The sequence below is a fragment of the Rhipicephalus microplus genome, chromosome X (genome assembly GCF_043290135.1).
Source record: "Rhipicephalus microplus isolate Deutch F79 chromosome X, USDA_Rmic, whole genome shotgun sequence".
In the NCBI taxonomy this organism is placed as follows: domain Eukaryota; kingdom Metazoa; phylum Arthropoda; class Arachnida; order Ixodida; family Ixodidae; genus Rhipicephalus; species Rhipicephalus microplus.
The window spans coordinates 456,553,100-456,624,593 of NC_134710.1; the positions used below are offsets into that span (position 1 = coordinate 456,553,100).

General features: G+C 42.5%; 5 protein-coding genes across 5 annotated transcripts; 2 read left to right on the plus strand and 3 right to left on the minus strand.

Annotated features, from left to right (window-relative positions):
- Positions 1-28,557: 28,557 nt before the first annotated feature.
- On the plus strand, positions 28,558-33,485 carry LOC119160853 (uncharacterized). Its single transcript, XM_075880645.1, has 4 exons — positions 28,558-28,937; positions 29,012-29,137; positions 30,590-30,696; positions 32,871-33,485. The coding sequence occupies exons 1-3, from the start codon at positions 28,780-28,782 to the stop codon at positions 30,678-30,680; spliced, it is 375 nt and encodes a 124-aa protein (XP_075736760.1). The 5' UTR covers positions 28,558-28,779; the 3' UTR covers positions 30,681-30,696; positions 32,871-33,485.
- Positions 30,698-34,469, minus strand: LOC119160852 (uncharacterized). The gene is made up of 6 exons (XM_075880643.1): positions 34,331-34,469; positions 33,920-33,952; positions 32,859-32,945; positions 32,609-32,653; positions 32,456-32,497; positions 30,698-31,864 (listed from the first exon to the last, which is right to left on the minus strand). The coding sequence occupies exons 1-6, from the start codon at positions 34,348-34,350 to the stop codon at positions 31,627-31,629; spliced, it is 465 nt and encodes a 154-aa protein (XP_075736758.1). The 5' UTR covers positions 34,351-34,469; the 3' UTR covers positions 30,698-31,626.
- Positions 34,470-37,079: 2,610 nt separating this feature from the next.
- LOC142776648 (uncharacterized) lies at positions 37,080-42,028 on the minus strand. The gene is made up of 3 exons (XM_075880642.1): positions 41,967-42,028; positions 41,595-41,666; positions 37,080-41,247 (listed from the first exon to the last, which is right to left on the minus strand). The coding sequence occupies exons 2-3, from the start codon at positions 41,595-41,597 to the stop codon at positions 39,061-39,063; spliced, it is 2,190 nt and encodes a 729-aa protein (XP_075736757.1). The 5' UTR covers positions 41,598-41,666; positions 41,967-42,028; the 3' UTR covers positions 37,080-39,060.
- On the minus strand, positions 41,803-42,979 carry LOC142776649 (uncharacterized). The gene is made up of 4 exons (XM_075880644.1): positions 42,846-42,979; positions 42,381-42,551; positions 42,115-42,291; positions 41,803-42,041 (listed from the first exon to the last, which is right to left on the minus strand). The coding sequence occupies exons 1-3, from the start codon at positions 42,951-42,953 to the stop codon at positions 42,118-42,120; spliced, it is 453 nt and encodes a 150-aa protein (XP_075736759.1). The 5' UTR covers positions 42,954-42,979; the 3' UTR covers positions 41,803-42,041; positions 42,115-42,117.
- Positions 42,980-43,325: 346 nt separating this feature from the next.
- On the plus strand, positions 43,326-47,189 carry LOC119160851 (uncharacterized). The gene is made up of 8 exons (XM_037413112.2): positions 43,326-43,512; positions 44,060-44,157; positions 44,245-44,581; positions 44,836-44,972; positions 45,566-45,704; positions 45,782-45,856; positions 46,613-46,733; positions 47,079-47,189. The coding sequence occupies exons 1-8, from the start codon at positions 43,326-43,328 to the stop codon at positions 47,110-47,112; spliced, it is 1,128 nt and encodes a 375-aa protein (XP_037269009.1). The 3' UTR covers positions 47,113-47,189.
- The last annotated feature ends 24,305 nt before the right edge of the window (positions 47,190-71,494 follow it).

The following is a 71,494-nucleotide window of genomic DNA, read 5'->3' on the forward strand; positions in this document are numbered from 1 at the left end:
CTTACTGACTAAACATGACGGAGAGCTTGCTTCGAGGACTGAAGCTTCTTGACCAGAATTGCTGCGACGGAAACCTGTACGTGAGAGGGGTCGCCAGCATCCAGAAGTCGTTCTGCTTGTTCCTTGAAACTATCTGCCATCAGATGTGGACAAGACTTCTGTAAGGCGTTACTAAAGCACATGTTTACAATGCCTCGTCTTACGAGCTTAGTATGGGCGGAGTGGTACGGAAGCAAGGGGTGTTACTTCTTGGCTTGTAGATCCAACAAATGTGGTCCAGGTGAAAAAGTAGAGTGATATCTAAAAATCCGAGAGTGTTATTAACAGGCAACTCATGGGTTGAAACAAGGGGACTAAACCGGTCTTTGATGAAGTTGAAAATATCTAGGGCACAAAAAGTAGTCTCACAGTCAAGAAGAATGAGGAAGTCATCAACAAATCTAAAGATGCGCATGATTCGGTTGTCACTAAGGTCACTGAAAACGGTTCTGTCGAGCTTGGCTAAAAACAAATCACTTAAGATTGGAGCAATACATGATCCAATACAAATGCCCTCTTTTTGAAGGTGGGGCTTCCCGTTTCATTGAATAAAAGTAGATTTCACATAAAAGGATAAAAGTTCTAAAAAGCTACTAGACGATATACCAGCTATATTCTGAAATGTTATGCCACCAAGCTTGTCAATGCACTCTTCTACACAACTAAGAATCGATTTGTGAGGCAACGAATAATACAGATCTTTTACATCAATGTAAAAACCACACATGCGCTGATTCGAACGGGGTCGGACGAAATCAAGAACTTGATGGGAACATTTCACGAGAAATGGGTCATCTACTGTTAATAGACCAAGCTTACTTTGTAAAAACAACGCAACATTTGTTTGCCACGTGCCATTTCCTGAAACGATAAGCTGAAATGGTTTTTCAAGCTTACGTGTTTTCGCACTGAAGAATACCTCAAGACAATCTTTTTTGCTATTTGCTTTGTCACAAACGAGATTATTCAGGTCAAGCTTTTCACACATCTTTTTTGCCTGAGACTTGACTTTAGAAAGAACAACATTGTCGGAACTTTTGAAAACAGATGAAACAGCTTCACTTGCTTTAGAACTGAAAAGCTTGTAAGAAAGAACAGCAAACCCTCCTTCCTTGTCGGCTGGAAGTACGGCGAGGGCATTGTTCCTAAGGTAGGCCTCCACTTTTCTCAGCGGCAATTTGGAAGAGTGTTGCTTCGAACGAAGGAGCACATAAACACCTGCTGACACACACCGGTCATGTTCCGAGTCAGTTGCCTTCCCAGAAAATCGGCGGACCAAGGAGAGCCTTTCAGGTGCGGAAAGCCTTGGCTCTACCGCAAACTTCGGTCCTAGTGACAGGGTTTTCGACACTTCCGCGGGCAGCTGTAACGGCTCCAGCCTGTGAACGCTACTCTTGCCTTTTCCCTCCCGTCTTGGTGCCGATCTAGCCTTACTTCGCAGACGAGCCAGATCACAGACCCAAACGGCCTCTGTTTACTTCTTTCATGGCCTCTGTTTACCTCTTTCATGCGGTAAACACTACATAGGACAAACTGGCAGGTGCATTAATGACCGGCTCCACGAACACGCTTGCAACGTAAGAAATGATCGAGATGGTTTTTTGGCACTACATTGCAGCACGTGTGGCTGCAAACCACTTTCTCATGGTACGGTAATCATAGAAAAAAAACAGAAATAAAGTGACAAGGGAGATTATTGAAGCAGAAAAGTTTAGTAGATTAGGGCTGAAGTGCGTCAGCACTCCTTCTCTCGTTCTTTGTGAAAAAGAAGTGTTGTTTTGAGATCATAAGTTTTTAGCGCATGGCAATAGAGGGTTGTCATGTGTTTGTCTGTTGTATTCGAATTTCGTGAGCATATATATGTACGCTCCTCGAAATAAAATTTTGTTGGAAGTAAGCGCTCCCTTCTGTCCCTTTCCTTGTCCTTGATTCTAAACGCGCCCCGTCGATTAATTACAAGGAGTCATTCTTGAAGTGCAATTCGATGGCCTTCCGTGTCGAACCACCGCCCGTCCTACGCGCCATAGTGTTTGCCTTTCGGTGCCTTCTTGGCGGGTTTCCCGCTCACCCCACTCACGCGGGCCAGCCTTGCCCCCGCAACGGCGGTGTAGATAAGCGAATAGTTGCGTCACCGAACACCTGCGTCGACAGCAGCGGCGCCGCCGCCAGTGCCTCCTCCTTCTCTCTCTCAACGTTGCTCTCTCTGTCTCATCCGTCTTTCAAATGTGTTGCGTTGGTCTGGGGTCTTGGTCGCTCTGTGAGTTCTAGCGAACAGGCGCATCTTCAATGGTAGTCACGCACGACACCGTGTTCGAAGTGACGCTCGGATTAAGAATATTCATGGAGTGGCTGACACGGACAACGTGGGCCTGTTAACGATGAGTGTACTGTTTTCGTAGGTAGTAATCATACAGCGCTAGCTGGGCGCCTGCAGCAACTCTGCCGAATTGGGCTGCCAGCCTTTTACGACAGCATGCGCTCACGGGCCTGTTGCAGATGCCCGATGAAACGTGTCACTTAACGAGTTCACACTGCTGTGCGCAATGTTGAGTAAGTGCCTGCATAGCTCATACAGTGAGTGATGTCATCACTTAACAAGGGCGCAATAAGTTGCTGATCGCACATTGTCTCTACACTGCTCAAAGTGATTGATATTGTTTCGAGATGCGCTTTAGGCTACATTGTAATAACATTTCAAATAATACTCAAATGTGCAACGTGCTTCTGGTGGTGTAAGCATACAAAAAAGAAAGAAAAAGAAAAACTTATGCACCGAGGCGCACTGTGCGAAATCACTTTTTTTTCTTTGAATACGGTATAGTTTGAGGTGCTGATATGCCGCGACGCTCTCAGCACGCGTGCGTCGGTCTTTTACAATATTTAGGACACGTGTCGCCAGCAACAGGGAAAGATCTATGACTTCCAAAGGCGCGTTGTTGTGGCCATCGCCGTGCGTTGTTTTCCCTCGTTTCTGTTTGCTGTTTTCAAGCTTTGCTTTCATCTGCGATAACGGTCGGCGTTATAACAGAATTGAGAAAGTATGCCTGACTGTGGGAGCTATGTGCGGTAGCTATAGCATAACCCATGCCTGTTACAACGTAGGCGGCGTCCGCGCGTGTAGGTGTCCTTCGAGCGCTCCTACTTGCTTGATTGTGTTTAACTGAGTATTCAGGCGCTGGTTACGTTTGTAAACTACGTGGTCAATAATCGCTAATAGCGTGCCCTTGATTGCTATCAGAGGATGGGATTGGTTGTCGAAATATGCCGGACGCTTTTTCTAAAAGCAAGCTTTGAAGAAATTTTTTAAAAAGAAATACTTTCATACGTGCCTGGCAGTGCCTATTGCAGGCCCGCAACTCTTTAAAAACTGGACTAGCTATCACATTGTTTATTAAATTACAGTGAATTAAGATGATTGAATTATAGATGATGAATTTGTGTGCTATATTAGGTGCACAAAATACATGTTCGCAGCTGTACGTCTAGAAAGCAGGCAAATAGGAAGCACAGCGTCAAATTTGGATTATATGCCATGGACGCAGCTTCTTGTGCCCCGCAGGGGCGCCTGTTAAAGCAGGCGTTTGGTGTGTAGCGACACCACGGACCCGAGCTAACGGGGGAGTTTCTACTCCCTCCCACGCCTAGCCGTGCGTGGCTTTGCCGTGTCCGGGGAAAAGGGGATCCTGGGGGTTGAGCCGACGCTGGGTGATTGGACCGTTAAGGCCCCCCGGCAGAGGCAACACACCCCTTTGGCCCCGGCTTCACGTAGACGGCACCCCTGGGCTGACCCACCCAGGGGAAATCGGCAGTCGCCTTTTCCTATCTCTCTCTCCCTACATCTTCGTCTTTATCTCTTACTGTTTATCTGTCCTGTCTTCTACTCTCTTCTGTTTACTTCCAAACTTCCTGGCGGCTAGGGTTAACCCTGTGCAAATAGCCTACCTTGGTCTAGGCGCATTGGGTTATAGTTGCGTTGTACGGCTGGCGTCTGCAGGTTTTAGCATCCACAAACTTGTAGCGTCCCCTTGTTGGGCTCCGTGGTGGGTGGCCGCCAACGCTTCTGAAGAAAATTAAACTGGCATGCATAAAGCATTTCCCCTATTAAGTGATCGTACCGCCTTAAAGCGTGTACGCACCGAAGACTTAGGCTTTTTCAACCGATCAAGTGAAAACTTCCCCCATTTTCATGTTATACATAGTGAAATAAGCAGCAAGCAAGCCAGAACCGTATCACCCTTTGTAGTAGCCAGATGTCTCACAGAAACTCTTGGAGCCGGGTACAAAGTTACCAAAATGGCCAGCGGAGACCTCCTCCTTGAAGTCCGAGGAAAAGAACAGTTCGAAAAGCTACAGAATCTTTCAACTTTTGGTGACACTCCCATCACTGTAACGCCACACAGATCCATGAACACAACCCGTGGAGTAGTATCTGATGCTGATTTGCTCAGCTTGACTGAAGAGGAACTTCTGGAGGGGTGGAAGAGTCAGAATGTGACCAATGTACAAAGGATCACCATTAGAAGAGACAACAAGACAACACCAACAAAACACCTAATACTCACGTTCGCTTCCAGTAATCTCCCAGAAAGTATTCAAACAGGCTACACAAAGACGTCGATCAGACCATACATACCTAACCCACGTCGTTGTTTTAAATGCCAGAAGTATGGCCATGGCTCACAAAGCTGTCGTGGTCACCAAACTTGTGCACAATGTGGAGTGTCAGGCCACAATTCTGACAATTGCGAAGAACCATCACACTGTGTGAACTGTGGTGGAAATCATGCCGCATACTCACGGTCTTGCTCATTTTGGAAAAAAGAAAAGGAAATCATCACATTGAAAATTAAAGAAAATATCACATTCAAGGAAGCAAGACGAAGAGTGTCGCCATTTTATGGCGCTACATATGCTGATGCGGCGCGTCAGGGGGCAACGCCGCACCAGCCCTCGCCACTCCTTCGGCCAGCGCAGAGCGAGCCGACGGCTGTGGCACCTGCCCCCAAGGCGGCAGTAGTTCAGGCTACTCCGCCTCCTAACGAATTGAGGCCGGAGACTCCAGGGTCCTCTGGTCTCAAGGCCTCCCCTCACCAGGCGAGGCCTAAAATCCGAACCACGAGCTCGCATGTGCGGGCACCCAGTGCCTCTGAGGAGGCAATGGATACAACGGTACCCTTGGTACCAAAAGAGCGGGGCGCCTCCTTGGAGCGCGCCAAGAAAAATAAAAAACCAATAACGGGGCCGGACAACCGTCCTGCCACCTGAATTAATGAGCTCACTCCAACACAGGATACTCTTTGTACACACAGCAGCATCTCTCTTGTTTAAATATGCAGACAGAAATACTACAGTGGAACATCCGAGGCCTTCTTCGAAACCTCGATGACTTACAAGAACTCCTCCATGAACACAATCCAAGAGTGCTGTGTGTACAAGAGACACACTTAAAACGAACTAACACAAACTTTTTACGTAACTACATAATCTTCCGAAAGGATAGAGATGATGCCATGCTACCATCCGGTGGTGTAGCGGTTATAGTAAGTCAAGGTATAGCATGCACACAATTACCCCTTCAAACTTCCCTCGAGGCGGTGGCTGTCCGAGCAGTTATTCTAAACAAACTTGTCACTGTCTGCTCTTTGTACATACCTCCGCACCACCGTCTCGAAAAACTTCAATTCCAGTCTTTAATAGACGAACTACCTGAACCTTATCTGGTCCTTGGGGACCTGAACGCACATAATGGTCTGTGGGGTGACTCTCGGTGTGATGCACGAGGTCGTCTCATTGAACAATTCCTCGTTTCATCGGGTGCGTGTCTGTTGAATAGGAAAGAAGCAACATACTATAACCTTGCCAACAAAACTTACTCTTCCATAGACCTCAGTATCGCATCTCCTTCACTTGTACCATTGCTTCATTGGAAAGTCATAAATAATCCATACGGAAGTGACCATTTCCCTTTAGTTTTGAGTACACCAGTAATAAATGAATGTCCTCCACATGTTCCCAAATGGCTGGTAAACAAAGCCAACTGGGAACAATTTCAAAAGCTTACTCACCTGAATTGGACTGACATATGCGGGTTAGGCATAGATGAAGCTGTGCAGTACTTCACGGCTTTTCTTACTGACGCAGCAACCAAGTGCATTTCACAAACATCTGGACTGCCCGGCAAACGACACGTTCCGTGGTGGAATACTGAGTGTCAGAATGCACGAAAGGAACAGAACAGGGCATGGAGGTTGCTGCGGAACTCGCCGACAGCGGAAAACCTTGAGAGCTTTAAGAAAATAAAATCTCGAGGCAGGAGAACGCGTCGGCAGGCCAGAAAAGAAAGCTGGCACAAGTTTTTATCAGGGATAAATTCATATACACAAGAGGCTAAAGTCTGGAATATGGTTCGTAGGGTAGCAGGAAGACAAGTACACTCACTCCCACTCGTAAACACACAGGGTGATAGCCTGGAAGATCAAGCGAACTTCCTCGGTGCACACTACGAGCAGGTGTCTAGCTCGTCACACTACACTGAAACTTTCCAAAGACACAAAGCAAAGATGGAAAAGTGGAAACTAGAATCCAAGTGCACAAATTACGAGGAATACAACCAACCTTTCAACTTAGCTGAGCTACAAACATCTCTAAACTCTTGCAATAATTCCGCTCCAGGCTACGACCGTGTCACATATGAAATGTTGAAAAACCTGCCGCTCAAAACGCGAAAAACTTTACTCTCTCTATACAATGCTATCTGGCTTTCAGGCACCATCCCTGCTTCCTGGAAAGAGGCCATTGTTATCCCTATTTTGAAACAGGGCAAGGACCCTTCCTCAGTTTCAAGTTATAGGCCCATTGCACTAACCAGCTGCCTTTGTAAACTTTTTGAAAAAATGATAAACCGCCGACTTTTACATTTCCTTGAAACACACAATCTGCTCGACCAATTTCAGTGTGGTTTTCGGGAGGGTAGATCCACCACCGACCATCTGGTGCGTATCGAGGCACAGATCCGAGACGCTTTCGTCCACAAACAATACTTCCTCTCAGTGTTTCTCGATATCGAGAAGGCCTACGACACAACATGGCGTTTTGGGATATTAAGAGACTTGTCTCACCTGGGTGTGCGCGGTAGAATGCTTTCCATAATCGAGAGTTACTTGTCCAATCGGAAATTCCGCGTCCGTGTGGGCAGTATTCTCTCGCAAACATTTGTGCAAGAAACGGGAGTACCGCAAGGTGGTGTACTTAGTTGTACACTTTTCATTATTAAAATGAATTCCTTGCACCTGTCCATCCCCCGCAACATGTTCTATTGTACATATGTCGATGACGTCCAGCTTGGCTTTAAGTCATGCAACCTAGCAATGTGTGAACGGCAGGTTCAGTTAGGTTTAAACAAGGTCTCCAAATGGGCAGAGGAAAACGGATTCCGGCTGAACCCAGGAAAAAGCACGTGTGTCTTGTTCTCCCGAAAGAGAGGCATGCACCCAGAACCCGACATTGAACTGAACGGCCAACGTCTGTCTGTGAATGCGGAGCATAAATTCCTAGGCTTAATCTTGGACTATAAGTTGACCTTCGTACCACACATAAAGTATTTAAAAACAAAATGTTTAAAAGCCATGAATGTTATAAAAGTGTTGTCACGTACTACGTGGGGTAGTGATAGGCAATGCCTCATGAACCTCTATAGAAGCCTTATTCGTACCCGCTTAGATTATGGGGCCGTTGTCTATCAGTCTGCCACTCAAAGTGCCTTGAAAATGCTGGACCCCGTGCACCATTTGGGCATCCGCCTTTCTACGGGTGCTTTTCGCACCAGCCCCGTAGAAAGCCTTTACGTTGAGTCAAATGAGTGGTCGCTTCATCTGCAAAGAACCTACATGTCCTTTGTATATTTCCTCAAGGTGAAAGCAGACAAGAGGCACCCCTCATACTCTACTATTAATGACTTGGCGAGCACCATTCTTTTTCAAAATAGGCCTTCAATGAGGCAGCCCTTCTCAGTTCGCCTGAAGGGTCTAGCTGAGGACACTGGAGTGTCACTCGAACACAGTTTAATGGCTCCTGTAGCATACCCGCCACCGTGGCAGTGGCAGACTATAGACTGCGATGTGTCTTTCCTAGAGGTTACAAAACATGCACCTATTGCCCATATTCGAACACACTTTCTGGAACTTCATCACAAATACACACGTCCTGAGTTCTTCACAGATGCCTCCAAGACTAACTCCTCTGTGTCCTACGCTGCTGTCGGCCCATCCTTTTCGGATGCTGGCCCTCTACATCCACGCACAAGTATCTTCACAGCGGAAGCTTACGCGATACTGGTGGCAGCAAAACACATCAAACAATTACAAATACAAAAAGCAGTAATTTATACAGACTCCCTCAGTGTGGTAACGGCTCTGCACAGTCTTAAAAAACAAAAAAACCCAGTCCTTGTCTCACTTTACTCCATTTTGTGCACACTCTACACACACAAACAACATGTTGTAGTGTGCTGGGTGCCAGGGCACCGTGAGATCCAAGGCAACGTGAGGGCGGATCAGCTCGCTGCATCCGTCCATGAGAGCACCACCATTACATCTATATCAATCCCGGCCCTTGATCTTAAGCCGTCTCTCAAACGAAACCTCAGGGACTACTGGCAGAGCAAGTGGGATACACACACACAAAACAAACTACACGTTATCAAGCCACACCTTGGCCATTGGCCACTAGTATCAAAATCACGTCTAACAGAGGTAACACTAACAAGACTCAGGATAGGACACACATACACGACACACACACATCTTTTATCCGGTGATGATCCACCATTGTGTGATAAATGTGGTGAGACATTAACAGTTCTTCACGTTTTAATTCAATGTAAACATTTAGACAGTCTAAGAAGACACCACTTCCCACTATCCTACCGACAACATACACCTTTACACCCTGCAATGTTCGTCGGTAGGGAACCGCTTTTTAGTCACAAATCACTATTAGCGTTTTTAAAGGAAATTCATAATTTTCATATCTTATACCCGGGCATACCGTAGCACGACCTCTCTTCAGAGGTTTTTGCTGCGGTGGCTACACAGGAAAGCACATGCCTCACGGCCCTTGGACGCAAGGGTATGAACGAGTGAGGCACTTGTGCTAATGCCATACATATCCACCATCGTCTTATTATCACCAACTTTTGTCATCATTCACACCACACACATCTTTCACGGCATGGTCATCATTTTATTACTTGTATGTTCTTACCCGCCTTATTGCGAGGAATTTTATGGCCCTTATACAGCCGCTTATCACAATCATTGTTCATATTTTTAGTAAGATGAAATGGCGCTCTTTGGCCAACAAATGGCCCTTGCGCCAAAAAAACACCATATATCATCATCAGCAGCTTCTTGTGAGGGTAGAAAGAACGAGAAAATTGTTCAATTTTGATGCCCTTATAGAGGCAGTCAGAATTACACTGATTGCTGAATTGTCACAATTTCTGAAATTGTTGGAGGTGTGACTAAAGTCAGTAAATCTTTTACTTTTTTTGCAGACCTCTTCGCTAATGCCACGTAAGATCATTTGTTCTCATGTTAAAGAGAAAGCAGAGATGCCTTCACTGTTTGTACATGAAGAAGTAAGTTCTTGTGCGTTTTGATGAATGCTACATGTCCTGAACGTTGTACTGTAAGAATTGTTTTTCACACTGGCTCAATACTATTTAAAGAATTTGATTCTTAGGTGAGTTCAGGCTTCCGTAAGTGCCATTTTTGAGCTGTAGTCTTACACTTCACCTCCATTTGGGAATTTGCTGTATGCTGGAAAACTATCTTATCTATATCATACGAAATTATTGGAATGTATGGGTTGTATGTTTCGAGTTCAGTTTAATGTCAATTACACGCCGTTTCAAAGGATACACACTACACATTCTTCATATATGGTGCTGCCGGAACAGCACGAACATCATTTTATGTGAAATCATAATTGCCCTTATTACAGGACGAGAGGGTGCCGCTGACGCCCTGCGTAGTCTACCCCGGCCCCAGCCTAGAGCAAGCCTAGTTACTGAACCTCCACGTGGATTACCGAAAAATCTTCCGTGTCAGTAATGACGAAGAATGAGTGACAGCACTGATGAGTTGATATTTTTATTTTTAAAATTGTCTACGGCTTAGAATCACCGTGATAGAGCGGCTTTTTCTCGGAGTGAGTTTGGAGTTTATCAAAGAAGTTGTTCAGGCAGTACGACACTGAAAATTTTAGTGTCACAATGCCTGAACAACTTTTTCTAGTGTGGTCATGGTAGACGAAGAAATATTCTAATTTGTGTAAGTTCTTTTGCTTAAATACAGCTGGACCACTCCATGCCAAACGTCTCAGTCACTTTGGCGACCATCTTAGGTGTATTTGAAAAAAAAATGTGCTGACTTACTCCGTTGAAAACTGAACTGCTAGAATATTTCAGGGAGAAAAAAAAGTTTTGTTCATGTGGCTGGCTTCTGAACTTCCTGGCATAATGCTGTCTGGGTGCTGTTTGTGGAAAATTTCATTTTAAAACTACCGCTTATTTTTTCTAAAGCAAAATTGGTCTACATGTTAAGTACCTGTGCTTGTGCAAGGTATTTGAAGCTCAATAATATTAGTGCAAACTTTTTTGCCACATTTGCTTCCAAGAATCAAGGCAAAATGTGTTATGGTTGCATTTTTATTGCAATATTGCACTTTGTGTTAATATCTAAGCAGTGAATACTTACTCAACAGAAAGTACATTTTGAGGAAAAAATATTTTTACACCTCTCAAGCTACTGAAGTATACGTGAAAATATCACGAATTTCACAAAACTGTGATTTTTGTTCGTATTGAGATGCGATTTGATCTATGTTGTGATACAATGAAAACTCATCATTATACCTAAATTGTAAGAATATAAAATTTCTTTTAAAATAAACATTTTATCACAAAATGGACAAGAAAGAGCACTGTCAACTGAATTTTATTGAAGGTGCTACGAGCGTTTTATACAGAGCACAAGAACAGGGCTCGTCTGCAACAACACATGTGTGACCATGACAAAATAATCTTAACCAAGAAAAGAATACTCTCTTTCGGAAAAGATAAGTGAAGGTGTACTGATGCATTGATCCTTGGCCTTCCTGATAAAAAGTTCTGAAATTTCTCAATTTTTCTGCTTGCTTTTGTTTTTCAAAAACCGTGTTTTATGAAACCTAGGACTGCACTTACATTCTTTACAGTGTCCGGCCATGAGAATACTATAGCCCTTCTTAACATTTAAAGCATGCTGTCTTGCTCTATCATTGAAACATTGCCCAGTTTTTCCTGTGTTTACTTTTCAACATGTTAGCGGTATATCATTCACATAAGATTGGCATTGAGTAAACCTATTCTATTGACGAATGATGCAAGACTGAGTATTCCTGTTGCAGTAAGTACATGCACTTTTGAAAGCTTGCAAGGGGCGGAAAACAACAATATCATATCTGCGGGCTCTTTTTCTAAAATTGTGAGACACCTTATGTACGTAGTACCATGTAACATGCAAAGGTCATTGGTCATTCTGTTTTTCTTTTGGTCCTGTTTCTTTAAGTTTACTTTCTGCAGGAGGGTTTTGCAAACGAGTGTGATGATGCTGTCGGGGTATTGGCTGGTGCTATCAGCTCTGGAGTGCTAAGAATGTTCTGCCTTTTCATAGTGGGCATTCAAAATTAATAAAAAGAGGAATTGACACCACAAGTATTCAGGCCACCCTTCAGAAGTAATGTTAGCACAAGGGTGAGGTCAGGCTTAAAAACCAGACTAAAAGACTAAAAATGCTGGATATGCCAACAGAATCATCACACCCGTTTGCGAAACCCCCCTGCAGAAAGTAAAGTTAAAGAAGACAGGACCAACAAAAAAAAAACAGAATGACCAAAACCTTTGCATTTTATACGACATTACGTGTCTCACAATTAAAAAAAATAGCCAGCAGATATGATTTTAACGTGTTGTTTTCCACCGCTTGCAGGCTTTTAAAAGTGTGTGTAGTAAACAGCAACAGGAATAGTCAATCTTGCGCCATTCGTCATTAGAATAGGTTTACTTTATGGCAATTTAAAGTTTGTAGAAGTATTTCTTATCAGGAAGACCAATGATCAGTACATCACTACACGTTCGCTTATCCTTTCGCAGAGGGCGTATTCTTTTCTCAGTTAAGATTATTTTGTAGTGGTCACACGTGTCGTCGCGCATGAGCATTGTTCTTGTACTCTGTTTAAAAGGGCTCGTTGTACATTCATTGAATTCTGTAGACAGTCGGTGCTCTTTCCTGTCCTTTTTGCCTCTTCCTGAAGTTGTCACTCTGTAACCAGAACACAACCACGATGAACCAACTCGCCCAAATTAAAGTCTTGGTACCTAACACGTAGACCGAGTTTCGTATGTAAAGAAGGAGCAGTGCTTTTAAAATAAAGTTTTCCACATACAACACCTATACTGCATTCCAGGGAGTTCAAAAGGCAGTCACGTGACCAAGTATTTTTCCCCTTCTAAATATTCCAGAAATTCACTATTTTCATTGCAGCACGAGTTTTTCGAATACATTTGAGATGGTCGCCAAAATGGCTTGGAAATTTGGCATAAAATGACCCAGCTGTCTCATTAGCCATAATTATGCATTACTTCTTTTGTTTTTTGTGTGTCCTGACTTAGTTTTGTGTTCGTTTTTAGCTTATTCTGTTTGTGATCATTGTATTGGTTTTTTAAGTATTCGCTAAAGTTATATGTGCGAAAACCCATATATGTTCGCATGTACATCATTTCTCATAACGAATTGTTATACATCTAGGAGCACAAAGCTTTAACCACTGTGATTGTATACTTTTGAAAACACTATCGGTAAATATTTTCGTGTGCATCACTTCTTGCGAACGATTGTGTACATGAAGGCGTATATATTGAAATTATGGTGATTGTATATATTTGAAAGAATTATTGGAATATATTTGCCTTTTTTCATTCCTATTAACAGATTGTGTACATGAAGGGGTATTAAACTGGAAACCAGTGGGATTGTAGATACTTGAAGAATTATAGGGATATAAAAGCGTGTATTTCATTTGTAGTCTCTATGTACTTGAAGCAGTATACTAAACTGAAACTAGTGTTTTGTATGTTTCAAAGAATTGTCAATAAAGTGAAACTGAAAAAATATAGTAAACATTTGAGGTGTTGCGTGTGTAGTGTACGTATATGTGAACATGTTACACATCTGTTGACAAAGTTGTGTGGCAGAAGAAGAGTTTATAAGTTTTATTACCCTAATAAATAAATGCAATATGCAAGGGCAGCGAGGCTTAGTTTTCTGTACCGTGCATTACGCATATACTGTGAAGTATATATAGATCTGGCAGAAGTTCATAAACGATTGTACGTGTTTATATTTTTGCCCACACGCAATGAATGGAGCTCGACAGGTGGTGCACCATTGATAATCAGGACCACTTTATTCAAGTAGTGTGTAATTAGTGCATGCTGATATTTATTAGTGCAGTTGAAAAGAATACTCGCACCTCTGCCATGGGCATTCAACACCCTTGTGCACCCTTCTCGCACCCTCCTCAGTGGGTGTTAAATAAGTGATGGACATTGAAGGCACCCTTCTTTAAGGTTATTTTTGTAACACCCTACAGTATTTTACATCTACACCCTATTTTAAGGTTGCATGGAAAAGCACCCTTTTTGGAAGATGCTGAAGTAACACCGTAGGGTGTCGTCCCTGGGACAAGCTCATTTACACCCTTATGGGTGTAAAATTTTTTACTGTGTAGGGCAAATCGGAGGTTATCATTACTCCTGAATACTTATAGCTTTGCACTAATATTAAACGTTGATTATTGATATGGTAGGTAAATTCAAATGGTTTATACTTGCGGGTTATAGCCATTGCTACCGTTTTTACTATTAACTGTCATCTGCCATGTACAACACCCGTTTGCAATTACACTTAATGCTTGATTTAGCAGGACCTGATCATTAGGGCTAGATACGTCCATGTATATTACGCAGTCATCTGCGAATAACCGAATTTGGATGCCTATGCTCTGAAGAATCTCATTATTATATAGCAGGAAAAATAGAGGCCCGAGAACGGAGCCCTGCGGAACAGCAGATGCCACCAGAGCTGAAGGAGAAGCTGTGCCATCAATGACTACACATTGCCGCCTTGACGAGAGGTACGCAGATTTCAGGCTAAAAATCAATAATTTTTGAGAATGGGCTTCAGTTTTAGTATCACAATGGACTGAGATACCCGATCAGAGGCTTTTTCGAGGTCTAGAAATAATATATCTACCTGATTATTTCTGTGTAATGCTAAAGCGAGGTCATGTATTGTTAGGACTAGCTGGGTTACGGTAGACATCCCTCTACGAAATCGATGTTGCCGATGGTCGACAAATTATTGGCCTCAACAAAGGAAGAAATGTGCCTAAATATGATATGTTCAAGTAGCTTCACAGAAGTACATAAAATTGATATAGGCCTGTATGAAGAAGGTGATGATTGGTCGCCTGATTTAGCTATGGGGGTAATTTTAGCAAAGCTCCAGTCATCTGGAAGTTCCGCACGAATCAGTGATTTGCGATTTAGCAGGGTTAAATACTTCGCGCACCGTTCAGCATATCGCACACGGAAAGCGTTCGGTATCTCATCGATACCAGGAGATTTATTTGTGTCTAATTTAGGAAGCAACGTCCGGACCCCCTCCTCACTAATGAATATGTCATCAATCGGCAGTATTTCTTCGAGACGCGAAGTTTTTGGAGGACTGCCATTATCCTTATTGAACACAGAACAGAAATATGTGTTAAGTACTTGAGCTATATCAAGTTTGTTGTCGAGTACTGTGTCACCGGCGGACAGACGCCGCAGAGACTTTTTTGCGGTGAAAAGTGCCGCCAGAACTTATCAGGGGATGAGAGAAGAAAGTTTTTCAGTGTCACGTTTGGGAAGTGCACTTTTGCTTTTATGATACCGTTTCCTAGCATAGTGCGTAGCTCACTAATCTTTTCAGCGTTAGCATTTGTTGGATATTCTTTGTGCCTAGTTCTCGGCTTTTAAGCTTACGCCTCAATTGAACACGGTCCCTCGTCAACCAAGGGTTACAGCTGCGCACAATCTTTTGTTTTTTTGGCACGAACTGCACAATGCATCGAAAAACCAGTTCCCTAAAGAAACGCCACATTTGTTCGACGGAGCCATCAGTTGATTCGTACAGAGTGCTGAAGTCGGAGAACGAACTACCAATTAAATCTAGTACGTCGACGTCTCAAGTATGTGTAAAAAACGGGAATATACTTTCTTTTATTTAAAGTTTTGAAGAAAAGTGCATTTCTAAAGTTAACGATACCATCTAGTGATCAGATATTCCTTCAAAAATATCTATTATTGGATTCCTCCTTAAAAGCTCATTTGAAACAAGAAAATGTCCAAAATGAACTCCGCTGTTTGTTGAGTACGTGTGGGGGATCTAACTAATAGGGTTAAGTTGCGCAAGATAACGAGGTCAACGAATAGTTGAGACGCGTCAGTAAGAGCTACTGGGAAATCGTCTGACCAATTAAATGCTGGTAAGTTGAAATCACCCACGTGTAACAGGTTACCGGAACGAATAGTGCTCAAACACAAGAACTCGTTAAGTTTTTCAGCAAAGGAACTATCACAGTTTGGAGGGTGGTATATACCCCCAGCAATCAGTTTGCATTCTTCAAGGAATTGTTCAAGCACAACACTTTTAATGCCCAGCACATTCGGTAATCTGGATGCCCGCAGCGATTCTTTGAGAAAAATTGTGACTCCGCCTTTCCTACCGTCACTATCATTGTGGTAGATTCTAAAGCCCTTTGGTATTACCTCGTGGTCACTGACGTCTTGATGGAGCCAGGTTTCAGTTACAACTATAGATGTGCGGATTGTGGGCCATAATAATACATTTCAAATTAACTTCAGAAAATACATTTCAAAAAATACATTTCAAAGTTGTTAAGAATGCTACGAGCATTGATATTTAGGCAACGGATACTTTTCCTGCAACCTCTACTGGTTCACCGATTGCGCCTAAGCCTACTCGTGCTCTGAACGTCAGAAGCAGAAGATGCTTTATCTGTAAGAATAGGAACCCTCTTGTTTAGGCTGCTATCCCATCAAAACAGAGTGCCGTCGATGTTTACCTTGCCATATGCGAGCTTCATTTTCTTTCCCTCGCTTCTTTCTTTCGCAGCACAGTCCCACAACTGCTCGCGCAGTATTCTAGTGGCAGTGAAAAATCTTCACTGGATGAAACGTTCTGGCCTTTAGGTTGTGGCAATTTTTAAAACATTTATATTTTCGCGGTATTCAATGAACAATAGGACAACCGGTCGCAATTTGTTTGCTTGTCTGCGTCCTATTCTATGAATTCGCTCAACAGATTTCACTTCGACATTTAGTGTCGTCGAAAATAAGTCATCAACCACCTTCGCGAAAAGCGATTGTGGCGTTTCACTCACCACGTCTGGAAGGCCAAATACAAGAAGATTATTGCGACGACTTTTGTCGTCTAGGTCACAGAGTTTCATTTCAGAGTTACCAATGCTTTTTTCAAGTCTCGTGATTTTGGCACCAAATTCTTTCAGCGTTGACGTAGACGCCCCAACCTTTTGTAATTTAGATTCAATTATGTCCAACCTATTTTAGCTAACGTGGTTGCTTAGGCGAGTTGGTACGACATGATTCACCTAAAAAAACAGCGCCAACAACGAAGGACAAGAGAAAGAAGGAGACAGACAGTGGCACTGACTTACAACATAAATTTATTTGCTAGAACGGCACAATATATACTTGGGCAGCATCTGACAAAAAAAAAGATAAAAATACAAAACAAACAAAATAGAATCCACCTAACAACCACGTAGTCATCTCCACAACGCACCATGAACAACACGTGTGCTAACATTCCGAAGGAAATCTATTTCTTTTAGTGCTAGTGCAATCGAAGGCCTGCTGAGACATGCACTCAGCCTTTCTATTTCTGAGGCCTCGTAAATTTCACGTATCATCTGGTCCCGATGACGCCTAATGACAGTACAAAGCTGAAAATCAGGGACACAACCAAAGTCTCGGCAATGAATGCCGAGATGGCCCGAAACTCTAGAGGAGACGTTGTAAGCATGCTCTTTGAGCCGCTCATATAAACACCTGCCTGTTTGGCCGATGTACCACTTTCCGCATCCTGGTTCGAGGGGTGAGCGAGGCTGCAATATTAAGCAACTGAAGAAGTACGTTCCATGCATTGAAGGGGTGGTGTAATCTCTACCCCTGTCCTGCGGAAAGTGATACATCTGCCAAACAGGCTGGTGTTTAAATGAGTGGCTGAAAGAGCACGCTTACAACGTCTCCTCTACAGCTTCGAGCCATCTCGGCATTCCTTGCGGAGAGCCCCGCCACGGTGGTCTAGTGGCTAAGGTACTCGGCTGCTGACCCGCTGGTCGCGGGTTCAAATCCCGGCTGTGGCGGCTGCATTTCCGATGGAGGCGGAAATGTTGTAGGCCCGTGTACTCAGATTAGGGTCCACGTTAAAGAACCCCAGGTGGTCAAAATTTCCGGAGCCCTCCACTACGGCGTCTCTCATAATCAAATAGTGGTTTTGAGACGTTAAACCCCACAAATCAATCATTCCTTACGGAGACTGCGGTTGTGTCCCTGATTTTCAGCTTTGTACTGTCATTAGGCGTCATCGGAACCAGATGATACGTGAAATTTACGAGGCTTCAGAAATCGAAAGGCTGGGCAGTGCATGTATCAGCAGGCCTTCGATTGCGCTATCACTAAAAGAAATAGATTCCCTTCGGAACGTTAGCACCCGTGTTGTTCATGGTGCGTTGTGGAGATGACTACGTGGTTGTTAGGTGGATCTGTTTTGTTTGTTTGTATTTTTCTCTTTTTTTTGTCAGATGCTACCCAAGTATATATTGTGCGGTTCTAGCAAACAAATTCTTGTTGTAAGTCAGTGCCGCTGTCTGCCTCCTTTTTTCTCTTGTCCATCGTTATTGGCGCTGTTTTTTTAAGTGAATCAACCTATTTTGCGTGAGCTTTTGGCCCTCCAGAAGTTGCTTAAGGAGATCACTGGTGTTGGGTCCCGCAGTTATTTGCACATGCCCACAAAGCATAAGCAAAGAGAAAAGAACGCCCTTTGCATACAAAAAAAACACACACACAATGTAGGGGCACGTCAGCTGGAGCAGACAGCGTTCACTAGACCTAATAAATGCGTGTTTGTTACTAACCTGCATAAAAAGCAGAAAGGAATTCATGGTGATGTTAAGCGGCCAGCTGACGTGCCCACTGAAAGAATTCCAGCAGAGTCGTCTTCTTATGAAGGGAGCTGACGATGTCGCAGGGGGCGGTGGTATCCAGTCAGATGACTGAAGCTTGTGCTCGAGTGCTTGTGCACACTCCGAAGCGATGTGCAGGAAACACGAAACACACGGAATCACCACCTGCACTGAACGTCACCGACGTTCCGAGAAAGAAAGTCTGCATAGAAAGCAGAAAAGTATTTATGGTCATGTTGACTGGCAGCCATCTGACGTGCCCACTGATATAAAGCTTCCTGTTTAAAGCCAAAAATGAAAGCAAATTTTATTTTTCTTTTGCTGTTTCATAAATCAGGCATTAAAGGGTAAAGTCTACAGGGCCTGACAGTTTATCATCACGTGTATTTAAGATTGGTCACGCTATTGTTGCGCAATATTTATGCGCAATCTACAAGTTTTCTGTAGATACAAGCGTGGTTTTGAAGGATTGGAAAACCGCAAATGTTGTCCCAGTGTGAGGCAGGAATCAAAAACACGTACAGAATTACAGACCCATATCCCTAATATCAACTTCTTACTAATTATTAGAGCACGTTGTTTATAGCATGTTCAAAATCTTTTGTCCTGTCATTTTTTAGCTTATGCTCAGCAAGGGTATAGCAGAGTTGTTCATGCATAAACTGAATTTCAACGTAATTGCGCTTCACCGTAACAGTATCGTTGATGCCTCGTTTCTAGATTTTTGCTAGACATTTGACATGGTCACAGATAATCTGTTTAATGTTAAACTTGCTTTTTAATAATACAAAGCTGCAAACCTTGCTCTGATTTATTTTATTGGTCACGAGCAGGGTGTCATTTTAAACTTTAAAGAAGTATTCATGTTTAAACATGTCTGCAGGCGTCCCACAAAGTGGCGTTTTCGGTCCACTTTTATCTTAGTTTACATATATGATTGCGTCACCTACTATCACATTATTTTATTCACAGACGCCGATTTAATACAAGATGGCGAAAACATAGTAACACGTTGGTGCTCCACATGGAGTATGTGGGTAAACATCTCGAAGCGGAAGCACATCAACTTTGCAAAAACCATTTCAGAAATTCATTACACTTACAGCGTCGATGGCGGGGCAGTCAAAAAAGTACCAGAGTGTAAATACTTAACGAATTATTCGCATTGTAACAGACATATAGGACGAATACTCTTAAAGGCTAGTTTAACGTTTTATATTCACAGAAGCTTTTATTGCAGGAACACAGTACATATTCCGTGCAGAAAAAGTCAGCTGACAAGATCGCCAGCACCGCAAGACCTGCCGCAGTGAGTGCGACTATCACAGTGTTCTTCTGGTCGACAGCAGAGGCCGGCGGAGTCGAAGAAGAAAGTGGTGTAGTCGTCGAGCTCGGGGAGATAGCGGGTGCACTCGAGGAAGGCTGCAGGGTGGTTGCCAAGGTCGATTTACTACCACTGGCGACAGAAGCGCGGGATGACTGGCCCTTCACGACCGCTGCACTGCCCCGCTTATCAATGTTGTTGACAGCGCTTCTGGCTTGGTGACGCGCTTGGATTTAATGCTTGGCAGCGCGTCACGGGGCCATCTGAAAATGCGAGGATAATGGCGGTGTTGCATTGATCCTGCTAGCATGGGCAGTGGGGATTGCCCACTGGGTGGTTTTTGCTGCAGTTAAGGCAGTGCGGGGAGGTCGTAATGCATGGTCACTTGGGGTGGCTCCCACCCCAGCGGATTCAGTGGTCGTCGCTCCAGCAGGTTGCAGTAGCATGGCCAAAACATTCGCAGTGGGCACACTGAAAGAGTTGCAGCAGCCGTGGCCGCACTCGGCGCTCCCGCTTGAAAAGCAGAGTTTTGGTGGAGGAGTGATGATTGATTGATTTGATTGATATGTGGAGTTTAACGTCCTAAAATCTCTATATCATTATGAGAGACGCTGTATAAAAGGGCTCCGGAGATCTCGACCACGTGAAGTTCATTTCATGCACCTATCTCTGGGCGCAAGGGCCTACAACAGTTTTGCCTTTATTTAAAATGCAGCCGCCACAACCAGGAGTCGATTCTGTGTCCTAAGGGTCATATATAAACTACCCTGACCATTATTGATTTGTGGGGTTTAACGTCCCAAAACCACCATATGAATATGAGGGACGCCATAGTGGAGGGCTCCAGAAATTTCGACCACTTGGGGTTCTTTAACGTGCACCCAAATCTGAGCACTTGGACCTACAACATTTCCTCCTCCATCGGAAATGCAGCCGCCGCAGCCGGGATTCAAACCCTCGACCTGCGGGTCAGCAGCCGAGTACCGTAGCCACTAGACCACCGCGGCGCGGCTACCCTGACCACTACGCCACAGCGGTGGACGAGGAGAGGGGAATCACTGTGCCCCCAAATGTCAGTGTAAAGCACCCACCCCGGCCTGCACAAAACACTACCGGAGCGTTAGAAGTGTTGTTGGCCGCGATGTCCTCCGTGCCAATGTGGGGTGGATGCGGCATAATCCGGCGATAACCTCTCTAGCCACCACCAGGAAGTTTGCACTCTTCCCGAGTGACCGAAAGATGAGCGCGTCACCTAGCTCGTTTGCAGCCAGCTCGGGACAGGCGCTGTCATGCTCCTGGTTGAGCTTTAGGTGAGCAAGGGCACAGAAAAGTTCCGAGGCAATGCCACCTATAGTTGTGTACAACTTCAGAGAGCAGCGGCATTTTCCCCTCAAAGGCGGATACACACCATCCTCTTACAATATTCGCGCTCTTCAGATGACGTCTTTAGCCGAATGGAGAACATGCTGCCTTCATTGTTTCTAGGTCAGCGCGCAAACGATAGATCGTTGGCAGCAGTGTGAGAGCATAGCTCAGCGTCTAGCAGCTTGAATGGTCATTTTCAGCTGGCCAACACTGATCAGGGAACATTAGGGTTTCAATTCAGATATGCTAGCATTGAAATACGTTTCTATGCCACTTCTTAAGCCGAGCATGATGTGTGAAGAACGTTACTCATGGGCTTGTGCGATATGGCATGTGCTGTATCGGCACGTGCATTTCCACCATTAGTTTCACCAAAGCATTCGTCACAATACACAAATCTTATTTAAACCAAAACATACGCGTTTTATAAGCAGTCTCATTCTTTTGAACGGGACTATTTTTCTAGTCGCAGTGCGACGTGGCTGCGGTGCTTCGGTTTTCTAAAGTCGCACCCAGCTAGAGATAATTTTAGGCCGGCTCACTGTTTGTGCCACAGGCTCTCACGTCACTGTGTTTAGACCGTTGTGTTTCGCTGCAGAGACATGCGTACACTTGAACTTGTTGCTCGACAGAGAAAAGTTGCCAAGCCAGACAAACGTTTTTGTGGCGTGATGCTGTGCTTGTTGGGGCTCTAAAAGACTGTTGTGTGTCCGTGTAGCGTGAATATGTGTTGCACTTTTTGCACTGGATATTCGCAATGTGTAGGGCTCGAAATTCGAACGGTTGAATGATGTTGCGTGGTGAATTGTCGCAGTAATTGGTCCGAAGTTGCAAGTGTTCTCGTTTCCTAAGGATAACCGAAGAACAAAATAGGAGCGTGTCAATGGTCAAGCTGACGCCGATCGACATCCATCTTCTTCGTGACCAGAAGGTACGTGTGTCCATGATATATTTTTTGAAGTCGTTCCATAGGCAACATCTCCACCATGTTTCATTCTTGCTCTAAAATAAAGGTGTCTTGTGTGGTTTTGACTTGTTAGCGTGAGCCCTGGCAATAAAATAATGAATGTGCGCGGCCGTACATTTTCAGTACAGGTGTTTTTTTCTTGAGGACCTGTAAACTTTTCGCAATTGGTGATCACCCCCACGCACTGCTTCTATTACCTACGTTTACTCGGTTGGCTTTGCCCCGCCGCGGTGGTCTAGTGGCTAAGGTACTCGGCTGCTGACCCGCAGGGCGCGGGTTCGAATCCCGGCTGCGGCGGCTGCATTTCCGATGGAGGCGGAAATGTTGTAGGCCCGTGTGTTCAGATTTGGGTGCACGTTAAAGAACCCCAGGTGGTCTAAATTTCCGGAGTCCTCCACTACGGCGTCTCTCATAATCATATAGTGGTTTTGGGACGTTAAACCCCACATATCAATCAATCGGTTGACAATAAAAGGTAGGAACGCTGTTGCATTGGTTAGTGCATCGGTTTTGTGCTCTATTTTTCTCGCCGGTGTTTCAACCATTTTATTGCAGTATTATACTTTTGCACCAGTCTCGCCAGCATCTTAGCTAAGTATGTTTCCTTGACATTTAGATGCCTGTATACACTTACACGGTGAAGCGTTTCAGGCGTGTGAGCTCTACTTCAAGCTAGAATAGTCAGAGCTATCACGAAATACAGCGATTCAAATACTGGCAGTGCAGTACAAGCACCAATGCGGGCTGAACAGTTTATACTATGCCCAGTACTTACATTTATCTCAGACCCTAAATAATAAGTGAATATGCACTAGTGTGAGAGGGGCCAGAGAAAAAGAGGAACCGCTGCTCCTTGTGTCGATCACGAAATTTTTATGAAAAAAAAGATTTTGTTTATTCTTGCAATAATCATAAGCTTGATATTGCGCTCTAATAAAATACTTGTGGCAGCAGCACACACTCTCACCAATAACTACGTGTCTTTGAAGCGAGGTCTTCAGTAGAGTAAAAATAAAACAGCATAAACTTAGCAAATGAGTGAGAACCGTTCCTCCCTATGTTCTACATAGTGTGTGAGCGTGTACATGTAAATAAACAAAATATGAATAAAACTTACCTTACTTATTTCGTCTTTTTGCTGGGTCATCAAAGTTTCCTTTTAATGATTGCGAACATGTTCGATAGCACAGCTAGTATCTGACTTTTTTGTAGAAGAAATGGCTCACTGATAAACTTCTAAACGCTTTAAAGCGTAATACATTACTTTAATATGCGCTATTAAGACGCAAAAGGCAGAATAAAGCTTCTAAGCATGCAGAACTTGCCACGAGCGCTCTACCTTTTAAGAGGAGACGACAGCGGCAATGAATTCACAGCCTCCGCTACGCGCGATCACTTTTTCGAAAGGAGAAATGTCATGGCGGATGTTTGCAGGTATAACAATATTTTGGTGATGACAAATATATCTATACTCTCGGCTAATTTCGCCGTCGGCGTGGCCGTCACTCACCGTATATGCATACGTATCTAAATATATGAAAATCCAAGAATCGAAAATAACCCAGCAAATGATACCAGTGAGCAAAATTGAGCGTGGGACCTCCGAATTGTGAGTGTGAGTTGTTAACCACTAAGCCACAAAACAATACATTCTTCAACTTTCAAGCGGCAAGCTATTTTTATCTATCACTTACCAATGGTGACGGCCATCTCGGGGGAACTATCGTGTTTTCAGCATTACCAGCAAGATGGCACAATGAGCGCGCGTCGGCGCATTGTCACAACCCCGCGTCGCGCGCTCTCATCTACCACACGTACTTGCCCCGTGGAGAGGAGGCTGGATTGACCTCACGCATACGCGCATCTCATGGTGGGGACAACTGTGCGCGTTGGCTGGGCTCAGGCTTTCATCCGAACAATTCTGTTGTAGTTATCGGGTGCACAAAGGTCTTTGCAATCTTTGCACAGTCTCCGTTTCCGAAACAGGCGTGCTTTTCGGACACAGCGAAGTAACAGTTAGACGCTTGCTTATTGGCGTTCATTTGTACCTCTCAGAACGTATTGTGTGTCATTTGTGCGTGAGAAACGCGAGGAACGTTTCAATCTGCTTACCAATCTGCGCAGGACCTTACAATTTGTTGCTATAACGTTCATTGCTTCGCGATTGCGGCAAAGCTGCGACTTTTGTTTTCTATAAGAAATTGACCGAAGGCTCGCTCACAGGTGCTGAAGTACTTGGGGCCAGGGTAGACTGCTGTGTGACTGCCGAGTCGGAATCGTGTTCGTCAGTGGCTGGTAGAGGGTGGAGTGGAGGGGCAGTTGTGGCGTTACGAGGTGACTGCTCCTCGCATCCTACAGGGTGAGGCCATTTATGCCCCGTTTCACGGGCATTCGGTGCGTGTGCTTCAATATACTGCTGGCCGAAATTAACGTGGTAGGTGCGATGGAGTCAGTGGCACCCGAAGAGCCCTCCTTGGTCTTGCGTTTCAGCCAGCTACCAGCGCAAAGAACGCTTGCTGCTCTGACAACTTCTGTTGTTGGTGTGGGAGTTGTGGTGTGCTAGCAGCCATGTGTTGGGATGAGCTGGCACTGTTGGTGGTGGCTGCTACATGAATAGCAGCCTTTTCAGATCACGCGGGGGCTGCCTTACCATTTTTGGTTTTGAGCACCTTCTTTTTTTTCTGTCTTCGTGACAGGTTGCCGCTCGTCTTGCGGGACTCGTCGGGTGGCATTGGGATTATGATATGAGGCAAGCATGGCCTCATCTTCTATGTTGTACTCCTGCGTCAGGTCGTTATAGGTGAATTCGACTGCATTGTAAGCTTCAATCTCACTTCAAAAGAGACTCAAAGGGCCCTCCAGCCCTTTTTTATCATGGTCAGAAACCAGTGCCAATCTATAGGCGAGAATCCTTTGGACACGCTAGGAAACATTATATAGCACGGAACACGACCTGGCTTTTATGACTTTATTCAAATTCGGCCGTAAACCAGTCCTTTTTATTTGGGCAATCGATGCCAAAAAGCAAGGCCACACTATAAACAATAAGTCCTGCATAGCTTTCTACACATTCGCTGGTACGAAAAGAGGGCGGTGAGAGTGCACCAGTTCCTTGTGTCGCCACTCATAATTCATCACTTCTAAACACTTTTGCAGCAAAACATTTGTTCGGCATGACTTCCTCTAATGAAATCATTCGATAATTACTTGAGAAAGCATTGCTAGGACCCCTTACAGCGATATAAGGTTTCAGTTTTCTTGTGTTTACAAATTCTGTCACTCTGTTAGTACCTTCGAGAGGCAGTGCTAGTCACATACGCTCTTTTGCGCGCATGCTTTTAAAGCACCAACTATTGTACCAAAACCTCTCTCAAAACTCTTTTGTTACGCCGCCTGTGTAAATTCTGCATGAAACCGCCGTAAGGAAGGCTTCGAAGCCATTATCTCTATCTCTGCAGGATGCTTACTTGATGGAACCACTGGCACCGAACCAGATGCGCCTTCTCGTCAGCCTACAAACCGGCTTCGCGCCGCTGCGAGTTGACAAGGACTATGCAGACGGCGATGGCTTTGTGTCCTTACAAGAACTGAACAGCCACTGAGCATTCTCTTCGGCCGACCCTGACCGGTCACCGTCCACGAAGCAAGGCGACCGCTGCCGACTCGAGCAGGATTCTGCAACAGAGCTTGTTAGAATTGCATCTACCTTGTTCGAAAGTACCTGAGACTTGGACTGAACGCCTGTTAACTACCTGTAGGTTTTCGTCGTAAAAATGTCGATTGTAAAGGTGGGTATTGGTTAGCGGTAAATCTTTCAGCTCATTCGCCACAGTTACGAAGAAATCACGCCGTACCTCGGCACGTAAGAATATCATTTTCATGTCAAATTCTGGTCATACAATAACTGTTGCTTTCAGAGAGGTTAAGCAGAGCAGATTATCTGAAGCCAGTGAGGCGGGCATGGCACAGCTTAGAAGCCACCGCTAGCTGACGAGGAACTGGAAAGAACCATCTAATACCAAAGGACTCAATACATTATGCTTCACCCATGGCACATAGACTTGAAGTCGGCGAAACAACAAAATCTTTGATTAGAGCATTGATGAATTTTCTAATCACTATGAGAACTGTGAACTATCAGGCACTTTGAGAAGTAGTCCCTTTGCCCGCACAGTTGCATTACGTGCCCACGAGCTCTGAACGTTATACAGAAACCTTCGAATAAAATAAAGGTGAGACATGTCAGAGAAAGCAAAAGTGGAGTTTTTTTTTCAGAAACTCCATTTGAGCAATTGCGTCAGATAGTGAATCAACTTCCGTTTTTCCACGTAATTTTAACGAAGTAGTACTACGGACGCAGAACCTTACTACACCCATCTTCTTACAAGTTACAGAAGTATGGTCCAAGTGCCGGTAATATGAAGGAGGCTTCTAGCTCTCAAGATGCCCAATTTAGATAGTTTGCATTGGCAGTGCAGAATATATATCTGGAGGTTTAGTTAATGTAACTCTTATCTACAATGCACTTGTTAAACATTGCGTTTATCGTATCCGGAGTCGTTTGGAAACGTCAAGGGGGTATGGTAGAGTAAATGGCATAAGTCTGTTTTAGTGATATATGTTGAAAGGGGCTGCAAGAATTCTCATAAATTTTACTTGCGCACAAAAAATACCACTAGGTATGAAGTGACATCCTTTTCTATGCCTAGGTTGCCTGTCCTTCCTATGGCCCACTCCCACATTTCAAGGGGGTTCACTTATGTATTGTACCTTTTACCTGAAACTACCAAAAGAAATTTAATGATAGGCAGCCACGTTACTTGTAAATTAACTTGTTGTTGTGTTAGTTGGTACGTTTCTAAAAATGAATTCGAGCGCGGAAGCACGACACAGTCACTCACGCACACAAACATCCAGGCATCAAACAGCACAGCACTCAATTCCCCCTGATTTACTCATTGCTCGAAGACTCGAATGTATACATTGGACACGTGTGCGCACTAACATCATTGAAAGCCAACAGCATACATTATCAATAAATACAGTTAATTACTTTCAGAGCGTATAACCAATAAACTGGAATTCACTTGGTAACGATGATAATGAAGTGGTGCTTACACTCTTTATATTTTTATATTTATATATATTTATATATATATTTTATCTTTATATTATATATCTTTATATTTTTTTAATGAAAAACGCCTCTAACACTTCACGTGCAGTTTTACTTGCACTTCTGCCTAGAATCTTTGTCTCGGAGAGTCATGCATCACAACCATATGAGATGACATGCGCAACCAGGTGGAAATACTTGTCATCTTGTTTTGTTTATTTTTGGGCGTGTTCCCTTAGCCGGTCATTAATTTATCATTCGGTATGGCAAATGTTCACTTTTCCGTAGAACAAGGGTATGGAGTACACGAACCCTGTATAAAACGTAAAAAAAAGTTGTCTCATGCTTCTCGCATTCGTGCTTTTTGCAATCGAACACACGTTAACACAGCCTTCCAATTTTTTCTGGTGCGGAAAACACTATCGGTACGTCATGCCTGGCTGCAACTTTCTTGAGGCTGTGCGAGAACCTAAGGATATATGGCACAACTTGTGGACTAATTTTCAAGGGCTTGTTAGAAGTCATCGCTTCCCGTGTTCCATGTTCAAACTTCTGCGGAAGTGATTCAGCAACAGCCGTTATGAGCGATTGAGGGAACCCAGCAACCTTTATTCGGCTCAACTGGTTAAGAAAACTAAGTTTCATGCTGTTTGGGCATGACCTCTTCAGCGCTGACTCAAAGAAATGAGACGCAACACCCCAATCACAATTTTTTAGTGGGCAGAATGTTACGGCAACAACTCTTTCTCAACACGAGGATGAAACCTGCAAAAATGCTCATCGTTTCACGTGAGGCTTGAGTCTAAAAACTGCAGACAAGCTTGTGGCAATTCAACAGTGAAGGAAATCCCTCGTCCTACTCTTATAAAAACGTTTAAAATAAATAAAAGAATGTAAGGGCTTCCTGCTTATCAAAATGAATAAAAACTTTCAACACACCTAACAATCTTGAAAACCAGCCCTTCCCTCCTTTAAAAACATTGTTCAAGTTCCTATCTACATTCTGTACTGTAGCGACACGCTGGTTACAACTGGCCCAAAATATTACATTCTCATGATGTTTTTGCGAAAGAAATACTTTTACTGCATGCATGACGCCACAAAGGGTGCGTATTATTGCGTCGTTTTCTTACAGCTTCACTTTTTGAGAAATCAGCATTTTTATAGTTCAGATTATTTCTAACTTGTTATAGCTCACACATACACATTGAATCTTCATCGGAACGTATTTGATAGTTGTTTTGAAAAAAAGTGCTTTGAATCTGAAAAAAAAAAAAACGCAAGTACGCAACCTTAAAGGTTGGTGCACACCGGCGACTAGCCGCGGTCGCGCGACCATTTGCGACTGGCGACCAAACTGCGAGCGGCGTTCACACCGGCAAGGATTCATGCGAGCGACCGGAAGTCGCAAACCCGGAGAGTCACGTACAGATCTCGTTATCAACGAGAACTTGGGCGACCGGCGACGATCAGCTGATCAGATACGGAGCCCGCTGAGCGCGATGCGTTTGTTTTTGACGGCTGTGTGTGTGTGCGTTCTCCCGGCAGCATCATAGACTTCGAGTGAGTGATGAAGAAGAGGTTGTGGCGGTGCTGATGTGCTCAGCCAACGTGTCAGCGCTGGCAGCACGAAAACGTTCAAAGCAAGCAAGGCGGTGGTGGCTGAGACCGTCCCTTCGCTCGCGAGAAGTTGCTGGCCACACAGGGCGTCTGCTTCCCGACTTGCGCTCGCACGACGAGGAGTATTTCCGAGAGTAAGTTTATGGTTGTTTTACGTGCTTATAAGATAGTGCATAACATGTTATCTCATTCTTTTTTTGGTGGTTAGCTTCATGCGGATGCCGCCACGAACGTTCGACACTTTGCTCGAACTGCTGCGCCCCGCAATATCCAAGCAGGACACAAACCACCGGCCTACAATTTCGGCGCACGACTGCCTGGCCATGACCATTAGGTAAGAGCGTGTGGTTTGAAGATTAATATGCTGTGGCTTGTGGCTGCGCTTCGCTTGTAAGGAAGTTTCGCTTGGGCGGATAGAACGAATTGCATTTATTACGTATGCGGGCTCGATGGTGCAGTCGTTACTGCGGTCGGCAGTTTAGGCGTAAATGAGGGGTTTGATTACGGCCGCATCGATCGCCTTTAGGTGGAGGCGAAATGCACTTAATTTGGCGCGTTTGTTGCGCACGTACGTTAAGAATCTCAGGTGGTGAATATTTCAAAACCATCTGTTGTGGCTTATTGCGTAATCAGTACGTGGTTTCCGCTTGTAAAATCACAGAAAATGGGATTCTGCGCTACACAATGACATTACATTGTGGACGTGTCAGTTCCCGTTTTCTGTTATCTTGATGCACAGGTACTATATAGAGCGCAATTATGATGTTATAAAATAAGTGAAACACAATCCTCAGCTTTGCGAGTACAATTATGCACAAATTTTTAGGACAAATTGATGTGCTGTTCAAGGCACTCAAAGAGTATTCATGCCAAAAATATATTTCAGCATCGAGGAGCGAGGAGGTTCAACCAACCACCCTTTATGTATCTGCATGCACGACGGTGTGTGTTTGCACAAGTACACATGCGAAATTTCTCACAAACATGACCAGCGTTTAACCCCTGCACCTTGCTACAATTTTACGTATGTTCTGTTAAATTGACAGTGACACAATACACTGTGGACAGTAGCGCAGTGGCAATACATATTGTGGATGGTAGCACATTGTGTGAAAGCAATTTAAACAATAGACTTGAGTGATGTACGTTTTGCGAAATAGGTTCTCCTTGAATTTACAGCTTTTCAGAAATCCATGCTAAGCAAATTGCTACAGGTACGTTTAGGTTGCCCTTCTTCAACCTGAGTGATATGAGCACGTACGCTCTTCCATGAAAAGGTTGATGCATGCTTATGATTCGCCAAAATGTGTAGGCACAGAAATATTCACTGCATATACGACAGCTTGCGGAGTGCACAAGCAGTGCGACTGTTCGCGACCAGTCGCAAATGGTCGCTCGACCGCTCCTAGTTGCTGGTGTGCACAAGCCCTAATTAGGTTTAACTGTACAGCGCAATCGTTCTCTCAAAAGTGTACAATGGTTTTGTCCAAATGCGAGCAGTTGCTGACCTTGGCTGTCATGGAACTTGACATATCGAAATTTCTAAAGTTAGTCAGTAAATATGCATTCTATCAGAAGCTGTGATGATGCCATAGAAAATAGACAGCAGAGGTAGCGCTCTATAATACATAAAAAGGAGGAACACTTTGGCAATGTAGCGTCATGACTATGACACTGAAATGCAACTATGCGTGAGATTTTCAAGCTCAGCATGCTCCTTTTACAGTGTGTGTCTTCCATCATGGCTGCGCCGACAGAAATTTCACATGGCACTTTTGCGTTTTAGGTATGCCAAGGAAGTGCGAGCTAAATTGGCGCACTACTTCGTCACAGACGGTCAGGTGCCTTGGCAGGACAAAGTGGTAAACAGCACTTGAGGCGTACAAGGTGAAGGTGGGTTGTAAATGCATTTTATTGCTTACAGAACTTATGTACATAGCATCTTCTTAAGCTAAACAAACAAGAGAAAAATCACCCGTGACACAACAGATACATTACAGGGAAAACTGTCATGTCCAAATATAATCATGAAAACACAAAAATAAATAATTCATGTTAAAATATTTGAGTTATTGCACGGTTATCACTACAATTATCACAGAAATAAGTTGCCCTAAAGGGGTCATGACACCCAATTTTCAACCATAATGTGTGTTGTATGAGCTGATTCTTGCATGTTCACATACAAGCTGGCAAAATTCGAGCGATTTGGTCAAGCTGCTAATTTTTAATCGCATATTTTTATAAACGAGCTAGTTGCCTGACAGTTGGGCAATACTGACGCACTCACTATCCATGACATCACGAACTGCTTGCTCGACAAGCTGCTGCACAGTGTGCAATCTGGCAGACGGTCGTGTTCCGTCATCAACTGCGCTTGCAATCAAATTTTTTCGCATTGTTGAACTCTCCACTAAACCTAAATGACTTCCAGGGGTCGAAACATGGCTACTGTGTCAGCAATGTAGCGCTGGTACTTGCAGCAAATAATTTCGGATGTCAAAATGGGTCCTGTGAATGTGCAATGCGTATAGCATTTGCCATTGCTCCTTCGGCTTGTGACGTCTCTCATGCCATGACAAAATGGCGGTCACTTGTGGTAGGTTGAGTTTTAGGAGCCGAGCACTTCTACGCATATTTTTGATTAAAATTATCTCTTAAGGCCCCTTTTCACACGTGTACTAGCACATTTTATTCTGTAGTTTTGTTTTTTGCTGACAACCGTCAATTGTTGAGTGACCAGTCATGACCCCTTTAAGTTGAGACTAGAAAAGTGAACACAAGATAAAAAAAGATGGGTGTCATTGACATTATATAAACACTTCAATTCGCTTCACTGCTCTGATGCAATTTTGCCTCTGCTTCATACAGCATAAGTTCTACTGCATGCATTACATCTTGTGCAATGTGCACTGGTAGCTCTCTGAGGCGTGCATCGGTACGTAGAGCGAAGAAACCAATGTTATCTTTTTTGATGACCCCCTTGTTCGCTCTGATGTGTTCAAGGTGCTCCATGCACGCTTGCGCCACAGCTTCATGGCTTGTGCCCTCTCCTGCATTGCTGCAAAGCAAGTGTGATCTGCGATTCATGCATATTAATGCTTTAAGGTTGCATTGTTACATCGTGAAGCACCATTTAGCAAAAAAAACTGTGAGAACGACAAGGTAGAAACAGAAGAAACAAGACACAGCACTGACTTTCAACTAATGTTTGTGCTTTTCGGCACTAAGAAAGAAAAAAATATAGAGGAACTGAAGCAAATTAAATAGCACACTTAAAAGATAAATGTGTCAATAGGGCGTCTACCTCTCTGTGAGAAATAAATGGGCTTTTGATCTTTGAAACGGACACTGGTGTTTTGGGACAGGGTGCTGATGTTCTGATATTAACGCCTAAATATTATGGTAGTTACATGGGTTCTGTCTGCCTTAGTATAAATGTGCCCACAATAAAAACATCAGTTTAAAGTGAGTGCTCTATCCTGTTTCTGCTGTTTCTACCTTGTCGTTCCCACACTCTTTTTTGTTACTATGTCTGTGTATCAACTTGACCAAGCGTTAACCTTATAAAGTTTTGTATTTTGTAGCATGCGCAGGATTGTTAGAAAAAAATCTGCAAGTTTATCCTCTAAGAGTTAGCGGTATATCTCACCTAGCGCCCTCGCAGGTCCGTTGTCGTCTTGACGAGCGTGACCTGCAGTGAATTATACATATTGCTTAAATGTACAGAAAGAGATCCTTTTCGAAAAGTTGTGATTGTGATCTCTTGCCAGGAGTACCTAAAATAATTTTTTCGTTTACACACCGTTTTGATGGTGGCTGCTCTCTTGAGATGGTTGCTGAAGCATCACTGCAGAAGAAGGCAGTATTATTATACAACTTATAAAGTGTTACAATTGCATGCAGCAGAATCTGGTGTGAAAACATTAGGCACATTTTCCAAATGTGCTAGAACATGAAGAAGGTTACAAAACATGTTTTTAAGATTTAATAGATTGGCTATCTATGCATACCCTTCATTTGTCATTACTTAGGTGGATTCATAAAGGTTTTACTCATTGCTGCAGGTGTCGACACCAGTCTCCTCAGCCGTATCAGGGGTACGTTCCGGTTCCGCTGCATGGCTTGGCCGAGGCAGTGATCTGCAGTGATGAAAACTTCTCTCTATGTATTTGATGATGCCACTAGTACATGAACAGTTTTAGGCATTCTTCGGGAGTTAAAATGCCATTATGATTTCACTCAACACGAGGTTTATTTTACACTTGCGTTACCTCTTGATTGAGCACTGCTGTATGGAAGGTGTGCATACAGAAGTTTAATGTGCCTATTATGTTAATAAAATGCTATGTAGGTTGCGCATCTAAATGAGAACAAGAGATATTGTCACGGAGATGAAGTAAAGGTAGAGGAAGAACTCAAGCAGCTGATAAGCACGCGAGGGTGTTAATCGGCCATTGTGAATCTTGCCTGTGGGTTTTCCCCTGTAAACGCATTTTGTACAAAAGTCTCTAACCCCGTAACAATATCTCACTGGCTATGTGAATGAAATTTATACAGTCAATCCTAAATGGCTGTGCAAACGATGTGTCTGATGAAACTGTGCCTGCTGTCATTATGTTTCTTGAACACATGCTGCATACGACTTTTGCAGCATCATTTTACTGCTAGGAATGAGTGAATGCTTCACATTATTCAGCTCACTTGTATTGCAATCAGCTCTGGGCACTTGTTCATAACGAATTGACATGAATGTGTTGCCAGTCTATGCAGATAATGCATTAGTTTGCTTAATTGCGGCCTGTCGCTGATGAATACTTTGCTTTTTCAGAAATATTTGACGTACAATAACCACATTCACACAGAAACAATGCCTGTGCCCTCATGTATTCCTGTGTGCTTTTGTTCAGTGTTGAGTGCTGAATGTATTTAAAAAAATGCAGTGGTTTGGGCAAGCTAACGACCTGAACACCGCCTTTCAAGCACGCTTGTATTTTTCATAATTTAGCAAAGTACAATCACCTTGTAATAAAAAATAATGTTTCTAGATTCAAGTCCATGCGTGTACAGCTTCAAGTGCATGCACATGGTACTGAAAATTTTTGTGCATGCTCACCTCTCGTTAGCCTCTTCTGCTGTGATGTGGCTGCTGCAAGAGAACATGCAATATGTGATTCTGTCAGTGCTATTGTTTGCATTTTTAGAGCATTTTCACTGTTTTGCTACAATATAAGTACTTATGCTGCATTCTTGTAATGAATATGTGCAATGCTTGTCTATGAACAGCCTCATGACACATGCAATAAGCGATCTCTTTAAATTTTTAGATTTTGTATTAAGCCTTCCTTCTTTTGGTAAATGAGAGCCGAGAATGACACAGAAAGTACACTCAATATTCTGTTTTGTGAAGCTGTCCACGTGTTACTTGTACGGTATGCTATACTTTTTGTGTTGTGCTGATGCATTGTGCTATGCTAACCAAAACATTTCATTTTCTGTTCAATGGAGGGTAAGCATTATTCATTACCTTTTGTCAATGGCACTCATGTTGCACAGTACCCTGAAAGAATGATGCACACAGTTATTCTTCGTAGCTGTAGCCACAATTACTCGACATCAAAACAGCCCATTGCCACCATGTTCATGATCACATGCATGCCCACTGTGAATTACCTCTTGGGACTTCTATGTTTATGTGCCGTGTACTTATGTGTATTGATATGTGTGTATTTATGTGTATGTATAACAGTCATGTGAATTAAATCAACTTTTTTTTGTTTAGTACTCAATAGTCAGCTAATATTGAACTTAAGCCACAGGCTCAGATTCTCCTTCCATTAATTCAAGCATGGCCTCAAAATGGGGCCATTTTATTGTTGGAATGTCGGCTGCTCTGGCTCCACTTCTTTGTTTTTCACGTATGTCTTGTTGTTTGCTTTTGAAGATATCACGCAGGTTCTTAAATAGTTTCTCAACAAGGACACCTGAAAACAAAACCCTTGCTGTAAGAATGTATTGTGCATACTGTATTGCTGATAAATTTTCTACTTTATTTCAGCACAATTGTGAGTGGTCTTTATTTTCTTTGCCCAGATCATTTCGGCTGCAGCACCCTAGAAATCTGAATATTGGGAATCAAAATGAATCACATGCCATCTAAACTTAAGTATTGGTATGGGCTTAAACATTGCAAAATCTCTGCCCATGATTGAGGGAACCTGCAGCCGAGGGTTCCAGAAATGCCGCCCACCTAGTGTTTTCGACCGTCCACCTACATGTGCACGACATCACAGCTGACGCAATGATTAGTTGCGCAAAGAGTTATGTACACTGTTTCTTGAAGGTAAGCATGTCTGCCAAGCTATTGTAACAAAGAGGCTGTTTATACTGTCGGCAATTGAAGTTCACTTGCAAAAAGTCTATTTCATGAACTAGCACATGATGTCTTTATCACCTTCAGAGTGAAACTTTCTAAGCATTACTGCATTGTGCAAAACTTTACAGGTGAGTATATACCATTGGTATCGGCCAAGCGAAACTGTCGTGTACAGCGGGAGCGATTGTTGTCAAACAAAAGCAAACATGTTAAATAACTTGAAAAGAAGGATGAAACTAACTAGAGCAAGATGACAATTGTTGAGAGAAAGAAATGCAACAAACATAGTATATGACTCAAAGTGTAACATAGAGAGAGCGAGAGGAAGGAAATTATAATAAGAAAATAAAGGGACCAAAACATGAAAACATACCCACATATAGAAGCAGACATGAAAAATTGACTTTAAATTATAGGAACAAAGAAAAACAAAAACGAAGCACAGTTGGAAGCGGAGAGATATAACCTCTGGGAATAAAGGAATAATCGAAATATAAAGGCACCAATAGACAAAAACACAGGAGAGGAAAGCAACAGTTGTGAAGAAATGAGGATTAGATATGGGCCACATTACAGAGGAATAAATTCCCCCATCTGTGCTTTCCTTCAGTGTTCGCCCAGCCGCCAGAACACTACCATATCTTTTTTTTTTTACGATTGCATGTCATTTGGCATCAACAGCATGTCTGACTCCCAAATTCGGACATTTGAGAGTGCTGCTAAACATGTTTTGTATGTCTTAATTACACGCTCCTCTATGGAGTGCCCAAAATGCGCTCAAAGCAGAAGCTACTTTGCATTCTTTTTTAAAACAGCACAACTACAATGCATAAACAGAATTAAAGCGTAACACCCTCCCCCCTCCCTCACCGCGCACTAGATATTATGCATTGCAAATGCCGCACGTTCACAAAAGCACACATTCCCTTGGCCAGACGATGACGTACAAACACAGCAAGGAGCATGCGCTTGGTGAGTTGGCAACTGCGAGCAGTATTTCGAACGTTTGAGCTTTATTCCCAGTCAAAAATAGTTAATGGGTCCAACTGGATGTTCCAGTTAGGAGCAATGGGTGGCAAAGGGGGCTAAGTGGGGTTCAAATGGTGTCTAACTGGTGCCCAATTGGAAGTGCATGCTGCAATGGGACTGTCCAATTGGACTTCCCATGTAGTGGCTTCTAACATTTTAACCAACTCTGCATATTTGAAGTTCTAACAGGATGACCTGCTGTCATGATAGGTGGTTCCAGTTGGTTGCAATGGGACTCAAATGGACGTCAATGGGACCCAAGCTGCAATGGGAGAGTCCAATAGGACACCCCAATTGCAGTACATGCATAACTTTGAAGTTTATTTTTTACAATTCTCTACCTGAGCAGTATTGAAAGTCATAAATGGAAATCTACGGTGATGCATCCAACCCTCCATATAAAGCAATTCATTTATGTGTGTTACCCAAACAGAATTCGAGCTAGTGCTTCAGCTTGGAATCCCTGAGCTCGGTCACTTACTTAAACCTTGGATTAAATTAAGCTTGTTTACAACACTTGCCTGGTTTACAAACAACCACTGTATCAGGGCATCTGATTAAGCTTTCCATATATGCATCATGAAAATGCAGCAGTTAAAGTACTAGTACACATTGGAACCGCACCTTCTACTGTTTGCAGCATCACAATGTACCAACGATGTCTTATTCCCAAACTAGGGAATATGGCTAACTACCAGTGAGCACCTGATGTCACGTGTTTATGGGCTACCTGTCACTGCATATAATGCTGCTGCAGGATATGACTGAATTTTTTTAATATTCATACGATAGAAAAGGTTATGCAACTAAGAGAAAACAATTAGATGTTCTCACTAACAAGATATCCGAAAGAAGGTATGAAAGGCAACAATAACATTGAAAAAAAAAGAATTTTATTTCAAGGCAAACAGGATTTAAATAGCACAGAACATATTTTGGTGTAAAAAAATTTCTTGGCCAGTGCTGCAACACAAGGCGTACAAGATACTTCAAATATTACAAATACTTATAACAGTAAATTGAATCACAATAAAAGGAATTTTAGTTCCAAAGGAGGAAAAAGGCATTGCCATACAACTGGCATTTCAGTAAAGCACTGAGAAACAGGTTTCATACAGGTTAACAGTTTACACGTGAACAGCATGTCTTTACTTATTTAAGGATGCTTAAAGGTCAACTCCGGTGGTTTTTCGAGGTCAACGAATCTCAATCAAATTCGCTGGGTACACTCTTACGCACATTCCTGTCATTTATGCCAATTACAGGCTTGAGAGATGCGCAGATTATTTGCAAATGAATTTTAAAGATTGCCTCGAAAAACTCGCCTCGCTTGCCAGAATTATTGGCAACACTGTCAGTGCGATGTCAAGTTTGTCATGTCAACGAAAGTGACGCAGGCGATGGCATCGCTACTTTGGCCCCTACATTGTTTATTGTGCTGGCCCCAAGACGACAGCGGTGGTGTTTGGCACGACCATAGCACGGGAGAGCTTTCTTCCTTCCTCTGTGGTGTTTTGCCGGTGCTTCGCTGGTCTGGCTTTCACAGTTTTCATACTACGTGCCGGCAGAACCAGTATACGGCCTCCAGTTCTTAACAAATAGTACATCATATGCAGACCGGGCGCCCGGTCGGGTTTCGGTTTTGCACCTTTTTGCTTATTAAAAATTGTTTTCGAATTTCCTGAGCATTTCAGCTATTGGGCTCGTGACAAGAGTGTCTCAGGAACACAGAAACACCATTACCTTGACATGGTCGAAAAATCGCTGGAGTTGGCCTTTAAGGATGCTCACAGTGGCACAATGAATTATGTATGAATGACAAGCACACATTCTATGCATAGTGTACAAGACTGAACTTGTATGAAAAAGAATAAAAAGCGTCATGTAATATTGCAGTACCCCGACACACACACTAAAATAAAGAATACAATAGCAGTAAGAATAAAAAAAATACAGCACCCACTGAATAAATATAGGAAAACATTCAGTACACAATGCAAATATAAAACATTAATACACACAAAAAGAGACATAATAAATTTAAAGAAATTCAGACCCACCGATCTCTTTTCGGTAATATTCAGATACCTAATACAATATGCAAAACACTAGACTTTAACGAAAAAAAAATATTTCCAAAAACAATCAAACCTAGAGAGCAAGCTGGCTTACAGACAGATATTTCACAATTTGTCACAGCCATGTGGTCAATCAATTTAATCTGCACAGCACGATAAATCCCTCTATATCAGTGGTCTCAAATATGCAGCCGGGGAGGCTCTCATGTGCGGGCCCACACATAACCATTTTCACTGCACATTTAAAAACATTTTCTTGGTATGTTCATGAGCTACACAGGCATGACTGCTCTAAAGAACAATTTTTATGAGGTACACCATGTTGTCACCATGCATTGAAACATAATCGTGAAACAAAAAATCATCACCATATCCAGAAAGTGAATGATGTTAGGTGAGCTTGCTTGGAGATGATCAGGTCACCCGCGAATCCTCCGTACAAATCTTCTATTACCATATATAGACGTGGCAATGTTATATATACATAACATACTCAATGTTTATTAATTTACATTTGGATTCACTATATACTTTTTGATGAACTATATACATTATATATACTCAAACGGAATTGTTTCAATGGTATGAGTCATCATGACAAACATCTTGCCTACTAGAAGAGCTAACTAGTCACGGGTGGCGATTTCACGTCGATCGCCTCAAGGCATTTCAAGGGCCACTCACATAAAAAAACGCTCATGTTTTGAGGCATAGTGTGCACTAAACAGGGTTCCTTTAAAACTTACACAGCATAGGTTCTTCACTTCAAATACATTACAATGTAAAGGAACTTGGAGGGAAGCATACATAGGAAGCTCTTTCGAGTTCCACAAACACAACCACCTTTCTGATTTCAGAGCATTCGACCAGTGATGTATTCGCTGCCTTGTGATTTACTTTCAGCACATGTGACATGGCCACCAAGTTGTACATCACTGGACTGCAGCTTAATTTCCTTGCAGATATATATGCTTTGTTGTCGCTGCCATGGTATATTTCTTCAACAATAACAAAATGCCCATTTTGAAGTTCAACAACAGAGCTATTGGTCCTCTTGTTAGATGCATACATGCTATCAGTGATAATTGATCCCTTCGCCAACATTCTTCTGTATTTGGTGAACTCAAGGGTAGTGTCATGTAAAGATGGCTGCAAACCTGCTGATGCACGTCGGGAACCGTGTCCGAAAAAACGGTAGCCACCACTACTAAGTACGCTTTTTTGCGTTTTTGTGCCATCAAAAGACGAGCAGTACTCTGCTACACTTGGACTGATAGCCTGCCGTTGAAGTTCTACTACCATGCTTTCCATCTGTAGGACTCGGCAGACTTGATGGGGAATTCCGTTAGCTGCTTTTACAGCTTTTTTTAGGCTGCCGTTCCCAGCTTCAAATGGGAACGCACTGTGTGCCCAAAGTGGTCCCCAGTGGCGCACACTCTTTGCTATATGAGTCAGTTGGTGCATGTTGAATGTCATGACTGACTTGCCAAACAGCAGTTCTGCACGCACATGAAACTCCAACAATAGCCCCTCGGCAATGGTGAGCTCAGTTGGGCTGATTGCACGCTGCAACATTATGTGCAAGGCTTCAACTAGGCAAGCCCAGTGTTGCATGTATGGCTTCTCAAGAATGCCATGCAAAACAGGGACACTGTAACAAAGTAGCCAGCTCTCAAGTTCCTTGGCCTTCCACCATTTCCGCTCTTTTGTCGGCCTCGGCAATCGCTTCACATCCATTGGTGGCTTAATAGACATAAGCCTGCGGTCCACTATGTGCTGATGTCGGCTTATTGAACAGGCACTATCAGAATTGAACCACAATTCTAGGAACTGGCGCGCTACCCCCAGCAAGACACAGTGCATATAGTCTGGCACAAAGCTCCACACTATGTTAAAATGGGGCAGGTTTATCAACGGTGACACTGTTTTGACTCCTTGCACAGGCACCCCCCCTTTCAAAGCAATCTCCATGTCATTTAGCATTTGGAGCTCACTTCTTTCTGTGGGTTCAACTTCCTCAACTGGGTATTTAGTTGCCCCGCCAGCTCTCTCACCTCTTTGGAGACACCAATTACATCCAAAATACCCATTAAATTGGGTTACACCTTGCATCGGTGCCCTAGCAACAGAATCTACACTTGAACAGATACAATAGACCTTATATTTTTCAACCCTTCCTTGACGTTGTAATTCAACGCCATTCTCACACAGCTCGTTCATTTTCTCAACAAAAGTACCTTGGAAAAGTGCCATGTTTGGCTTTTCTTTCCAGAACCACAATGCGGCCAGGACCAATTTGGACATTCTTTGCTGTGGAGGGAGCTCATTAACAATTAGCTGGATGGGCCAAATTGATGTCCCACTTGATTTGAAAAGCGGGGTCCCATCTGCATTCAACGAGAAACTGATTCTTGGTCCACAGTGTTGAGATTCGGCTACAAAAGTACGATACATTGTACCATCCCAGATGTCTGAAAATGTCCCATTCGTCGGAAGGGGCTTTGTTAAATCAAGAAGATCACAGTCCTTAAGTAGCCTTTGAAGTTGCGACTCCACATCGAGAGTGACAAAAAAGGGGGCATCCGAAAGGGAAGACACAAAAGTTGTGTGACTGCACTTCGAGCATTTCAAGTAAGAATTTGTCTCAAGACTGCCAATATGCGAAAAGCATCTCGGACAAAAAAAGAAAAAAGTCATAGTGGTGCCAGTTTCGCTAAAAAGTTTATGTAGGTGATACTGTGAGTGAGGTAATATAGGTTTATCAAAAATTCTGTTAATTAAATCTATTAAGCTAGTTAAACCCAAAAGAGTCAAATTATTCTTCACAGCATGCTTTAGTGCCATTAGGAGAATATCTCCCTTCGAAAGAACCACTTTCTCAGTGACAAGTTGTGTAAAAAGGTCTCCAAAGCGTGCCTTGCAAGATGGATCAGGCTCTGTCACTGGATCTGCAGCAGGCTGCTGAAAGTAAAAAAAAAAAAAGCTTTCGTCAATGAAGCTATCACAGAATTCAGTTATAGTGAACCGTGATAAGCCCAATGAATATGAGCAAACAACTCTGTTATTGATCAGTACAAAATATCATGCCTGCTAGGCTGATAACTTTTTACAGACCAACTGGTGAGATATTCTTTAAAATGAAAGAGCCAGTGATCTTGAAATGAATCATTCACCAAATCACCGCTACGTGTCCCTCTTAACAGTGCCCAATTTACACAGACATTTTCCAGTACATAAAAGAGCCTGTGAAAGTAGTGCCCTTAAAACCTGACCATAAATCTAGTTATTTCCAGTGAAAACAAACACACCATGTCATCATCTAATGTGAGAAAATCTCCAGGGAAACCTTGCTGTGAAGCATGGTCACTTGAAAAAGCTTCCTGTGAAGAAAAAAAAAAAGAAGCATTTAGTGCCACAGTAACCCAATCTGCCTATTCTAGTTAGCTGTGCTAGTTCACTCATAGCACGTAAATTACATGACAACAGACAGTGTTAAGAACATGGTCTGAAAACCTGTTGCAGGTTGTTCCCAGAGTTTATTGTCCCAAGTGATAACTCGTCTTGAACTGATTATGCAAGAGAAAACCACAGTGCCAATGCACTTGCTCAAGGCTATTCTAGTGGATGTGAATCTTCCAGCTGCACATATTTGTAGAGTGCAACTAGTGTGTAAAAGTTACCTCTTCATCCTTATCAAACAGTGACGAATCATCTGCGTCAGAAAGGCTTGCAATGCCGTCTTGAAGTGGAGAGTCCTAAAAAAAACCAACCAAAATTTATAATTTCCCATCGTAATACATAAGCATAAAATAGCATGTGTATGCTTACTAATTAACTGATAAGCCTTAGTAAAATAACTTCATCTGCTGGGGCGTGAGGCTCGCGTGCAGGAAATTTCTGTGACGGATCAGCGCTGTTCCTCTGCTCTTGTGCTTCAGGGGCTGCAGCAGGAGCTTCCATAGCACTGCCAGCTGACGAGCCTAACCGGCCTCCACTTGACGTTACCTGTGATAGAACAAGTGCGCCGATATAGTAAACGGTTTATCGTATAGAAACAATAGTTCTCGTAGCATTCTACTACCAGCTCAATTTACCGGCTCATTATCGGACTCGGGGAAATCTTCTTCACTTTCCGGACGTTCGGAGCCCGGACTAGCTATGTGACTATTCCGGCTCTTCAGTGATGTTGTTCGACTTGGTGGATCTGCCCTTTCAGTGTCGCTGTCTGCCTCATCACTCGAAGAAGGCATGCTAGGGCTGGCACCCTAGAAGAAAATAATGAGATTTGGACTTAAATTGCTGCGCTAAATTAATGAAAAAGAAAATGCACTGATAAAAAATAGCAATTTAACACGGCCGAGCACATTCGATCATTCGCGGGCAGAACTATAAAGGGTGGTAAAAAGGAAGACCGTAAAACACGGCGCAACGATCGAAGTCGTTGAGCAACATGCAGATTAATGTTGTGGACAACCGCTGATCTGATACCAGCAGGGCCCGGATCAAGCTAAAACCCCGATCGAAAGTGCCCATCCATGTTGAAAATGATCAGAACTTACGGTCGGCGGGCAAGCGCGTGCGGTGCTCCTTGGTAGCTGGAACTGAGACTTGGGATTTAAATAAGTCTTGTAGGGTCCTCTCTTTCTTTTCTTCGGACCGCGCTCCATCGCGAGGTCTTGAAGCAACAAGACGGCTTATTTCACTCCGGGACACGAAGTACAGAAACGGCGATGTAAGCGATAGGACAATGTGCACCGGCTGCCTGCGGCCACAGCGGCTGCCATATTGCATAGACACCCTGCAGCCAGCAGTCTGCATGTGAATTGATTGAAACAGCGTAGCGTTAAACAAACATTATAAAAGTAAAAAAATACTTTTAAAATTATTCTGATTTTTTGTTTACTTATAATGAAGAATAACATTTTCATTGACAAACTATCAGATCCGCAGCTGCGGTCGACCCTTGTTGCTTGCTGTGTGCGACCAGCGTTTGACCAGCTGTAGCGCACGTGTGTAGATGTTTTCTTCAGCATTGCAAGATGATTACCCACGTTCGAGTCCGGTACGAAGATGATAAAAAAATTGGAACGGTGCCAATAGAAGACGTTAAAGATTTCTTCCCCCGTCACCAGCAAGACTTCAAGTCCAAATCCCTCTATTTAGTCAAATGGACGGACGACAGTGGAGACAGCGATTACTATAGGGCCCGGATTCTGGCACTGGGAGGTAAGCCTGCTTTTGTTTGATATGTTGCCGGCGAAATGCATTCTCTTTGGCCTGGCTGACTGCTAAGCACTGTTCACCGTTAGTAACTACAAAGTATTTTATCGATAATCTCCACTAGCATAGTTCATTTTGTTAATTTACCGCGTGCAATCGCAAATAAGTATGGTGTCATTATTAATTTATGCATATACCTGAAAACTCTACGGAGATGACGCTGGTATTTACCTGGCCGCAGAGAGATACCAACAGCGTCGGGTATATCAGCCTGGAGTATATAAGGCCCTTTTGCGGTAGGACGCGCCTTTGTTTGTGGCACTGCAGCTTTTATACCTAATGACAAGGTCTATACGCTACTATTTCGCTCGCGGCATATGACGTTGTGTTACAACGGTACTTAAGCATTCACACGAGGTTCGATGGTTAATTTACAATGCAATAAAACTAATAAAAGTGCATGCTAGAGATCGTGAAATGTGCACGCGTCAGAGGATGATGTGACACTAACTCAGTAAATGTTAATGTTGCAATCCGCCCTCACGTTTTCCAGAATCGGAGGACTTCGCGGAGACAGAGGCCAGAGAGAGAACGCGTATTCCGAAGAGGGTTTATTCGCCGGCGTCTTCGGACTACGAGAATGAAGCGGAGGTAAATTATTATCTAAACCTCCTACAAAAGGTCCTGTCAACACTTGTGTAAACAGTGTGTAACAAGTTATTTTCTATTTTCGCCCAGAGCCCTATCAAAGAAAAAACGAAAAACAAAACAACAAGTGGTGCAGAGGCACGCCTGCTTCAGCTTTTAAAAAGCAAGAAAGAAAATATGAAGAGGCAGGCGAAAAATCAAGATGGGCCACATTCTAAAAAGCACCACAAAGAAGCAATGGACAGTGGGCGCCTTCAGGGGGCTCATGAAACCATTGATAACCTTGAAGAGCAGGTAGAGAAAAAATCTACCATCATTCGCCAACTGCGAAAACAAAATGAAGAAAAAGACAGGGAGATGGCTCAACTCAGAAGACTGAACATGGAGCTTCAGGACAAGGTTATTTCTGCACTGGAAGACATGAAAGGTATGAAGCAGAAAATGTCTTCATTGTACTGATTTTGTGCTGTGAAAGCATTAATGCCATTCTTCTGACATTTAGCAGTGTGTACAGCTTGTTACCATAAAACGTTCGGCAGTCTTTAAGTGAAGATATTTCGAGTTTAGACTGCAAATGGCTATTGTTTACAGCTGTTTGTTGAAATTTAATGAAAATATTTTGTCAGCTCTTTTTCCTCTCTGGGCAATGCAAACAGCACGGCACCTCATGTATAAATGCAGGCTGCAGAATTATGAAAAGGATCATGGATGGCAGCCAGTCGAGCCCCTCCGTGTCTGAGGATCTACAAGACACCTTGACAGAGCGAGCCCTTCGCCCAGGTTCATCCAATCCGCAACCGAATGACAGTGAAACAATGGTATTCTATCTGGAATGTCAATAATGTGCAGCTGTTCAAATTACAAACAACTGTTCTTTTGAAAGCATGTTAAAATAATATAAAGCAAGATTGAGCATTATAGATTACTTGTCATAGAAGTTTGTCTCTGCACAGCTGAGCAAGACATTCCAAAAAGAGTTCAGTGATCATTATAGATATGTGTAAATTTTAAGCAGAACTTATGAACAACCAAAAAAAATGAATTTCGTTGTCAGCAACACAACTTACTAAAACAACTTCACTAACGTACTTGTTGGACAGAAATATTAAGGAATACACTTGGCCTTGTCTGCTGCTGTTTTAGCCATCTCGTGCTGCGCGGATTCAGCACAACCTCACTGAGAAGGTGCAGGCACTTTGTAAACTGGTCTTGCACAAAGGCTGCACTTTCTCTCAATGAATACTGTGGTGCTGACACCACCATGTGCAGTTCATAGAAAGAATGCTAGAGTGCAGCACCACAAAACTGGCTGACAAAGTGCTGGTGAAATGAATAGACCTTTGTTGTTTATGATATGCAATACAGGTTGCACTGCACATGGATGCCTTCAGAATGCATATGTTCCGTGCAGGTGGACATTGGACGAGGGCTTATGGTCAAGAAAGGTGCATGGGAACATGTGCAGTCCCATCATAAGGATTCCTTATTTGTCAAGGACCTGCTAGTCACCATCTGGTCGAAAGACAACCTTAAGGAGCGCTCCCTGCATGGTTGGTTATAATACAAAAGCATAGTGTGTGTCAGTTGGTAACGGGGGAATTCGTTGTTGTGGATATCTGTTATGCAGGAAAACATTGTCCACGGTACCCTAACCGTCCACGCAAGGCTCCCCTAACACCGTGGAAGTTGGACGTAATGCGTGGTAAGTGTGCAGACAGTCTCTTGGAATGCATATTGAACCAATCTTATTCTTAGTACATGAAATCACAGCAAAGCTCGGTTGCAATTGAGTCTATTTTGAAGCCACTACAAACTTTACTGTCTGCTTTGACTTCAGTTATGAACACAATTTTACATAAACTATGTAGTTGTAAAAATGTGACCCAACACCTTGCCTCTTACTTACTATTAAATTCATTTGTTTTAGTCAGGAGTGCAGGCAGGTGAAAGTCTTAAGTCTCTTAAATGCACTGGTAGTTCAAAAAGATAGTCGAAAAAAAGAAAAGCCAACAATAGAGCTAGTGTGTAGACTGCCAGCATTTTTTTCATCATAACTTATATCTCTTTCATAAAAAATGACAAAAAAAGAAATAGTGTTCTCTGCTTTCTTCCTGCACTATATAAATCCACACAGTTACATGGTGCGAGTGGAGAGCTGTGAAATGTTACTTTTTTAGATTATTTTTGTGCATGTGCACGCTAAGTTCGCAGTTTCCTTTTTCTAATAAATGCTGGAACGGAACACTTTTGCTAACTGGAGAATGCTTTCTGTATTGTTCAAGCCTGTGCTGCTAAGGCATATTCTAGGCCATTCAGCATATAACACTTCATTGCATCAAGAAATATGACTAAAAGTTCAATTTTGAACTTTTGTGTTCTTAAAGTAATATCGATGCTATTAGTTCTTTAAGCAGCTGGTTTCTTCAAGGCTATTTATTGATAATTTTTGTTGTTTCAGACTGCTACAGAGCACGTCTGGAGCATCAAGGCGTGCCTGCAGGAGTACTGCCGTTGGCAGTCAAACAGATGAACCACTTCATTGTTGAGAAGCTTTCAGATATTGAGAAGCTTGCCAAGCGGTAAGATAAGTGTGTTCTTTGTGTCAAAGGACTCCCCCCCCCCCTTTTTTTAAGAGAAACTTGGCCATATTCATCTGCTTGCAACATGCATGTACAGAAAGAGACTGAGAAAATTTGGAGGCTCGTCTGGCATTTTGGCGCAGCGTGGCGCAATATGGTTTTGGCAGCTCGGCGCAAAAGCGGGGAATTGTATCAAATTCGCGTAATTGGCACAGCTGTTGTACCCCTTCAACATGCATAGCTATTTTTATGTTAATGTTTTTATGTTAAATCACATCTAGACTTGGAAGAATGTAAGCCATTGTGTGGCTGACTAAATGTATAAATTCTGCAAAACATTTGCAGGGCGAAGGACAACCAGGGCGTTGCGGAAGTTTAACAGAGGAGGACCATTGGTGCATTTTCTAAATAGTGTAAATATTATGGAATGTGTGAATAAATTTTCATTCTTTCATATTTTTTTTTCTCTACCATTGTTTTTATCTTGTATGTGCATGCATTTGAGTGTGCATTAATGTCACATTCACACTAGGTAATCCAGCCTGTGCTGTTTCCACTGTGTTGTGAAATTGCAATTAATGAAGTGCAGTGTGATGACAGCCAGCCTTCTACAGGATTGTCATTTTCTACTTGCATCCGCAGAAATGTGATAATCATGTTTATAGGTCAGCCAAGAGACTGCAATTACTACACTACTACTTAGCTTCAGTTGGCTCTCTCTGTATACCAACCACTGGCTGGCTGAAATGCAGTTAGCAATTTAGCGTCAACCAAGTGCTTACCAGAAACTAATGGCCAGCCATATTAAATTGGCTTACCAGGTAGAATGGTGACTGGCTAAACACCAGCTTTTGTCACTGGGCCAATCATCTGGATACATGCAGTGCAGCTTGGTCGAAGACCAGAGAGTCACAACGCAGACGAGCGCTTGTCTGTGTTCTTTGTCTAAGTTCGCGCTGCATGTATCCAAGTATGTATCAACTAGCCCAACTCAACCTTTTATTGAAACATATGGAATCATTGGAGTCTCAATTACCATCAAAGTGCTGACCATTTGCAACAATGTGGGAAGTCATGTGGTTACCAGCCACATTGAATTTGCTTACCAACTAGAATGAATTGGGGGCTGTTTGGAATGCCAGTTACGATCAGTGGGCCAAACATCTGGAACCACAGGATTACCAGTTAGCTTCAACGGGTTAGTCTACTGAGACCTGCCGGGCAACCACGTGCCTACCATTAATTTTCAATGGGTTGACCATTTCAGGTCAACGGGTTTTCTATTCACCACCAGTTGGCTTCAACAGGTCAGCCTATTCACACCAAGTGGACAACCACCAGTATACCATTTAGTATAAATGGGTTGACCATTTTAGGTCAATGGGGTTTCCTATTGACCACCAGTTAGCTTCAACAGGTCAGCCAATTCACACCAGGTGGACAACCACCTGCATACCATTTAGTATTAATGGGTTGACCATTTGAGGTCAATGGGGTTTCCAATTGACCACCAGTTAGCTTCAACAGGTCAGCCAATTCACACCAGGTGGACAACCACCTGCGTACCATTTAGTCTTAATGGGTTGACCATTTGAAATCAACGGGATATTTAATTGACCACCAGTTAGATTCAACGGGTTAGCCAATTCACACCAATTGGACAACCACCAGCGTACCATTTCGTTTTCATGGGCTGGCCATGTGAGGCCAAAGGGGCTACCAGTTTGTCACCAACCAATTTCAAATGGTGCGCACCATTGCAACTAACTGGCAATTGCTCAGCACCAGCCACACTTAACTGGTAGCCAATGGGGTCCCCTGTTGAACCAGTTGCATTGAAGTGGTGAGCCACTTGGATCCCCCTTTAGAATATAAGGGTTTACCCATTGATTCGAACGGGATAATGTTCAATGGGTGGCGAAAATCCTACTGGTCCAACACCCATTGATTTTAAATGGAAATTTTCCAGTTGGACCCATTGAATATTTTTGACTGGGTTATCAGCTATACAATGTTCTGTCATGTCGATTTCGATGTTAAACTCGGAAAGTCGCGAGAACAAACGTGCACACAACTGCGCTCGCATACATCACATTCAATACATCTCATGCAAACTAAAACCTTGCAGTACAAATACCAATATTTTCATTGTTCATTCATTGGAGACGCCAGCCATGCAGTACACACCTGTTCTTGCTTATATAGCTACTGAAACAAAAAATCTCGGTACTTACTCGACATGCCGAACATGCTTCCGATCTCTGCCCAAGCCCGGTCCTTCTTTGTCCGATCTTTAAAAGAAGGGTGCCGCTTGTCATACAGATATGGGTACATTTTAATCGCGTCGATGAGGAGCTCGGCCGAGCACTTAAAGCTGGCCGTGGTGGCATTCGCCTGATGCGAGAAAAAATCCACGGAGGAACGTACGTGGCGTTCGTACCTCACGGCAGTAGGCAAGCGCAACGAGAAAAAAAATAACATACGAAGTGGCAGGATGTAAACAAAGGCTGACGTCACTTCTGGTCTTCGCTGATTGGTTCAACTGTTTTGCGACTGCAGTCGCGCGACCAAAAAATCGGTCAGGAAGCGACTGGCCAAAACAGTCGCTTTGCGACCGTTTGCGACCGTTCGCGACTGCTTGCGACCAGTCGCAAATGGTCGCGCGACCACGGCTAGTCGCCGGTGTGCACCAGCCTTAAGACAGCGTAGTTGCGCCACTGTTTTCCGGACGCCACTCTTACTGCCTGCGGGAGTTCAGCGCCCTAATGATCGAACACTTTCACGTTGTCATAGGTGGTTCATTTGCGTTGCGAAGCCAATACTACTGAGACGATGCCGATGCTTCGCCGATTCTTGGCTGATTCAGCGTGGTTGTCACCGACTGTTGTTATCCTCACCGCGCTTTTTTGGTACTAAAACCATGTTGTCTGTTAGTCGCGAGAAATGTAGCAAGTGCACCGTGTGTTGAATTCCACTACGTACAGCCCATGTGATTAGACGTTGATGCAGCGGGTGTTGCTACAAACAAATTTGTGTTCCGTGAGGAAGGTGTAAACACTTAGCTTCGTTTTATCTGCCCACAACACTGCAAAAATGGTCTATTTGTATTGCCCACAGATGCAGTTAACACGTTATACATGCGGAGTTAGGCAGCGTGTGTCAGCTGCGTATACGTCCGAATTTGTCTGATGGGCTAAACGCTAAAATAAAGGGAGAAGTTAAACTATAACTTTTTGAATCGACAAGGCGTTGCAGCTAGCGCGTGACTTTGGTGCAGCTTTCAAACCTTGGGCGAAAGGAATATTCTACATGACAGAGCTATTTACCTAAAAATAAGATCAGCTGTCATGAGCAGTGATCGTAACGCGAGCGTGATACGAGAAGCACGCGTAACATGACCGTCGCGAGGGCACTCTCGATTGCTATCAAGCTCGTTTCAACCGAAGACTACAAAACTATAGCTGGCTTCCTCACACAGGCTTCCAAGGCGACGAAAAACTTTCATTCCTAACGGGCTGAATTGAGATCGAAAGTACAAAACAATTTCAGATCTGTAAATGGGAAAAACAGTAGAAAAAAGACGAAGTTTATGTGTGATTGACTATTCAGATATATGTCAGTAGACTCGACGAAAATTGTTTGAATAGTACATACAAAGAACGTAAGGATCAAATCAAGCCTTGTAGGAATGACCGGAGAAACCGAGTCTTGCTCATACTTTCGTAAAAAATTTACAGAAAGCAAAAAAGTAATTGAAGCGACGCTAATACGCTCACGCGCAAGCGCTGCTCCTGCGCGGGTGGCGAGTGTCTTTCTTGCAAAGCAATTGAGCTCAAGATGGCGTAGCTTGTCATCACTCTGCTACCTAAAGGTAGCAAATACAGCAACTCTAGGGACACTGAATGATCAGTGCTCATAGCGGCCATGGCTGGAAGATCTGACGTTTTCAATAGAACAGAGTGATTTTTCGGAAAATAATAATCACAGAAGCGGATACTCATTCAATCATTCATTCATTCATTCGTTTTCTTTCACTGTAAAAATCTTATAACATGGCATGGGCACAGAAAAAAGCGACTCTGGGCAGCTTGAGGAGCTCTTGGCCTCCGTTCTGTACGGTGGCAGCAGTTGGCGGAGATGGAAAAGACGTGCTCACATTCAGGATGACATGAACAATAATTAACAATCAAAAAAAGAGACAAAACTAAATTAAAAAACAAAAAAACAATATAGTGTGCTGACCATAAACGTAAGTGAGCGAGAGAACGCAATCTTTCTTACAATGCAACTTTAAAATGCTCCAGCACGTTTTCGCAAAGGCAGTGATATTTTAATAAAACAATGAAAAAAAGCACTAAAAGAGTAAATAGGTGATGCTAATTGACACCGGGGGATGTTTATTGTAATATAGCCACCATTTAGGAATGATATAAGCAATTCGGGTATTTTTGTTTTAACATTTGCATGCCACAATCGGTTCGCAACTGAATGATAGACCATACTTCACTGTGACGGGGGGTATAGGCAGCTTTGTTTTTCTGTAATCAGACTATTTTTCACCTACGCTTTTTCTGAATTGATATTTTAGAGCTCTACACAAAGTAGGAAACGGTCGTGGAAGGAAATTATAGTGGGGTTGCTGTACTGCCTAAAGAGGCCCTCAGTGAAACGTTAGTATGTTACATTTGCTAATACAGGTATTATTTTCTCTTTTAATAAGTGTATTTTCCCACGGTTTGAATCAGTGGTAGTATTCCATACGAAATGAGTGTAATTGATGTGTCTTACAAATAGCGAGTGATAGAATAGTAGTTGTACGGATGTTGGTAGACGATATTTGTTACTATTAGGCACGCCTGTGATACGGCTAAGTTTTTTCACAACAAAGTGAACGTGTTGTTCCCAAGGTAATGTGCTTCAAAAATACGTTCCTGATAGTTTACTTTCATTACCTATCTTTTTTGTTGCTGAATACCAAGGTAAGATTGTTTGGAAAGATTGTTCTTTTGGCGTGGAAAATTCCCCTTTTAGTTTTATCGCAGTTTATATTCACGTGATTTCTCTTTGACCATGTTGACATCTTCCGGAGAAACTCATTGGCTCTGTTATGAGCGTGGTGTAACATAAAGATGTAACGAAAATGCTAGTGTCATCTGCATATATTATAAACTTAGCATCATTGTGTATCAAGCCTACGTCATTTATATATAAATTAAAGAGCAGGGTACTCAGCATACTACCTTGAGGAACAACTGGTTTTATGTTCTCAGACGATGATTTAAACTGATTTATCTGTACATATTGCCTTCATTCAGATAAATATGACCTTTTAAACTGTAATGGAGTGCCCCTGATTCTATAGGTCTCGAGCTTTCCTAGTAATATATTAAGATTCATATGATCAAAGGCCTGAGTATAATCGACAAGTATACCTATTGTCAACAGCTTCTTTTCGATGTTGCTGAGTAAGTAATCTTTCTGATCTAAAAGTTGTAATTGCGTGGACTTAGTTTTTTTAAATCCATACTGAGGTTCCATGATCATATGATGCTTTTTACAAAATGATGACATTTCAGCTGAAATCACTTTTTCGAGACCTTTTGAAAAATGGGGCAATGTAGATACAAGGCGGTAATTTAGATTGTTCAGCTTGTCGACATTTTTATATAGTGGCAAGACTTTGGCTGGCTTAGTTTTTGACGGAAAGATACCTGTAGTGATTTCTCTGTTATAGATGTGCACTCGAACAGGTGCTACACTGAGAAAACATGTATAAATTGGATAGATCTGTAGGACATTTTAATTGAACCTCTCAAAGTTTTCATTGCCATAAATACTGCGCAGATCTCATCATCAATAGTTGGGCGAAAAAATATTGTATTCGGGATAGAACACGAATATGGGTTGGATCCAGGGTTTGTGTGCGCTTGTGTTTGCATCTCCATGTTAACAAAGTACTCATTAAACGCGTTTACCATATCAGTACTGGATACTAATTGGCCACCTACGCCAATTTTTTTTAATCAATTCTGCAGTCTGAGCACGCTCCATTGAGGTTCCTTCAATTTTTTTGGCGTTCCTTCCCAAAATCAAAGAATTGAAAAGAAAATTTATTTATAGCTTTTCTTATTTACTTCTTTGGTCTATTCCTATACACATTCAATTGCTTAAGGTCAGCAAGATCACGAGTTTTTGTAAAATCGGCATACAACATTTCTCATTTCTCAATTTTTAATAGTTTTTGTTATCCATGGTTTCCGAGACAATTTCGGTTGATATTGCATCGAATACTTTGGCTTATATTGTTTAAGAACTTCTTCAAAGGACACATTCTAGGAGCTGTACTGCACTTCACAAATGCAGCATAGTTAACTTCGGGGCTTTACGTTCTTTTTCCCCAACTAATAAATTTAAAAAACTTGTGACTATAGAAGTTACCAAAATCTCACATTGTTTTTCGGGATAAAAACAGGCCGTCTGGAAAATCTAGACGGAAGCCTGCAAATTCCTCGTACATATAAGTAGTACTAAGACGAAGCTTTCATTTGAGCATGCAATCAAGCGTCTGCGTGACAAAATTATGTTCCAAAATCCAGTTTTCTACAACACAGTCACGTCTTAGATTCGCGCCATGTACACTTTTATCTTGATAATACCCATTTTACCTCCTGCGTGGCTGGCGTGGTCAATAGACGTATTGCTTGAGCGACTAATCTTGCTGCTCACGCGTGGCCAGTGTGTTCGAATGTCTCGAAAGCCTCTTTTTTTTTCTCTACAGACTTGCTGTCGGTGATTACGGCGCTCGGGTGCCGATCCAATGGACTCGACTTTTTTATTTATAACATACTGCGGACCAGAATTTGGTCCGTGTGGGAAGGGCGCTTATAGTACACTCAAAAAAGAAATGCAATACCAAAATATCAATACAGTGAGTACAAGGAATGTGCAAATTTTCACTTTCAACTTAATAAAAGCACTCAGACTGCGTACAATAAAAAATGCAGTACTGTAATTACAACAGAAGTAAGAGAAATGAAGTAAAACATACAAAATAAAAAAACACCACCTAACGTGTGTATGGTGGTAACTTAAAAAGGGTCATTATTTATATGCCCAGAATTCCACTTCGACATACAAAATCAAATTACAACACCTAACGCGGGTATTGTGGTAACTTAAAAAGGTCATTCATTTTATGCCTAGAGTTCTACTTCGACACTGTCCTGGGAAAAAAATGAGCATTTGTAAACACCAGTCCTAGCAAAATGACGGGTTAAAGCATGTGTGTGAATGTGACGTGTACGCATTTTGGACAGAGGTGTTACATAGTCGAGAGTTCGACGGAATGCCGTCTGGTCAGGTAAAGGCATTGTTGAAAAAACAGGTCACTGACCAATCTCAAACAAAACAATGAGGTTTCGGGACCCGTACGGGTCCCTTGTTCGCAATCTATTATATCACAATCTATTATATTATATATTATATAAACTATTATATTAGATTGTGAACAAGGGACCCGTACGGGTCCCGAAACGTCATTGTTTTGTTTGACATTGGTCAGTGACCTGTTTTTTCAACAGGTGTTACATATATTGCGGGGTAAATGGATAATTCACGTTTAATGATTGATTGTAGAAAAGTGAGGCGGAGAATCTGCCTGCGTGTTTCGAGGAGGGGGATGTCATTTTATGTCATCAACTGTATGGCGGAATCGGTGTATTTGAACCTGGACTTTCTCTATTATTTTAATGTTGTGTTTATTGCAGGGATTCCATGTAATGCAAGGATACTCTAACTTTGGTCTATTGAAATTAATGTAACTCCGTAGTTTAATGTTGGCTGGTGAATTTTTAAGCTTGTGTTTCAGGAAACAGTGTTTACGGAAAGCTGAGGACCATATATTAATAAAATGCATTTTCTACTAAAGGTTGTTTGAGAATGTTACTCACAGATATTTACAGTTTTTAAGTTCTTTAACGGTGAGGCAGCCAATGTGTAGGTTTATTTTAATGGGCTTTTTTTTTCTTGTGAGACGAAGACAGAGAGTTTTTTTTAAGACATGTCTGATCTGTCACATCACGCCTGTATGTTGTGCACCTAATCTCGAGGTCCGTTTGGGTATGCACTGTAGTTATTTCCTGATATAAAACGCAATCATCTGCAAACAATCCGATTTGTGTTCCAGGTGTAACAACGTTGACAATATCATTTATATACACCAAAAACAACAATGGCCCCAGGACGCTACCCTGGGGTACTCCGGATGTCACTGGAAGACAGCTCGAGTCGTTGCCCTAAATAATGACAAACTGCACGTGATCCGGAAGAAAAGCTGCTCTCCATGATACTATATTGCTAGGAAGATTTTAATCTCTGAGTTTTTGTATAAGTTTACAGTGAACTACTCTGTAGAGCACCTTGCTAAAGTCTAAAAAAAGGAGCGTTGACTTGGCCATTCTTATCCAATGTTCTTGCAAAACTATGAATTACAGTTCACAGTTGGGTCTTACTGATATAGCCTTTCCTGAAGAAATGCTGGCTGTTCGTTAACATTGAATTTCTGTCCAAATGTTTTTCCTGTGGTTGGCGATGATATGCTCGATTAGATTACAGCATGATTAACCTAAAGATATTGGTCGATAATTCTCTACGGATAAACGATTGTCACTTTTAAAGATTGGCACTACTCGAGATGTCCTCCCGTCTTTGGGCACCTGAGTAGACAGTATAACAAGAAATCTACCAATACATTCCGCATAGAACATAAGAAACAGATTTTGGATACTATCTGGGCCACATATTTTTGTTGTCTTCAAGTTTAAAAGCATTGACACAATATCATTGTATGAAGGATAGTCCACCTCGTGCGCCTCAAAAACAGTAGAAAGAAATAAGTTACCTATACCTGTCTGAAAAAAACGCTGTGGAAGTAATTGTTAAAATATTCGTTGATTTTTTTCACGTCTTTTGAAATGGTGCCATTGACCATTATCTAACAGACAGGTCTCTTAGTTTCACCTGTATATCCTCAAAATTTTTCAGGTGCACTTTTCATGAAACCAGGTAGCCACATGATTAAATAGTAATCCTTTGAACTTCGAAACGCTGATAATAATTTGCTTTTAATAACAGTAATGGGTTGAGCCGGGTCACCCTTCTTTTCGCTTCTTTTTAGTTTGCACTTTAGTTGCAATATGTTACGCGTCATTCACGGCGTTTGTTTATTGACCCCTTTTGTTTTGTTAGGAAGAAATGTATTTATGCAATGACGACACATTTTGAAGAAGATTGCCCAGAGCATGAATACGTTGTTCTTAGTATCAGTGAAGTCACCAAGACACGTTTCTATGTAATCTATTATGTTTGCATTATTGAATGACTGGGGTTTAACGTCCCAAAACCACCATATGATTATGAGAGACGCCGTAGTGGAGGGCTCCGGAAATTTTCACGACCTGGGGTTCCTTAACGTGCACCCAAATCTGAGCACACGGGCCTACGACATCTCCGCCTCCATCGGAAAGGCAGCCGCCGTAGCCGGGATTTGAACCCGCAACCTGCGAGTCAGCAGCCGAGTACCTTAGCCACTATACCACTGCGGCGGGGCATGCTTGCATTATCGGCTTTAGCAAAGTTTCTGAAGCAATGTTTGTTTGTACGTTTAGAGACAACAGGCGTAAGTATTGGCAAGGAAACATTTAAAATCTTGTGATTGGGCAGACCTTCATCAACACAAACGACGCATTCCAAAAAGTCACGATTCAGAAATAGCAGGTCAAAAATATTGCTAGAGAAACCTTGTACACGGGTAGGTTCAATAACTGTTTGAATTAAATTGTGTTCTAGCATAAGGTCGATGATATTATTAGCATTTCTGTCCTTCTTTAGGTCTGCCTAAAGACGTTCCCGGTTAATACTAGGCAGGTTAGAATTGCCTACGAGAAAAAATTTTAATGCCGAAAAGGAGACGTGCATTCTTTTAGTTTTATCATGTATTCGGGTGTAGCGTCTTGTGGTCTATAACATGCAAACAACACAAAGGAATGCCCCCAGCATGACAATTGAATGCATAGGCACTCGATGTCTGAATTTTCATAAAAAGTGTTCCATTATTTGGTTCTTTAGTGAGAACAGCCACAGCTCCGCTCCTATGTGCTCTGTCCCTAAGAAAAACTTTATAACACGGTGGGAATAGAAGATCATCTGTTACCTGACCGTGCAACCATGTCTCTGTAATGACATTGACATGAGGGCCGTGTATGAGCAAGTGAATTTCTAATGAATCTGCCTTATTGATGACACCGCGGGCGTTTAAGTTGGTGATACGCAACTGCTTTGTTTTTGGTGAAAACGTGTCAGCACTACTATTGTCGTTATATGCGAAAGGGGAACATCTCGCACTGCTTGGAACCTTGCTAGCTTCTTCAACTATGACAACAGTTGCGTATGACTTCCTGTCATTGAGAGCATTGGCCCTCTGGCCTCGTTGTTTTAACCAGTACTTCATCATTTTGTTTTTTATCTCAGACATACGCCAACCCGCCAAAGTACAACATGTCAAATGATAACGTAACCTTCTCAAGCTTTTCCCGGTTTGGCTTCGCACTTGCCCACAGTTTTCGTCTGACTTCCCGAAAGTTGCGAGAAAAATCTTCAACGAATAAAGTATTCAAGTTGTTTAATTTATATCCCTTTTTTAGAATATTTTTCTTTCTATTCAGTTCGAAAGCCTTACGATAACCGGGTAGTTTGCGTTACTTGCTGGCTTGCCTAATCCATTTATTTGTTTCATAGGTACATTTTCTAGTTAAAAAGGGTCTTAAAAATCTTTGTTAGCAGTCATTTCCAAAGTTTCAGAATTTTCACCTTTTGCTTCATTTAGTTCATAAATGAATAAGTTAGATTGGTGGCCGTAGTTTTCTAGTTCGTCTACTTTTTTTTCGAATGACTGAACTACGCTGCGAATGCTGTGAAGTTCTTGCTGTTAAGTGTTTATCCCTTGGTCCGCGTGAGAATGCGCGCCTAGTTACTTTTTGCAGCCGAGTACTTTTCAATTTCAACCAGCCGCCTCTATTCAATATCCTTAATGTCACTTGACATTTCCTTCAGCTGCTTTGAAATCTGAGTAAGATCAGGGCCAAAGTTTGCTTCAATTTCCCCCTTCCCAGAAGTAGCAACTTTCTCAGGGAGAATTGAACAGCATGCATGCAGCAAAGAACTCGGCCGCGTTCTCGGCAGCACCGATAAAAAGGAATCGCTTGAAGAAAGACATTCGCCATAGTGTTTTCTCACCAGCATGGCAAGAAGGAAAGGGTTGTGAGCGATCCACATCGTTTCGGTGCCACCGTGCCCTGTGGCCGAGTCGTCGAACGGGTGTCTCTTTATAGGCTCCCTGAAAGGCGTCCCTCCACGCAGCTCATGCGCGTAGTCTTCTGCGCACGGTGACGCAGAATGACATGCCAGTCTGCTGAACAGTTGCGAAACCAGATTTACGGTGCCGTGATTGCAGATGTCACAGGGGGACAGCGGTTTCACATGCGTAGAAGCGTTCAGCGTGACAAGGTTTAAGCAGCCCTCAGTACATAAGACACCAAGTGACAGGACGGCAATAAGAAAAGGGTTGTGAGCGATCCACATCGTTTCGGTGCCGCCGCACCCTGTGACTTGATTATGACCACGGCTCTAGCCTTTCGAAGTAGGCGAAAGTCCAAAAATACTTAAATTTAGATGCATGTAAGTAGGTGAAAACTCACGTGATAGAACCCTGGTGGTCGAAATTTCCGGTTCCCTCCTCTGTCGCAACTGAGAATGAAAGACGCCTGATATGCGCTAAGCGCATGCTGTAGCACCTTTTTAACGCTGTCTAGTTTCTTTTTTATGGCGTGCTTCATAAACATATGACAGTTTTGGCACGTAAAGTTGCTGCAACCATTATTACTACTGCGTGATTGCTAAAAATTTTGTTACTTATCCAGCTGAAGTAAACATCTGATGTTTTAATATCTATTATTACGCAAACTGTTATTTATTTATTCAAAGAAGGGCTGATGACTGGTTATTTGTAGGCTTTAACGTCCCAAAACCATCATAAGATAAGAGAGACGCTGTAGTGGAGGGCTCCGGATATTTCGACCACCTGGGGTACTTTAACGTGCACCCAAATCTGAGCACACGGGCCTACAACAGAAGGGTATCATGGTTCTCTTAAAGGGAACCAGGGTTCTCGTTTAGTTAGCTGAAGTTTCAATGAGACAATACATATTGTATCCAAGTAAAGTATGAGGGAAGCTTTTATTGTTGTATTATTGAATGTTTCAAGTAAGAACTATAGTACTGGGCACCAACCAGCAATGGCATAACCAGCACGTAGTTTATGTTGCCGACTCATATTTTTTAAACATAAGCAGTGTTCTCTCCTTCTCATGAAGTGTGGCTTTTGTCCTTCACACTTACTTACGCTGTAAAAAAGAGCTATGTTGTTGAATTACGGGCATAAAGCTCCGGCGCACGGGTAGCAAGGCATATACATTTAGGTCCATAAGTGCTATTTCATGCATCGAAATTGTTGATTAGCACTGTTGGCAGTAATTCCTTGCAGTTAACAGCGCTACCGTTAAGGCGTTACCTCTTTCAGCAACTAAGTAACACACCGACTGCTGTTTCAGAACGGTAACGGGAGATGTCACATTAGTCATTGATGTAGTGCCCTGAACACGCAGGGCTGGAGAGCAACGAAAGGACGGACAGTCCAGCTCGTGCTTTTCGTAACCGAGTGGATACTGCGATATTTCGTAGGCCATCCCAATGAGACCCAGGAAAATTCTCGCTCACTAGCGCTTCACGCAGCAAAAATGCAAAACAGCGCATAAATTCCTTAAAGATAAGAGGCTACCGATCTCCAAAAAATTTAGATTGATATATTTCCGCATCTCCTGAGGTTACACGTTATACACTCAACGCTTTACCCGGCCAAGTATAGAGGATGTGGGGTAGGCCGATTCTCTACCTCAACTTGTGAGGGTGATCGTAAGCCAAGCGATTTAGCCAACTTTCTCGCAAACCTTTAACAAGGAGCAGTAGGAGGCAGAACTCGCCAGCTTGGACCCGGAACCGCCAGCTTGCACCCGAAGTGCCAATGAGAAAGCTTGACGTGTCACTTCAAAATCAGCCCAACGTTATGAGGCAGACGGACGTGGTACACACCAAACACAGTTAGAAATGCTATGCGCACTCACGTATCAAGATAAGACGCAAGTAAGTTGTTTATAGTCGCGACATTTGCAATACGAGCACCAGCTGTTGTAGACCTGTAAATTATGAAGTGCACCACTTTAATGGAATGTTTATCTTGCTCACGCCTGGAATTTGTGTTCGTCCTCACGTTCCGGTATACCGAATTTTGTATATGTGAAACTAGCGAAATGCCTGCGAGTACGCTATAAGCGCAGCAGGTAGTCATGTTTCACATGACACACATTTAATGATTATTATGTTTGGACATGTCATTTACCTTCGTCTTCCGTTCACGTCAAGTAATGCCAAATTTGGTGTATGTGAAGCTAGCAAAATGGCCGCCCGCGCATTATGAATGTGGCATGTAGTCATGTTCTTACATGACACGCTTGTCATTTTATCTTGTTTGCACTACACATACACCTTCGACATTCATACCAAATTTGGTTATGCGTGAAGCTAGCGAAACGACTGCGAGAGCACCACGAGCGTGGCGTGTCGACATGGCTTACACGTCATGCATGTCTTGATTTTTGCGTTAGGGCCTCTCACTTATGTTCGCCATGCAGCCATGTAATACCATAAGAGTTTTTCAAGATGTCATGTGGACAAAACCACCGCAATAGCAGCAAGACTGGTACATGTAAATCATAATATTCATGAGATACGTGTCAAAATTGTCATGTTATGACAAGTTAATTATGCTTGCCATACAGCCATGCTATGCCATAGCAATTTTGGCATTGAGGCCTTATCGAAAAGTCCTGGATAGCTAAAAGTCGTAGGTGGACAGATAGATAGATAGATAGATAGATAGATAGATAGATAGATAGATAGATAGATATGGGCAAAGTCCCCGAAGTTCGCTAAGAAATGCTTCGCATATAATAAAGAAATGAATAATATATATCAACAAGTTTCACTTTTGAAAAACGCTAAGGCGAAAACCTGATTTGCCTCTTGACAAACTTTTTTGTCGTAATAACGATACGTTTATACAAAAACACATATTTGAAACTGTGTACCAATCATCATCAGCCGGACTACGTCTACTGCAGGACAAAGGCCCCTCCCTTGTTCCGCCAGTCAACTTGGCCTTGTGCTTGCTGCAGTCAATTTATACCCGCAAACTTCCTAATGCCATCTGCCCACCTAACCTGCTGTCTCCCCCTAACACGCTTGCCTTTTCTAGGTGACCAGTTAGTTACCCTTATGACTGGTGGTTATACTGTCTACGTGCTACATGCCCAGCCCCAGGTCCATTTCCTCTTCTTGGTTTCAACTATGATAGCCTTAAACCCGGCTTGTTTCCTATTCCACTATGCTCTCTTCTTGTCTCTTAAAGTACCAATCATGGAATCATATTTACCTATTTCCTTTTCATCAATGGGTCATAGTCAACATGTCTATGCTAATTACTGGTAATTGTAGGGTACATGCCACTCCAATGCGTGTCCCATCAACCCAGCCCTCTCCACGCTGCTCCCAAATTAAACTCGAAAACCTAGAAACCTGGTCTTCCCATTTAACTTTGTGCCTTCTGTTGAGCGCCTGACTTTTAAAAAAACAGGAATGCTGTTTCTTTTATTAGCCACCAGTTACCTCGTGTTCTCTCTCCATTCTTAAATTTGACTAAAATATCCTCAACACTCATCTCTTCTTTAGGCCACTCTTATTGCCCAATATAAGCTTACACTGATGCGTATCACTGTTTACAAACACAGGCGCTTGATGACATCTGGTTTTTTTCAGCCAGTGTGCTTTAATAGCGTCTGCATTCAAGAAGAGCGTTCAAAAATAGCGTGCTGATTGTCTCATGTTTTTATTACTTTTTTTGGCTAAATATATTCGAACAAATGCTCTTTTAAGCTACATAAAAATCAGAAGAGATTCTCTTGAACATTACGCACGTTTCGTTTATTTGAGAAACTGCAGAGGGGCTTTCCTTACGCTTGAAAAAAACTTAAAAGCGTGCTTTGAGTTGCTACATTAGAAGTTGGCAATTGAGAGTACTGGAAGTTTTTCGGGGTGCAACGCTTGCAATCTTGAAACCATGTATATATTTCTTTAGGCCGCTTCGTCATCCTGAATTTAAGTTAAGCGCTCTTCACCTTTTCATAAACCTGCAGATTTCTTCCTGCATAAGTAAGAACCGGTAAAACACAGCTGCTACAAAACTTTCTCTTGAAGGATAATAGTAAACTACCTATCATCTCAGAATATCTGCCAAATCTGCAGCAAAACAATCCTATTCGTGTAGTTACTTCAATATCTTGTTTCATATCTGCAATCATTATCTTTTCTAAATAGACTTTTTCCTTTCCCACTTCTAGGGCTTTGATGGGTATCGCAAGCCAGACTGCTCAACGTTACTATAATTTTCTGCATCCTATTTTCCGGACGCACGGTCCTGATTTCCCTGTTTATATCAGTAATTATGATTTGTGATAGTTCCCCCGACTTACTCAACATGGCAATGCCGTCAAGCAAATCACAAGTTAGTTGACTGCCTCTATTACCAGTTATCCCATGCGGTTCGCTATCCAACGCCTGTAAACATCCTGTAAAGACGCGCTGAATAACAATGGAAAGATAGTATCTATATAGCTGCCTGCCTTAAAAGTTTCCTTATTGAAAATATGTTCCCTTTTTTTCTTGAAGGAATATGGCGGCTGTGGAGACACTGCATAGGTACGGCTAAGATGGTGAAGCAGCTGTGGTGATCGGTGTCTGGTGACCTGAAAAGAGCATGTTTGAAACCGGCCACCATGGTCTCATTTCGAAAGAGGCCAAACGGTAGAGAACCATGCACTATGCGATGTCAGTTGCGCCTAGAGAGCTGTAGATGGCCGAAATTTTCCGAATTCTTTATCGCGGACCTCATAATCCCATCGTGCTTTTGGTGTTTAAAACCCCTGGTATTTACAATATTTCTAGCCTAACAGAGAAATGATGTACCATTTAGCGTTAGCTTAACGTTATTTTGGTAGTGATTTTTCATTGATGAACTTCATGAAAACTGAGTACTTGAGGAACACTTGATCACTACCATGAATACTCTGATATACAAAGCCAAGAGATTGGCAGATCTGTAGCAGTAGAACACGTGCGTGAACATGCTTACTATGGGCCGATTTGTGTGTACCACGAGCCAACAACTTCAATAACAATGACCTTGAACTTCTTATAACCATAGTCATTGTTGGAGTTTAACTTCCCAAAATGACTATGTATGATTATTAAATATGCTGTTGTGGAGGTCTCCGAAAATTTCGACCACCTAAGGTTGTTTAACGGGGACCTTCTTTAAACACATTGGCCTCAAGATTTTTCACCTTCATCAAAAACACGGCTGGTGCGGCCGTACTTTCTTTTTTCCCAAGCAGCACAAAACGTTGGCCTCATGTTGGGGATAGATTGGCAGTTCATGGCCAGAGAATGGCCCAGATTTCGCAACGTACCGCCAATAATGGCTGAGCCAGCCGAATAGAACGGTGACGTTGAACCAGCATTGACAACGTACCGCCAATAATCGCTGTGCCCGCCTAATCGAATGGCAATGCTGGACCAGCATTGACAATGTTCCGCCAATAATGGCTATCCCAGCCGAATATAACGGTGATGTTGGACCAGCATTCAGAACTTCCCGCCATGATTGGCTGTGCCAGTGTATTAGAACGGCCACATCGGCTCGAGTTGTACAACCAGCAGCCAATATGGGTGGAGCCATGCAATTCGGCTGGCATTATTGGCCCATCGTTCGAACGTTATTGCCGGTGTCGGCTAAAGAGTCAACTTTGTTGGCATAACAATAGACCGGTATGAGCTGATTTCTGCGTCTGCTGCTTTTGGCGTGGTTCTGGTCCCACTCAAGTGTCGATTTTTCAAGTTCGAGAGAGTAATATGCCGGACGCATGAGTAATATATTTTGTCAATAAATCATGCACACCTACTTGATATGCATGATAGTTTATTGAAGTGGCGCATGGTAGATTATTTTACTGATAAACATCTATAAAGTTTGTCGCCTGTCAGACGTCCGATTCGGTGCTTTCCCAGATAAAAATCGTGCAGATCTGTGCGATGAAGTGATCGCGGGTGCCACTGCTGTACATGACCCACTTTGACGTGACACGACGCGCGCGTGCGCCGGCGGCCGTTTTGTCGCATTATGCCGGCGATGCCACGCGAAGCGCTTTCGATTTCGGGAATATCGCACGCAAAGCGTATCGTATCGCGTGTCCTGCTATGCTATCACCTTAACCCATTTGGTTTTTTCACGTTCACAGTGCTGTACCAGTAAACGGCACACAAGTGCTTGACGTGTGGGAGCTGGAGTTGTCAGTTGCGTTACGGCGAATGAATCGCACAGCACACGCATTTGCCGTAATCTGACACACGCACTGACGCTCGCATCCTGTATCGCAATGACCACCCGAATTACCTACAACATTGCAGCGAGTGGTTGGTAAAGTGTGGTGGAATGCGTGGGCGTCGGGCCCCTTGTCTCCGTGGGTCATCGCGAGTTACAATTGTTTTTGTGGAACTTTGTTTTGTTGATTATTTTGATATATATATTCATATAAATTGTTCTACTGTAGCCAAAACATCAGCTAGCTTACGCAGTACGTAGACTTAACTGAACCCACAGTACGACGCACAAAAAAACACAGGTTTCTGTGAGTTCATCAGTGCGGATACATAGAACACATAACACGTAGGGTAAATCGCTTATAAACAAAAAACACGCACGCTTACGGCATCGTGTTGTTTTCTCAAATACAGAACCACAGACCTCTCTCCACTCCCTTCGCTACTGCTTTTTTTAAGTCTGTGTGCACAGATCTGGCAAGCTTGTTCCTGTAAAGTAGAGAGTTTTATTTCACACTCGTTGTTCTTTATTATTTTCGTTCGAGTGGGGTGGCTAAGGCCAGCTGGCTGTTTTCGAGAAATCAATGGAGGTACGCGCTACAAACTGGAAAATGTGTCAAAATTGATGTAACCGCCAGAACATGAGGATCATTTTACAGCTGGTGTCAGGACTGGTCCTCACAACTGAAAGGCAATATCTATGAATAAATCTTGAGCTACGAGTGATGACTGTTTGTAGTACTGAAGACAGTTGCCTGTGTTGTCAGCAGCTGTGCATTTTTTGTAGATTTGGCATGTGACATCTTGCAATTTTTTTCTCACAGTGTTTCTCAATCGAGCTCAGTCATATTTCTATAGTTTCTTTTCTCAAGACTCAGTGCAGAAGAGCAAACAGGATTGTTGTGATTAGAGAATAACTAGTTCATTTGTCTTATTATCAAATGCTCCATGTGCAATTTTGTGGTGTATGTGTCTTCAGGACGTCGTATAATCAGTGGGAGAGTCAAACTGAACTAAAAGCAAGGAACGGCTCAGTTGGCTAAAGTAGCTTGTGCATATCAATCTTCCCATATTTGATATCTTTTGAGAGAGACGACGATGGAGTGATTGCTTAGCAGATCGCTGTTTCAGTAGGTGCTATATTTTTTTACCTATGTATAAGTGTACTTCGCGAATATCACATCCGTGTCCGTCAGTGATGGACGTGAACCCCCACGGACGTCCGCCAGTTACGGCGGCGTCGGCGGTGGCCGCATCCAGGAAGCGTACGGGACTCTACAGCGACTACGACAACAAGGGCACTCTTGTTTACTCATTGAGCAGCGAAGTGCCTTCTGACGACGACGATTTTAAGCTGGTGCTGAGCCGTAAAGCGAAGAGGTGGAACGTCAGAACATCTTTGTCATCGGGTACGTTGAACGACAGTGTGCCAAAGAGACCCGTGACAAACACTACCTTTTTGTCCCTGAGGTACCGGACGGTAACAGGAAGCGCCTCAACAGGCAATCTGTTTTGGTGATGCTGAAAAGACTCGTGCCAAGTGAGGTCACAGATATCAGAGTGAACACGCGTAAGAATTGGCCATTGACGTTTTACATGCTGCGGCACTTAATATACTACGCAACGTCAATGAGCTGGAGGGAATGAAAGTTCGCTGCTAGATTTCTGTGAGCTCTAACGTCGTCACTGGAGTCATCTACAATGTGGATTTTGCCATTCCCAGCTCCGACTTCGATGCTTTGGTCAAACCGGCAAATGAAGCCAGTGTCATCGCAAAAGTGGTCCTTTTGGGAAACTCACGCTGCTTGAAGATTATGTTCAAGGGCGACTCTCTTCCTTCACACATAAAATTGGGCCATTTCAGGCAATCTGTGCAACCTTTCGTACTGAAGCCCTAATGTGTTATAAGTGCACGAAGATGGGCCACGTGAGGAGGGATAAACAACAAGAGGGAAGGCAGGGAGGTTAATCAGGCACATGCCTGGTTTGCTAACCTACGCTGGGGGATTGGGAAGGGGACATAAAGATGAGAGAGAAAGAGAAGAGAAAGGTCACAAGAGGGGCACAAAGTCTACCCCATACATTGACTAAGTTGGGAGAGGGAGCGTTGACGACCCCTCCCCGGAGAGGGAAACCCTGACCCTACTGAAACGTTCCGTAAGATGCGGAGACCTCACATACGGAATTACTGGAATATGGAAGACGTATGATGCGGACTCCGCATAAGACGTATGATGCAGACTCCGCATAAGACGTATGATGCGGACTCCGCATATTATGGAAAGACGTATTATGCGGAAATTACTGAAATGTGTGCATGTTACGTCTGAATCTAGTGCAAAGCAATAATGTGTAAATTGAATAGACGTCCACATCTTGAGTACATGCAATACTGTGTACAAATCACAATATTTCTTAAATGTGCATGATGAGGGATTGAATCATCGGCATCTTAATAATTGTCCTGATGCGGAAGCAAAATTACCTTTTAAATAAAATACGCTACAAAACTACCAAACATGCTAGCGATCATAAATGGTGGTTACATTGCAACACATTAATGCAGTGTTCTATGCAAGACTTAAAGAACTTATAAAGTTATTATTATCAATAGAGAAGCATTAATATACACATCAGCCCTGCTCCAATCAATATGTTTTTTTATTTGTCTGTAAGCTACAGCTGTGAATAGTGACATTGCAGTGTTGATCGTACACAAATGAGGTGACTGCACCGCAATTTCACGAGCTCCACCTAAGCCACAGGATGGTGGCACAATGTAACAGCAATTTTAGAACGAAATGTTTAAACATAAATATAATCATAGCACTGTGAAAGTGTGGCGCTGTGTTTATCTCATGAATGCCTTGTGGAGATCGGCGAAATGCTGCTTGAGGCTCCGGCACCACTGTAAATTTCGAAGGTCACTGCGATAGAACTTATGTGTCCTTCATAGGCACCTGGAAATGAAAATAATTGGCACAAATAATGTCAGAGACACATGTTAGCACAATAGTTTACATGCACAAGAAATATAACACACAGAATGAAACTGAAAATTTAGGGCACACAATCCTTCATGTTATACATATGTGAATAATAGAAGGAATGAGTGTATAAATTAGTTCTGCCACATTAAAAAAACAGCATGCTTATCACAGTAAAAATAACTAGGTTTTCACGATTTTCAATGGTAGAGATAATCGATTATTATGTCCTTATGAAATTATGATTTCAACGCTTCCTGCAAAGTAGAACTTTAGGAACTGCAAGTGACAGCTCTCGATGTTCATTTAACAGTGTGTGCATGTACATCTGCTGCCTTTATACTATTTGGTTTGTGCACAAAATTGGCATCTTGAACAATTTTGAGAGTTAAACCTATGCAACTTATGAAGGTTAAAATCACCATGAAAGCAAGCAGGACCAGGCAGGTGCCATTAAAACTCTGTGGAAGCCAGATAACTATAACCGAGCAGCACACTTATAGGGGAGCAAGAGTAACAGAAATTCGGCTGCTGACGCGCATGTCGCGGTATCAAACCCCGGCTATATTTCCGATGGAGGCAGAAATGCTGTAGGCACGTGTGCTCGGATTTGGGTGTACGTTAAAGAACCCCAAGTGGTCAAAGTTTCCAGTGCCCTCCAGTACGGCGTCTCTCATAATCATATAGTGGTTTTCGGACGTGAAACCCCACATATAAATCAAGAATAACAGAAATAAACTGCCAACAGAAAAGTTGGGTGCATGTGCTATCTGTAAGTGCTTACACATTACTACATACAGCATGCTCATTCCATTTTAACTACCGATATTGAAAATAACTGCTCTATTAGGAGTGTAAAAGGTAAGGTAGAACTGAACGACTCTACAAAAAGTGACCCTATTAAGACATCACGTTTTCTTATAACAAAATTGACTAAGACTCTCAAATATCATTATGCAAGAAAAAAATCTTCAAAAGAACAATCAAGTTTGAAGTCATAATTATTTATATGGCTACTACGACTATAACCAAGAAATCGACCTCAACATGGCTAATGTTAGTTTTTAAGGCCTATGTTCACTAGACAATGAACTATACCACAAAAAGCACAGCGTTCAGGCAAAGCACCACACAAAAAAAAGCAGTCCTTTTTGTTATTACCTACAATGCCTTAAAAAAGGTATTTTTACCTGTACTTTCCGCTTTTTATCTAAGTAACTGTTGTGAAACAAGTTAGCTGAAAATGCACTGTGCCTCCAAAACCTGTTGGTTGAATCTGAATTTTTAAAAAAATGGTGAAACTTGCACTAAATTAGGCTCCACAAGCCTTGGAACAGTGAGACTACATGACTCTTAGGACTACTTTAGTTACTTGTGTTTTGTTTCTGGGCCTAAGCATAAAGACAAGGGCTTAACTGAATTGCTGCTAACAAACAAATGCTTTCGAAATTGCCCGAGTGTCAAAGGATGCTCAGCCATTTGTTGTTTTTTGCACTGGGCTATTCTACACCAAACATACAAACCATACTGCCGGGCGACCATCACAGATGTATAGTTTAAAAAATTATGGCAATTTACTCTTCTGAAAATAGTTATTTGCAGAAATGTTTTGATGAGAAAAGAGTAGTGGTCACGTAGGTACCTTCAGAATTTCGCAGAATGTCGTGCGGGTGTTATTTGTGAGAAAAATTTCAAAGTACCTCTTTTTCTTGCCATATCAAATTTGATCTACATATTAAGTAAAGATGCTTCTTAAAGTATTCGAAGTCAAGTAACATTAGTGCAATTTTTCTGCTACATAGGCTTTGAAGAATCCAGCCAAACTGTTTATCGTTTGCATTTCTTGTATGGCAATACTGCATTTTGTATGAATATTTGAGCCACAAATACTCACTGCACAGAAGTTATATTTTACGAAAAAAAATAATGTTAGGTCCAGATTACAAATATCACTATATAATCGTTTTTGTCCACATTGAGATGCACTTTGATCTGTGTGTTTGCCTAATTGAAAATTACTTTTATATATAACTTGAAAGCAAATGAACAGTTCTTGTTACATGGCAAATGTTATCATTAATATTTTTGTTTAAATGAGGAAAATGATTTTTGAAGTCTCCTAGTGAGGGCCATGGGGAACTTCGGAACGGAAGCTGTCGTACATCAAATGCAGAAAGCAGCCATCATAAGAAAACTTCAAAAATTCTTTTCTACTTTAAGACAAAGTGTAATCATATAACTTGCCAAATAAAGAGAACTGCTTCCTTGCTTTCGATGTGGCAAAAATATTGCACTAATATTACTGAGCCACATGTACTACACACAATAACCTTTACCTAATACCAAGACCGAATTTGGTGTAGAAGAGGCAGTATTTTTAAAACACTTTACTTTTTACAAACAACACCCAGACAATATCCTGGGAAGTCCAGAAGGCACCAACGTGGCCTAATATTTTGTTTTCTGCGATATACTTTAGCACTTTGCTGTTTTCAGAAAAATACAGTAAACTAGCACAATATTTTTTTTTCAAAACACATTTAGGACGGTTGGCAAAATGGCTGGGATGTTTGATGCGTAATTGCCTCACTGCCAGCATTTATTTTTCCGAAGCTCAAGCTATCACCTCTCTGTTACTGCCTCCCTCACATACAATGCCTGCATAGGAAAGAAAAAGAAAGGCAGGTCCGACAAAGTTCACAAGGCAAGATATTTTCATGATGGATAAATTCTTTACCATAAACAGCAGCAAAATAACATTCATTTTGAGTAGTCCAAGACACAAGCTATATACCGGCATACTAAGAGCCAAGCACAAACTTTTCAATTGAACATGTGTGGTGATAGACAGCAAGCACTTATTGCAAGACTGATCAGTCTGTAATTAACTAAATGAAGTACAATGCACTGTTCAATCCAACACCACATAGGCATCTTTGCTATAGCAAAGCCATGTGTCATTGATTCATGCACTAGATGGGACAATACAAATGTAACAAAAAAGGTAAAAAAAGAAAACAAGGGAAAAAAAGAAGAAAAGGGGGGATGCAAAGTAGGAGCAGTGTAGCACTACTTTTACTTTGCATTCCCCTTTTCTTTCTTCTTTTTTCTTCTTTTCTATCATTTATCTTTTTTTTGCTTCCCTTACCCCCAACCTCCGACAGGAGAACACTTTGTATCAGCGCAACCTAACTTGAAAAGAAGCAAGGGCTGCACTCTTCTGCATTATAGGTTTTTTTTTCAGACAAACATTTCCAAGAGGCACACACGCCTATACCAAAAGATGATGTCATTACTGACCCCATTTAAACTAACACGCCAAGGAGGACAAGGTGACTTCTAAAAAATGGGTCCTTCTATCGCAACATCGGCCAGCCTGTCTGAAGCACTTCTACTGTTCACCCTGATTACCATACTAGATGTTTCCATCTGTCGACTCACATCTTCATTTTGGATAACACTAAGACGAGCTTACATTGATGAATACGCACGAAAGTTTAGTGATGTATCATGTATCAGATTAAGCAACTCTGTTAAACAATTATTGATAGCTTGCTTCTAGGCTTTCTATACTGTAGCCTCAAACTTCGTAATGTCTTCTATGCACATGAACCAGATTGACAACGTAATGCACAACATGCTTAAGAATACTGCGAGGAACAAGATAACGACAAAACGACCAGCCACCCAAAATTTTCGCTGTACATGTTTATAAAATGTTCATGTACTCCAAACGAGGTGCTTATGATACAAGCCGAAAAAACCTACAAGTAGGGCCTTGGAGTCTTCAGAAAGTAGACGTGTTGCATATTTATGTAGAGGGCTTTAGACCCATAAGTGAGGAACAAAACTCCTGTATAATGAAGAATGTTGGCAGCTATCAGTTATAGAAAAACCTAATGCAGCTAATCTTCCCCGACACATCTGTACACTTAGAGAGGTGACGTAGCTTCTGTGATTGTGGCAGTAACTCCAACAGGACCAGTGCAAAAATTGGCACTACTTGGCTATACAAATGTCCAAACATGCCTGCCCGACTCCCTCTGGCCATCCTGGCTGAATCTTACACAAGATTTCTTAACTGCTGGCTGGACAAAAACAAAACCATTGAAGCACTCACAATACAAAGCGTGAAGTTCCTCTGGAGTGGTCAACTTCGTCTTCTGCGAT

Excerpts from the sequence above, each read along its gene's own strand:
- LOC119160853 (XM_075880645.1), top strand. The coding sequence starts at position 28,780 with ATGTGCTCAGCCAACGTGTCAGCGCTGGCAGCACGAAAACGTTCAAAG. Across the intron at positions 28,938-29,011 it reads GACGAGGAGTATTTCCGAGA|CTTCATGCGGATGCCGCCAC; the intron begins GTAAGTTTATGG and ends TTTGGTGGTTAG. Across the intron at positions 29,138-30,589 it reads TGCCTGGCCATGACCATTAG|GTATGCCAAGGAAGTGCGAG; the intron begins GTAAGAGCGTGT and ends TTTGCGTTTTAG.
- LOC119160852 (XM_075880643.1), bottom strand. The coding sequence starts at position 34,350 with ATGAGTGCCATTGACAAAAG. Across the intron at positions 32,654-32,858 it reads GTCGACACCTGCAGCAATGA|TGATGCTTCAGCAACCATCT; the intron begins GTAAAACCTTTA and ends CTTCTTCTGCAG. Across the intron at positions 31,865-32,455 it reads CGGACCTGCGAGGGCGCTAG|CAATGCAGGAGAGGGCACAA; the intron begins GTGAGATATACC and ends CTTGCTTTGCAG.
- LOC142776649 (XM_075880644.1), bottom strand. The coding sequence starts at position 42,953 with ATGGAGCGCGGTCCGAAGAAAAGAAAGAGAGGACCCTACAAGACTTAT. Across the intron at positions 42,552-42,845 it reads CACGCGCTTGCCCGCCGACC|GGTGCCAGCCCTAGCATGCC; the intron begins GTAAGTTCTGAT and ends ATTTTCTTCTAG. Across the intron at positions 42,292-42,380 it reads CCGAGTCCGATAATGAGCCG|GTAACGTCAAGTGGAGGCCG; the intron begins GTAAATTGAGCT and ends GTTCTATCACAG.
- LOC119160851 (XM_037413112.2), top strand. The coding sequence starts at position 43,326 with ATGATTACCCACGTTCGAGTCCGGTACGAAGATGATAAAAAAATTGGA. Across the intron at positions 43,513-44,059 it reads CCGGATTCTGGCACTGGGAG|AATCGGAGGACTTCGCGGAG; the intron begins GTAAGCCTGCTT and ends CACGTTTTCCAG. Across the intron at positions 45,857-46,612 it reads GAAGTTGGACGTAATGCGTG|ACTGCTACAGAGCACGTCTG; the intron begins GTAAGTGTGCAG and ends TTGTTGTTTCAG.